The 67,436-nt window shown below is 34.9% G+C and overlaps 1 pseudogene; it reads left to right on the top strand.

The window, feature by feature from the left end:
* Positions 1–28,687: 28,687 nt before the first annotated feature.
* Positions 28,688–30,536, top strand: LOC149558061 (protein NRT1/ PTR FAMILY 8.1 pseudogene; annotated as a pseudogene).
* The last annotated feature ends 36,900 nt before the right edge of the window (positions 30,537–67,436 follow it).

Genomic DNA, 67,436 nt, shown 5'->3' with positions numbered 1-67,436 from the left:
GAGTGCTCAATAGGATGGGACAAGGTTGGGGATAGGGTTTAACCAGCCACCTAGAGCTAACAAAATAGACAGTTTGATCCCATGACAAAAAGTGAGAGAGATTTAGCAGTTGGCAACTTTGTACTGGCCAACACTACAAGTTTCAACATCACCCGAGATGGTGTTGCAAAATCAAAATGGAGTAAGATCTTCAAAAAGTGAGAGAGGTTATTGCAGGTCTTTGCAACATGGTCCTATAAGAGCTAGAATCACATCCATACCTTGCACGAGCTCTAAGATATGCATGATCAAAGATCATTGCCCTATGGCATTTAGCGACCCTTAGGGACATTTTGGTTCAGCATGCCCGAGAATGTTTGAGCACTCAAAAAGATAGGATGAGGTTGGGAATAGGGTTTACCTAGCCACACAGAGCTAAAAAAATAGACAATTCAATCCCACAATGAAAGGTGTGAGAGATTTGGTAGTTGGCAACTTTGTACCGGCCAACACTACAAGTTTCAGCGTCACCTAAGATGGCATTGTAAAATCAAAATAGAGTAAAATATCTAAAAAATGAGAGAGGTTATTGTAGGTTTCTACAACATGATCCTATAGGAACTAAAATTGCATCCATACCCTACACGAGCTCCAAGATATGCCCCATCAAAGATCACTACCCTATGGCATTTAGTGACCCATAAAGACATTTTGGTTCCGCGTGCTCGAGAATGTTTGAGTGCTCAACAGTATGGGATGAGGTTGGAGATAGGGTTTACCTAGCCACCTAGAGCTAATAGAACAAACAGTTCAATCTTAAAACAAAAGATGCGAGAGATTTGACAGTTGGCAACTTTGTACTTGCCAACACTACAAGTTTCAACATCACCGGAGATGGCATCGCAAAATTAAAAAAGAGTAAGATCTCTAAAAACTGAGAGAGGTTATTATATTTCTTTGCAACACAATCCTATAAGAGCTAGAATTGCATCCATACCTCGCATAAGTTTTGAGATATGCCCTCTCAAAGATTGTTGTCCTATGGCATTTACTGACCCTTAGGGATGTTTCAGTTCAACATGCTCAAGAACGTTCAAATGCTCAACAAGATAGGATGATTTTGGGGCTAGGGTTTACGTAGCCACCTAGAGCTAAAAAGATAGATAGTTCAATCCCATGACTCTTTTTCTGCTAAGTTGTAAATTTGAGCAACTTTTACAATTTTGCACAAAAAGTGTAATTTTTACATTTTTCACTTGATTCCACTTTTACAATTTGGAAAAGGTTTGACAACACTAAAATAACTTATTTCCAAATGCTCAGCCCTTCACCAATTCCCAAACTCTTGCAAAGTTGTTAGCATTTTTGAAATTTTGCTTTGACAACTTTTGCAATTTTTTGCAATTTTTGACATCTTAACTCCTAGATGCCTAAAACTTAACCTAATGACCTAAGGACCTTTATAACCTTTAAAAAAATATAAAAATCATTTTTTCCTTGAAAAAACACCTATATTGCTCATTTTTAACCACTTGGTTCAATTTGGCACTCTACCTTATAATGGCACCTAGAGTCCAATTGACCCTACATCTTAGGTTTTATTACATTATTTTGCAACCTTGTTCTTAATTCACAACTACAATGACACCTATCTATTTTTCTTGGTGCCCTACACCAATGATAATCCAACTAGACAAGTTTGGAGTGCTTGGGTGCATGAAAGTACATTAATTTGATGCCATAGGTATAGCAGAGGGAGATCTGCCTAAAGGAGGTCATGATTTTATGTAAAATAGTCAAATTAATCATTATAAACATGGTGTAGGATCAACTAACAGTTCTTGGAAGTGATTTTTTGGTCAGATTTGAAGATTGTTGTTTAGTGTGGAGCCTAATTAGTCCCCAAGCGGGAGATTGTTAGATTGTGGTGACTGATGAAGAAAGTACTGTACATACTTCATAAATTCTTTGGAGTTTTGTGGGCCCTATTTTATCAAAATTTTGGGTTGATTTATAATTATTAATTATAACCCTAAAGCAGTTAAAATACTTGTATAAAAGGGCTTAGGGTTAGGGATTGTTTCATAAGGTGTGATGCAAAATTGGTTTTTGTGGCAATATTGAGTTGTAAGGGATTATAAATTGTAATCAGGTTGTAATTACTGGATCATAAAAATATTGGACTTGTTGTTTGGTGGACATAGCCTAGGGATTGGGTAAACCATGTTAAATCTTGGTGCCTTGTGTTCTTTTTTGTGTGATCTATTATTTTTTGTTATTGATTATATTTGCATGTAATTATTATTTCTATTTGTGGTTTAATCCTAACGAAGAGGCCCTAGTTTTTGGCCTTATTTGTTGAGGGTTTCATAAAAAGCACATATAAAGAGTTGATGGGTTCAATCTAATTAAAGAATCCTCACTTTAGGATCATATTAGGATACTTTACCATGTTGTATGGCTGGGAGATAATTATTCTATACAGTTCCTTTGTAAATGGAGGGGTTTTTATGCCTAAAAAGTGGCCCATAGTGTAACAACATAGACTTGTTTCAAAACAATTATGCCTCATCTTTTGATATGTTATAGAGAAGAAAAATGGGTATCCCAATCTTCAATTTATTTTCTTGATGTTATTAAAAAATGTGGAGAAAAATGCAACAGGAAAAAATTTTATGCATTTTTTCTCTTTTTACATCATCACTTTCAAAAAGTGGTAATATTACTAACTTAGTTTGAAAATCAAGTCTATTATAGTTATATTACTGAATTATTGTATCTTCTTTCATGCCAGTTACAACTAGATATAAGATTTGTCAAGGAAGGTGACCTAAGGCTATATGAAAAAAGTATGACAATTTTTTCAAGGATTTACCAATTAAATTTTTAGACATTGTTCACTTTGACCCCAAAGGTCAAAACATACTAAACATGGTTCAAAAGATAATGATCTAGATTAGAAATCACTAAACAAGAGATCTTACAATTTTAATAAGATAAATATTAACAAAAGCTCATGAAATTGAATTTGGATCAAGAAAAAGATAAATACTTCATGCACTTATTCTCTCAAGGATTAAAATTTTCAAACAACCTCAATATTGACAACTTGATTCAAAAGGAGGAACCTTCACCTTTAGAAGTTGTTATGAAACAAATGGAAGAAATGAGGAAGGAGCCCAATGTGATCAACTTGACCAATGACATCAACTTGATCAATGACCAATGGCATTCAAACTACAAAGCAATATGCTTCTCCACTTGAATATTGACTCAAACAAATCTAATAACTCTAGTAGAGGTAAACCATCACGAGTTTCCAAATCTAAGCACACCTGTACACCTCTAGGAGACTCACTTGAATTGGTGTTGAATACTTTGATAACAAATAAGATCATTACACTACCATATAACTATAAACCTTATGAACCCAAGATTAAGCCTAAATTTTGGAATGACAACCACTATTGCATCTATGATAGGAATAAAGGGTCATAAGACTAAAAATTATGGTGTAGAGCACCTAACTTTTATTCATCAATATGTTTGTAATAAGGTTAGGGGATAGATCTCATGATCTCCCTATGACCCATCCATTTTGTTAAGGACACAAGACCCCTTTGTGTGTTTATAAACCTTGGGCATCATTTGGTCCTAATGGATGATGTGTTAGTCATTTCATGTTTTCTAGGTGTGTCTTAGGGGTTTGGAATCCTAAAAAGGTCTCTAAGTGTTAATTAAGTTTAAAAGAAACATTTCTTGCTATAGCGGAAAAACTTGCTTAAAATTTGTCAATAACTTTTACAATTTGCTAAGCAACTTTTTGGTTTAGGAGTTCCAACGACTCAAACCATTTGATGGTTGAGTGGAATGGTTGAAAACAACCTATTTAGGCTTAAGACATTCAAAAATGGATAAAGAGGGAAGATTCAATAATTAAACTTGCTTTCAAATCAATAAAATATAATTGTTTCAGTGCAATTTTTTTACATTTGCAAGTATAATACGAAAGAATAAGGAGTGCATGATGATCTTTCTGATCTAAAAGTTGATGCTAAGTGTCTGAAGGCTTTTGGTAGTGGTTTGAAATTTTTATCCTTTTTCTTTCAAAAGTAATCAAATTTATAAGCTTGTTTATTTGAGAAACCCTCAATTTTAAGGTTTTGGCATTCAAATGGCCCTAACTTGTTGATCCACTGATGGAATTCCTTCTCCACTTGTATAAAGAAAGTTAGGGATGTGTGGTATAAGATTTTTATAATTTTAGAATAGGAAATGAGGGCATTGAATTTTGGGAGGAAGCCCTATGTCAAATATCACCATGTATTTGACCAGTTTTAAGGAGACCAGAATAGATAAAGAGATGGAGAGACTTTAAGGACTTGGTGATCAAACAAATTGTCATTTTTTGAGTTAGTAGAACACCTCAAAAGTGGAGTTTTGGTTCTATGCACCCATTCCTAAACTCTTTTTTTGAAACCCATGCCTAACCTAACTAATTAGGCATGTGGACTTAGTTAGGATTATGATATGCTAGAGTGGATTCAATCTCTATAACTTTGAAGTGTGAGAGAACTTGAAAAAGGGTATTTGAAAGTGTGATTTATTCCTTAAGTCTTTTGGGAAGCTTTGAAGTTAGTGGAAAAAATCAGAGATTGGAGACCTAATAGGATTCTAGGTCCTTCCTTGTAATTTGTGTTGTGGGTTGTTGGGAGTACAACCAGTGTTGGATTTTTCTTAGTTGGGTTGTGGCTAAGTAGTTCGTAGCCTTTGTTGGAAGTTGTGACACATAGAATCATAAAATCCCTATTTTACCCAAATTAAGAGAACTTGTCCTTAAAGGCTTGATTTGGGTCAAATTGCTTTCTGTCATACTTGTGTATGGTGAGTCTTAAAACCCTCATAGCAGCTCCTTCTAGAGGTATACACTTGTTGAAGTGAAAAAAATCAATTGTTCAATCCTTTAAACATCTTGAGTGTTGGTTTTGGGGTTGGGTCTTAAGGTTGTGCTTCCATTGTTGCACTCCGCATCAAATTATATGAAACTTAAATACCTCAATCAAGATCTCATTGATGATAAGAAAGTTGGGGTGGATGGACTCATGACTAATACTGATAATTAGGTTTTCAATGAACCCAGGTACCCAAGCATGAACAAGAAGAAAGTTCTAGGAAGAAAAATAGGATGCAAAGATCAACTACATATGATTGAGCCAACTTGTGAGAACATAAACATGATTAGGTATAAAGGGGAACATGAAGGCTACAAATCAAACATTGATGAACCACCTTTTCTTATCCTTAATGATGTGTATTCTTCCACACAATCAAAACCTTACAATCTGGAGACTAAGCGCGAAGAAACATAACAACCTATGGTCATCCTTAAAGGATTTGACCCCCGAACCCATACATATCCTAAAAAATTGAATCTTATGACTAAGAGTGAACCAAAGATCATACACTTTGGTCTTAATGCTTCCAAATTGACAACATCTAAAAAATTTATTAGATGGGTTTTATAAGTTTATGATTTGGATATAATTTTTTTTGGAGTTTATCTAAAATAATTACAAATGACAAAACAAATAAAAGATGAAAGCATGTTAGTCATAATATCATTATTGGTAACAATGTTTCAAATGCAAATAATTATTTGTTTGAGCTTCTAGCAATGATCAAGCAACTTACTGAATGACTTGAAACTTCTTCCATTGTATCCTTGCTTTTGCCAGTTTGAAGTTTCTGGTTACATACACACAATCATGACTTTACATCACAAATTATTCACATTCTAACAACTTTCATTTTTTTCATTAAGTTTTGATATAAACAAAAAATTCTAAACTTTCACTTATCCAAATGACTAATCTAAAAATGGGTCCTATTAAAGAATCTAATATAAATTCAAATAATGTATCTAGATTCTGAACAAATCAAAACATAAAATTTGTGATTTAAACTTATCTCATCACTTACACATAATAACAATACCCACCTTGTCATGTGGAAAGTCTCGGGGAGAGGTTGCAACATTGTATTTGGATCTAATTGATCACTCTTTCTCCCTCCCTCCCCCCCTATTCAATCTAATGAACCAACTAGATCTACTCTACATTTTACTGTCTCAAGTATTGCCTCATGGTCTGATGCGAACTTTCCAAAGAATCTTGTTATGTGGTTTTCCACCATATTTTATCAAGTGGACATTTGATGTGATAACAATGTTTGAATAATGAAGAATCTTCCTCTCTATTTGCTAATCCTTGAATAACCACAAGTTAGAGTTCTTCATAGAATATTGTTTAAGCCATGTGTCAGTTACAACCACCACACTGATATGGTACTCTAAACCTTCACCATCTATAACTGAGCGATCTAATTTTTGTTTGGCTTGGATAGAATGACACAAATAATATTTTTTTCCTTCTTCATTGTCTTTAGGTGCAATAATAGCAAAAACATGGCTTATAATGACAAATGTACAAAATGCGGTCATTAATTTAGAAAATACTTAGGTAAAAGTTCTAAAGTTACATATCAAAATTATAAAGATATATAAATATATGTATTAACAAGTTGCACTAGATTAGACAAGTAGTCAAAGTCAATAGAAAAATCCATCTCTGCCATTTCTAGTGCTTGTGAGGGACGATAGGTGTCAACTAGATCTAGAACCTGTATATCCCATTTATCCAACCATTCAGTTGACTCACTGTCATCCCAATTTTCCTCTGCACATGATGGACAATAGCATGCCATTTTTCATATGTGGATACTCCATGAACTTGCATCAAAGCTTCTAAAAGATTGCAACTCACTATATCCTATTAGTGTGCAACAATCCCCATATGGTGCAATGTTAGTATTATCTATCAACCAAAAAAATCCACGAACCCTAGACTCACCTTCCTTACCTAGACCTATTGTAGTATTACACCACTGGATGATGGATTTTGCATCTATTGATATTGTTCCATCTTTGTACTATAGTTATTCATGAGCTAGGGCTCTTTTGATGCATGTACTGGCACCATCGTGCTCTCCCTTTCCATAACCAACCTCGGTGAAATTCCACATATATTGTATTCTACACAACCTATGCATCCTGCTCAACCAATAAAAAATTTGTGCATTCTTGAATTGAGATGCGCAATTGTCTAACCAAATGATATGCTGACAATATGTTATGCCCCTGTTAGTCAAATCTCCATAAAATAGTTGAAAACAACCATGTAAAAGCTCTGTAGAATGTGATCAATCATCGTTGATGTAAAAATGGTACTTCCTCAAAATCTTCCTATCATCCTCTATACTTGTAGGTGAATGCATGAATGTTATGTGAAAAAATATGGAAATCTATAAGAAGTATAATACTTTGCTTATACCTCATTTTGTGGTTTTAGTGTGTAGTTCTCTACAAAGTCTACAAATGAAACAATGGTATCTAGTAGAAATGTATCCTTGCACAACTTGAATTGTGAATCTAGCTATCGAGCTCTATGTGTATGCCTTGCATACTCATAAATAATTTTTTTACAAAAAATCTTTATGAACTCATACACTAAAATCTTTTCAATGATTAAATAACATATTTTACCTTGTTTCCCATCCTTTAGAGCATATGTCACTGTCTTAAATTTTTTATAATCTACTATTTCATTTCCAATTGCATGCGTACTATCTATATGTTGAAAAGTTGATAAAAGTTGCAAAGAACCACAAAATAAGCATGTAACATCCAAGCATGATGTCTTGTAAAATTGTTGGTCATCCCCTATTTCACATAAAATATTGGATATGAATTCCCTTGAAGATCTTGGTGGTTCACTCATGTCACAATCCTGCAAATCAAACTCAGAATGCAAAAGAACACATATATGCCTACAAATATCAAAATGGTTAGAAAATTCAATATGTATCCTACAACAACAAGTTGTGCATGTGTGATTTATCTTCACATAAAAAGGTTTGCCTAGCTCAAAAAAATTTGACTTAGTTGAATTTAAGGATACATACAAATAAATTTTGTAAAAAATTGTGTCTGAGTTGAGTCCAAGAAATGTTTCGCATGTGGGTCATGATTTTAGCTACCAATCCTCCTTACAACATCTCTTTGATTGGGGAAACACGTGTATTATTTTTCCAAAAAATTTTGATCAATGATTTCAAAGCTTCACTAATTTGTTTATCCTTTTGTGGTAGTCTACTGCTAAATGTCCATAACTCATTTTTTGTTGGATCTTCCAATTTCTCATGCCTTTGCATGGCTCTCCTTAGAGTACCTCTACCAATTTTCAATATTTTGCTTGTCTTTCTCATGACTTAAGCTTTCTTCATTTGGGTACTTACTATTGCTGATGCAAGTACTTGTCTTTCGATATTAATGTCTTTGGTGCATGATTTAGAACGCACTTTTTCATAAGCACTCATTAGATTCTTTACAATGTTTTTCCATTTGAATCGTCCACCATTCTTAGCCCAAGAATCTTCATGATAGGCCTAAATTTAAAATTTCTCATCATTTTAACAAATAATTGGCATTGACCTATAATATTTAATTGTTCAAAAAATAATCTCCACATATGATTAACTTTTCTTTGACAAGTACGCTTACTAATCTTATTAGGCATTGATTTCAAATGTTAGTATCAATATCAATCAAATATTTTGATCTTCTAAACTGAATTCTAGAAGGTGTTATAATCTCTTCCACTCCCTTGACATTTTGAACATCAACATAAGGTTGAGTGTATTGTGTACCTTGAACTGAAGATGATGCGCCTTAGCAATAAGATGCAAAAGATGGAATATCACCTACTTGATATGTTGATGTTGTGCCTTCAACATGACATGATGGAGTGTGTACATCGTCAAGTCTACAAATTAGTGTCTCTTCAACATGAGAGGATGATATGACTCCAATATTGGAAGATAGTGTAGCTACAAAATTCAATTGTCTTCTTGAGTGTAATAGTTTCATTTGTTCTCTTTGTCTTTCCAATTATTCCTCATTGTTTCTTTGTATCAATGGTTCTTGATCCTCTTAGAAAGTCAATTCTTCATTATTGCTTTCCAATTTTTTATGTTCACATAGTATTGTCATTTTATCTCTTTTAATTGCCAAATCTCTCTCCCTATCTTCATTTGTTTGGGTTTTTAGTGTGTTCCTTGGCATGATGATGATTTCTACATGTAAGATTATTCAAACATCTGAATTACTTACAATGTGTAAATTACAAATCATTCAAATACATATAAAAATTACAATTATTTCAATGAATACACAATATATATCAAACAACTTGCCAAATTTTTAACCATTTTGAAATAGCATTTCATCCAAACATACAAATTTCAATGAATTAACTATATATTAAACATGTCAAATTATAATCAAATTTGTGTCTATATATCCACAAATAATATTTAAAAAGGATTACACTAACCTTTTCTATAGAAAGAATATTCAAAAAGCCTTCAAATAGCATATCCAATTATTGAATTTGGCATTTTCTAGCTTCAAAAAGTCTTCAAATAGTGTATGATAACCTCCAACAACTTGAAACTTGTGTTTTTTTTTTGGGCCAATAGAATGCACAATAGTCAAAAAGTAGAGAATGGATGAAAAGGGTCCCAAACTTGCTTTGTGATCTTTTTTTGGTGATTTTCCATAGTGTGTACGCACTATAGTGCATACACACTATGTCAAAACACTTCTCTCCCTATCCCACCATCCCCCAACCATTACTCTCACTCTCACTCTCCCTCTCCTACTCCCTCTCCCATCACCTACTCTCTCTCACTCTCCCTCTCCTACTCCTTCTCTCATCATCTACTCTCTCTCACTCTCTCTCTCTCCCATCCCCTACTCTCTCATTCTCTATCCTCTCCCATCCCCTACTCTCTCTCACTCTCTTTCCTCTCCCATCCCCTACTCTCTCTCTTGCTCTCTCTCCTCTTCCATCCCCTACTCTCTCTCTCCCTCTCCCACCACCTACTCTCTCCTCCTCTCTCCTCTCCCATCCCCTACTCTCTTTGTCTCACACACACTCCCATCCCTGCTTCACTCTCTTGGGCTACTCTCTCTCTCATATCCCATACTCTCTCTCTCTCTCTCTCTCTCTCTCTCTCTCTCTCTCTCTCTCTCTCTCTCGCTCTCCCTCTCCCACCCCCTACTCTCTCTCTCTCTCCCATCCCCTACTCTCTCTCACCCTCTCTCCTCTCCCATCCCATACTATCTCTCTCTCTCACACTCTCATCTCCCCTCTCTCTCCCTCTCCCACTACCTACTCTCTCTCTTCCATCCCCTACTCTGTCTCTCTCCCATCCCCTACTCTCTCTCACTCTCCCTCTCCTACTCCCTCTCCCACTACCTACTCTCTCTCTCTCACTCTCTCTCACATCCCCTACTCTCTCTCACTCTCTCTCAGGTCTCCCATCCCCTACTCTCTCACTCTCTCTCCTCTCCCATCCTCTAATCTCTAGATCTCTCACACACATTCCCATCCCTCCTCTCTCTCCCTCTCCCACTCCCTCTTCCACTGCCTACTCTCTCTCTCTCTCTCCCCCTCTCTGCTCTCTCTCTCCCATATCCTACTCTCACTCTCTCTCCCCTCCCTTACTCTCTCTCACACTTTCTCCCATCCCCTACTCTCTCTCTCTTACACACACTCCCATCCCCCTCTCTCCCCCTCTCCCACTCCCTCTCCCACCACCTAGTCTCTCTCTTCCATCTACTACTCTCTCTCTCTCAGGCTACTCTCCCTCCCCTCTCCCATCCCCTAAACTCTCTCTTTCATAGATACACACTCCCATCCCCTCCTCTCTCTCTCCTCTCCCATCCCCTACTCTCTAGATCTCTCATACACACTCCCATTCTCTCTCTCCCTCTCCCACTCCCTCTCCCATTGCTTTCTCTCTCTCTCTCTCTCTCTCTCTCTCTCTCTCTCTCTCTCTCTCTCTCTCTCTCTCTCTCTCTCTCCCATCCCCTACTCTTACTCTCTCTCTCCCATCCCCAACTCTCTCTCACACTCTCTCCCATCCCCTACTCTCTCTCACACTCTCATACTCTCTCCCATCCCCTACTCTCTCTCTTACACACATTCCCATTCCCCCACTCTCTCTCCCTCTCCCACTCCCTCTCCCACCACCTTCTCTCTCCCCCATCCCCTACTCTCTCTCTTTTATAGACACACATTACCATCCCCCCTTTCTCTCCTCTCCCATCCCCTACTCTCTAGATCTCTCACACACACTCTCATCCCCCCTCTCTCTCCCTCTCCCACTCCATCTCCCACCACCTACTCTCTCTCTCTCAAGTTCTCTCTCTTTCTCTCCCTCTCTACTCTCTCTCTTCCATCCCCAACTCTCACTCTCTCTCTCTTGTCCCCTACTCTCTCACACTCTCTCCCATCCCCTACTATCACTTTCTCTCTCCCATCCTATACGAGCTCTCTCTACCAACCCTACTCTCTCTCACACTCTCACATTCTCTACCATCCCCTACTCTCTCTCTCTCTCTCACACACACATTCCCATTCCTCATCTCTCCCTCTCCCACTCCCTCTCCTACCACCTACTCTCTCTCCCCCATTCCCTACTCTCTCTCTTTCACAAACACACACGCTCTCATCCCCCCTCTCTCCTCTCCCATCAACTACTCTCTAGATCAATCACACACACTCTCATCTCCCCCTCTCTCTCTCTCCCTCTCCCACTCCCTCTCTCACCACCTACTATCTCTCTCTCTCAAGATCTCTTTCCCTCTCTACTCTCTCTCCCATCCCCTACTCTTGCACTCTCTTTCTGTCTCTCTCCCATCCCATATGAGCTCTCTCTAGCACCCCCTACTCTCTCTCACACTCACAGTCTCTCCCATCCCCTACTCTCTCTCTCTCTCTTACACACATTCCCATTCCCCCTCTCTCTCCCTCTCGCACTCCCTCTCCAACCACCTACTCTCTCTCCCCCATGCCCTAATCTCTCCCCTGCCTCTCCCATCCCCTAAAATCTCTCTTTCACAAACACACACTCCCATCCCCCCTCTCTCTCCTCGCCCATCCCATACTCTCTAGATCTCTCACACACAATCCCATCCCCTCTCTCTCTCCCTCCCACTCCCTCTCCTACTGCCTACCATCTCTCTCTCACTCTCTCCCTCTATACTCTCTCTCTCTCTCTCCCATCCCCTACTCTCACTCTCTCTACCACCCCTACTCTCTCTCTCACACTCTCACACTCTCTCCCATCCTCTACTCTTTCTCTTACACACACTCCCATCCCCCCTCTCTCTCCCTCTCCAACTCCCTCTCCCATTGCCTACTCTCTTTCTCTCCCATCCCCTATTCTCTCTCTTTCACACACACACCCATCCCCTACTATTTCTTTCACTCACTCTCTCTCTCCAACTCCCTCTCCCACCACCTACTCTCTCTCTCTCTCTCTCTCTCACTCTCACTCTCACATGTACACACTCTCTCTCTCTCACTCTCTCTCCCTCTCTACTCTCTCTCTGCCACCCCTTACTCTCTCTCACATCCCCTACTCTCTCTTACACACATTTCCATGCCCCCTCTCCCTCTCCCACTCCCTCTTGCACCACCTACTCTCTCTCTCCCATCCCCTACTCTCTTTCCCCCCTTTCCCATTCCCTACTCTCTCTCTTTCACACACATGCAGTCCCATTATCCTCTCTCTCGCTCTCCCTCTCCCACTGTAGCTCCTACCACCTACTCTCTCTCTCTCTCTCTCCCCCATCCCCTACTCTCAATCTCTCTCCCATCCTATACTCTCTCTCTCTCCCATCCCCTACTCTCTCTCTTATACACATTCCCATTCCCTCCTCTCTCTCCCTTTCTCAATCCCTCTCCCACTGCCTACTCTCTCTCCCATCCCTTACTCTCTCTCTCTCTCTCCCCCCTCTCCCCTCTCCTTCTCTCTCTCTTTCACACACCCTCACACTCCCATCTCCTACTCTCTAGATCTCTCACACACACTCCCATCCCCCCTCTCTCTCCCTCTCCCACTCCCTCTTCCATTGCCTACTATCTATCTCTCTCACTCTCCCTCTCTACTCTCTCCCCCATCACCTACTCTCTCTCTCTCTCCCCTCTCCCATCCCCTACTTTCTCTCTCTGCCACCCATACTCTCTCTCACACTCTCACACTCTCTCCTATGCCCTACTCTCTCTCACACACACTCCCATCTTCCTCTCTCTCTCTCTCTCTCTCTCTCTCTCTCTCTCTCTCTCTCTCCCTCCCTCCCTCCCTCCCTCTCCCACTGCCTACTCTCTCTCTACCATCCCCTACTCTCAATCTCTCTCTACCACTCCCACTCACTCTCTCACACTTCCTCTCTCTCCCATCCCCTACTCTCAATCTCTCTCTCCCATCCCATACTCTCTCTACCACACCTACTCACTCTCTCACACTTCCTCTCTCTCCCATCCCCTACTCTCAATCTCTCTCTCCCATCTCGTACTCTCTCTTTTCCACCCCTACTCTCTCTCACAATTCCTCTCTCTCCCATTTTGTACTCTCTCTGCCACCCCTACTCTCTCTCACTTACTCTCTCTCCCATCCCCAACTCTCTCTCCCCTCTCCCATCCCCTACTCTCTCTCTCTCTCTCTCTCTCTCTCTCTCTCTCTCTCTCTCTCTCTCTCTCTCTCACACACACACACACACACACACACACACACGACCATCCCCCCTCTCTCTTGCTCTTGCTTTACATCTCTTCTTCCCTCTCTATGCACTTTTTAGGTCTCAATAGGGCATGCACACTATAGTGCTCATGCACTATTGAGACCCAAATTCAAAATGCTTTAAATAGCGTGTGCATGCTATAGCACACACATGCTATAGGGCATACACACTATTCAAACCTTTGCATTATACCAAGCCTAAGGCATGGTTTTTCCTTGGAGATCCAACCCAAAGATATGGAGTCTATAAATTGGTCTGAGATGTGTTTTGCTGCAAATATACAAAAAAAGATTGATTTTTCTTGTGTGCTCTCCTTCAAGATTCCTCATAGTTGACCATTAATAAGATCATGTTACATGACACTGTAGGTCTCTGTGTTAGCTATGCAACCATATAATTTATATTCAATTTGAACTATTTCAAGCCTTTCATCTATAATTTCTTTTGAATCTATGTCCATTTTTTGTCAAAACCTAACATGTACTAATTGGGCTGTAGATTTTAGCTCATTCATCGAATTTTGCAACAACTTAGTTTCTTAGAAACTAGACTCCATTCTACACACTTTGAAAAAAAGAATTTTTGATTTTAGATTAGTTTTCAATCATTTCTAGGGGGAGCACATAGATATTTCATATTTTTGGGATGTGTCTAGTTAAAAAATTCATTAAAAAAAATACACAGTATAAAAGTACCTAAAAAATTTGGGATAAACTACATAGAGTTAAGTAACTTTTTACCAAAGTTTTTAAAGAATTTCAAAAAAAAAGTAAAAATTTTAGGGGGGCCACACTTTGTACTATGTTATGTTTTTTTGGAATAGACAATACCACTTTCTGTGGCCCTCTTTTTTGAGGACCTAAAACTAAACCATTTTGAAAAAAAATTAGTAGTGTAAAAACTAGATTCAAAGGACTACTAGTTTTTTTTGTCATATCTTAAAATTTTGAGCGTAACTATCTTCAAATTCTTGTTGAAGTTTAGAATTTTTTGATTTTAGAAAAGAAGGTGTCCACTTATACCCCCCTTTTGGCACCACAACTTGGTGCACTTACCTTGATTGTGAAAAATTTATACTAAATAGGTCAATATTATATGTAGACATGGTGATGATGAAATTGAGAAAGATGCAAAATACTTGGATGGTTTGAGGACTTCTATGTAAGATGATATTAGCTTTGTAAAGGTGGAAAGTATTGAAGAATCTTATTTATATGTCTTGAAAGATGAAGAAATTTTGGAAAAGAAATAAGAGAGTAGATAGAGAGAAAGAGGTGGAAGATTTCAAAATAGTAGAGGAAGATCTTATGGAGAAAAAAGAAGATCTAAAAGCATATATAATGACAAGGGTAGATTGGAATAGAAAGAAGATATTGGAAGTAGAGCAACAAGTAGTTGCACTAGAGGAAATTATAATGGTTACTCTAGGATTAATAGTAATGAAAAGAGAGAAGATAGATCTTGGTTTGAAGGAACTTGGTTTAAGTGTGGTGAAGAAGGACATGGAGATTTTGAGTGTAACTTTTCTAGTAAGAAAATGGGAAGTCCTAGTAGAAATGCTTTGATTTAGGAAGAAACTTATGTTGTACCTAATGAACCTAAGAAAGGAGAGAAACTGATAATGAGGAGAACCTTTTGGAATGATTAGTTGGACAATGAACCTATTTTCAAGAAAAGTTATTTTAAGACTAGATGTGAGATTGAAAATAATTATTGCAAATTGATTATTAACAATGCTAGTTCAAAAAATTTGGCATCTAAGGAATTGGTGACTAAATTGAATTTGGACATATTGGAGCACCCTGACCCCTTATCACATTTCTTATATTAGGGATGAGCAAAAATTTCTTGTAAGTGATCAATGCCTTGTGAAATTTAAAATCAAGAATTACTTTGATGAATTTATGTGTGATATCATGCTAGTGGATTGTTGTCATATAGTTTTGGGAATGCCTTATCCATATGATAGAAAAAACATCGCATGATGGTAGATTGAATCAATATACTATTTTGACTAATGGAAAGAAACAAATATTTTTTCCTTTGGTTGAGAAATCTGAGGAAAGTTAGTGTACTTTTGTAAGATTTTGTTTAGTTGAAGGAAAGTAGTTTTGTGAAAGATATAAAGAAATAAAATGATTTCTTGTCTTTGACTCCTAGAAATATTGAAAAATGACATGAACTTAAGCATGCACCTAAATTTAGATCTTTTTTGGCTGAATTTCAAGATGTTATTTATGATTATGTTCCTGATGGATTACTCCCTATGAGAAGTATATGTCATTGTCTAGATTTGATACCCGAAGCTAGTTTTCCTAATAGAGAACCACATAGGCATACACTTATAGAAAATATAGAATTGAATATACAAGTGCAATAATTGCTTGAGAAAGGATTGATTAGAGAAAATTTGAGTCATTGAATAGTATCTTTTGTATTATTGGTAAAGAAAAATGGAGAATGGAGAATGTGCACATATTCTAGAGTTGTAAACAAGATAACAGTGAAGTATAGGTTTCATTTGCCTAGGATGGATGACATTATGGATATAATGAGTGGAGAAAAATATTTTAAAAAGAATAATTTGAAAAGTGGATATCATCATATTAGAATCAAAGAAGGTGATGAATGGAAAACTAGTTTTAAGACTACTGAAAATCTGTATGAGTGGTTGGTTATGCCTTTATGGTTTAACTAATGCACCTCATACTTTTATGGGGTTGATATATGAAGTTTTGAACAAATATTTGGGTAAGTTTGTGATGGTATAACTTGATAACATATTAATCTATAGAAAACTAAAGAAGAACAACTTGAGCATATCAAACAAGTTTTAAAGTGATTAAAGGAAGAAAAATTGTTGATAAATCTAAAAAGATTTTCTTTTATTGAGTAAGAACTTGTTTATCTTGCCTTTGTGATTTCTTCTCATGGTTTTAAGATGGATCCTAAAAATGTGAAATCTATTCTATATTGGCCTACACCTAAGAATATTAGGGAAGTTAGACCATTTCATGGATTAACAAGTTTTAATAGAAAGTTTATTGAAAGTCTCAATTCTACTTGTAATGCTATGACTAAAACTATGAGGGGATGCTATGATTGAAACCTTTAGACTGAAACTATGACAATAATTGAGGATATAAAGACAAAGAGGATAGATGGAGAAGACATGAGAATTTTGAAGTTGGAGATGAGCTAATGTTTCATTTGAAGAAAAGTAGATTTTTAGTTGGTACATATAGTAAGATGAAGATGAATTTGTTTCCTTACAAGATCTTGAAGAAATATGATAATGTAAATGCTTTTGAAGTAACAATACCTAAAGATATGGAAATTTCACTTGTCTTTGATTTTTCAAACTTTTTTTAACATTAAGAGTTAGATGAAGAGGAAAATGATAATAATGATTATCCTAAGAAAAAGATAAAAAGGATTGAAATATTTTAGACACCAGAATTAGTAAAAGCACTAGAGGAAATGACTAAAAGGAGTGTTCAGTTAAGTTGTAGAGTAAGCCTTTCGAAGATAGCTCTTAGATCCTATAGGCTAAGTTAGATATTTATGATACTTCTTAGAGAAAATTAGGGAAACCTAATGTGGACATCAAATCTTTTGTTATCGTAGGTGTTTCATTTGGGAGCATCTTGGGTACTTTGGCAATCTTGCATCACCCAAAATATTTCCTCTCTTTTGTTCCTCTTTGTTGTTTAAAGAATGGTCATTAGTGTCTACGGTTTATCTTTCCATGCACCCATGTACTTAATGTGGACCTATCATGGATCTTTGGTCTAAGAGTGCAAGACATAATTCCATCATTTGAAAAAGTTATTCCTTTCTTTGTTCAAGTTGTACTAATTTCCTGGCAGCTCGAGTAACATGTGGGTTTGGTTTTGATGCAATTTCTTATGACCTCTTGGATTTTCTCACACTTGGGATTCCCTTGCTGAGATATGTCTAGACCTATCATTGTTTGTGCAAAATTTAATTTTCTTATTTAGTGTGTTTCTAATTTCTTTTTTGGGGAAGGTCCTATAATTTGTAATAAACTAGTTGGAAGGTTGACTTGTGGTCTTGTTGGCTATAAAAGTAGAGATCTAGGATTAAAAAATAAGAATGGAGTTGGATAGAAGAATATTACTAAGAATTGGCTATGCAATCTTGAGATCTTAAGATTTTTTATGGTAATTATGACTAATATGGCTTTAACTAGGTAGTCCTTATGTTTGGCATGTTGAATGAAGATTATATGTCCATTGTTGCATATTTTCCTCTATACTTTGTTGTGTTCTCTCTATTTGGTGGCTTCCATGTGTAATTCTAAGTAAGGGAAGCTAGAGGATCCCTTATTATCCTCCATCCTTGTATCTGTAAAGGATACTTTTGAGTATCTGAGAGGTAAATTGGGGGTCATTCCCCCATCTAATGTTCATGAGAGGAAGATCATGTTACTTTAATTTATGTTTTATCAGAATATTTATGTATGAGCTAATTGTGATGTTCACTCTCTAGGAGTAGCCTATAATTGTGAATAAGGTGAAATGTATGAGGAAATAGAAGTAACTTGTACAAGTGTTGTATAAGGTATAACTCCATAAAAAAAATTTAGTTTTGAGATGGTTTTAGAGATACCTTTGTCATTGTTGTCAGAGGGGGAGATGAATGCTAAAGGAGCGAATGAGAGAATGAATAAGGGGAGAATATGAGTAATGGAGATTAATACAAGGAAAAGACTATCCTAAGGAAAGAAGAGAAGAGATGAACATAGAATATAGATTGAAGATGAATAATGAAGAAGGAAAAGCATAATCAAAGGGGGAGACTTAATAGAGGAAGATGTCTTGTTAGGGTTGTTTATTTATATTGATGTTGGTGTTGGATGGTATATTTTAGATGTGTTTCCATTAATGCCAAAGGAAGAGATTGTTACTATAATTGATAAACTAATGTTGATGATGCACAAGGTTAGAAAATCAAGCACTAAATGGAATACAATGGAGTTTGATTAGTTTTTATTTTATCATTGATGTCAAGCCTATTAGAGTGAAGGATATCAATAATTCAATAAGTTGGATATTGATTTATGTAAGTTGCCAAATCATCTAAGTGATGTGGTGTTGAGAAATGAAAAGGTTGGTAAAAGTTAGAAGATGAGATTAAATGGGCAGTTGATGAATCAATATTTGATAAGGTACTATTGGTTTAAATGACATGATGAAAATTTAGAAAGATGCACAAGTTATATACATTTGTTGTTAAGAAAGGTTTGAAGTTGTGAAGTGAAAATATAAGGAGTAAGTGTGTGTTACTGATTTGGAAATGGTGATCAATAACCAAAGATATTGATCGGTGGAAGTGTATAAAGCATAAGTTTGAGAATTTTTATTGTAATTATCATAGAGATAGTAAGTGCTACCAAGAAAGTAAGTGTTACTAAGAAAGATAGTGTAATTGAGTGAATAGTTCAAACTTAGAAGATGAAGTTATTCAGTAAAGAAAGAAAACAAGCTAGAGAACAACTTTGATTAAATAAATTGTGAGACAACATTGAGTGTCAATTTGGATTAATATACAAGATTCTAAGGAAGATAATAAGTTATTTAGTAAAATCTATTAAAGAATTTTATTAATTAGGATCATATCGAAGAGATTCAAGGAAAGGTTTGTGATTCGAGAAAAGTTCTAGTTCCAAGCTAAATCATAGGTGGTGCGATGCATAAAACATTTTATTGAGTGTTAGATACATTTTATGTAAGTTGACATATCATCAATTCAAGGAAAACCTAATCAAAGAGATTAAATGGAAAAATGGTGCTTATGTAAAGGATGGAGAATAAGGTTAAAGTTTCAAACAACTATTACTTGTTGTTGAAAGTCGAGTGAAGAAAGAAGAGTCATCAAGAAGAGAAGAGGATGGTAAAGTGTGAGGAAAGAGTTGAGTGAAGTATACATGTTTGTGTTGATCAATTGAATAAATAAAAGTGTGAAGAAGAGTATTGAGTATAAAGGATAGCTAAATAGGAAAGGCTAGTTGTTATTTCAACAAATAATTTATATTACTTTAAAATCATGGTAGCATAAAGTCTCTTAACTGAATGGATCTAATAGTCCCATTTGTAAATTATGTGTAAGGTTTCATTATAATGAATGTATTAAGTCTATTACTAAGGCCACTCATGAATAGGGTGACATATCTAGTTGATCTTTGATAAAAATATTGTAATAGGGTCACATTTAATATACATGCTTGTAACCTTTAACATGGTTGGCTCTTAACAAAGCTAGCTTTAGAATCTAGTCAATTTATTTGTGGGTGACAATTTTGGTGGTGTTTTTTACCCAAATTGGGTTTCTACATTAAATACTCCTCTAAATGTGTGAATGGATGTGTTTCATATTATTTCATATTTTCATATGTATTAAGTTGTAAACTATTGTTGCTGAGTTCAATGTATAACTGAGATATTTGTTCATAAGTTTAATAGGGTACAAATTATTTTAAAGGACCTATGATAACTAATTCACACACACCCCACCCCATCTCCAAGTTATCTAATAGTAGGTGATGTCAATTGTCTCCTTTTATCTTCCAACTCAAATTACTCCAACAATCTCCCCTTTTGGCATTGATGGCAATACACAGTTCCTTTAATTCATAAATACAATTGAGATCACTACGACATTCAAACTATATGAATTAGTTAATCTCATTTCTTTTAATCTACTATCCCTTAGATTATCCATCTTACAATATGCAATCTCCATTCTTTTCCCCCTTTGATAAAGATGTCAAAGGTGTAATCTTTAAAATTTAATCATTAATTTAGATTCTATCAAAGATAACCTTTAAACTATCTCATTATGACTCTAGAGATGTCTCCCCAGTCTTCTTTAGATGACTCAATGCAATAACTTATTCCTTCATTAGGGGCCCATTTGGTTGCAGGCATAGGAATTGAGTATTAGAATTGAAAATAAGAATAGGTATAGGAATGGGAAATGGGAATGGAAAATTTTTATTCTTGTCCTATTTGGTTCACCTGCAATTTGTTTGAGGATATGTTAATCCCTTTTTTGGTTATACAAAATTAGAATTGGAATGGGATTAAGTTTATATATATTTTTCCCTCTAATTTTATTTGTTTTAGTTTTAATATTGTTTTCATTATTTTTTCAAAGAATGTATATTTATTTTTGTTTTACTCATTGAGAATTCAAATTATTTCAACTATTTTTAAATAAATAGATAACATCACCCATATATATAATCACAAATAAAATAGTATCCAAAGAATGTATATTTATTTTTGTTTTATTTGTTGAGAATTTAAATTATTTCAACTATTTTTTAAATAAATAGATAACATCATCCATATATATAAAATCACAAATAAAATAGCATCCACAATCATAATTAAGTTGAAAACAACAAAAATGACATATCATTAATTTTTCTACCATCAGGTATACATAGTCATAATACACTTTACATCTCCAATTACATATCCAATATTTGTCTTTTAACCATATTTACAAATTTGGTCCCCAACCACCAATAACCAATACTACAATTATAGTATTCAAACACAAATAATACATTGTTGAAACATGAGTTCAACTTTTGCCATGGAAACAATCTCCTTGGCAATAGTATCTTGAATGTTGCACAAATTGCAACCATTCCTTTCATCTTCTGTATAGTTAGATGTAATTGACATAGATGGGTCATCCTTGACCCACTGAAAGAAATTTTAGCCATTATCCCCCTGCATTCCAAAAATACAGAAGTGGTCACCATAACAACTTAGTACACAAAAAATATATATTAAAAAAATACTAACAACCTTTCGACTATTTAGACAACAAAAAAATTATGCCCAAGATTACAGTTTGTGCGTGAGGTCCTCATTACTGTAGTGCCAGTGCCACAGTCAGAAAATGGCAAAGTATTCAAAGCCATGGGCCCTTTATAAATAATTTAACAAATATAATGAGAGAAAATAAATAACAAAAAAATTATAGAAAAAATATTCCTATAGATCAATGTAAACATAACTCTAAAAAGTATGTTAAAAGCATGCAACAAGTAGATGTGATTTCACAATAAACTACAAGCAATGTATATCACAACAAAGACAATTTGAATTGTTGGGTGTGCCATATTATTTTATCCATAATCATAGTGAACAATGATACAATGAAATAACAAGTACTAGCTAAATACAACAATGCATACAACATCATAATTTATTCTATACATACAACAATGCATATAGAAACATCATGATTTATTATGTACATACAGTAGTATGTACAACAACACATTATAATTAGCATAATACAACTATTACAAGTAATCCACAAAACATAATTCATTATAACTATAAATATTTCTCATATATTCTTGCTCAAGTAGAAAATAACCTCTATCTTGTAGCATGATTTGCACCAAACAATAGTCCATACAGTAGTGCATACAATAGTACATAATTATAACTACAAATACTATTCATATATTCTTGCTCAAGTAGAAAAAATGTCTATCTTGTAGCATATTTTGCACCAAATAGTAGTCCATACAACAGTGCATACAACAGTATATACAACATTTATTCATTGGAAGTATAAATAATTATGTTGAACAAATTGAAGGTAAAAAAAATGCATTCTTATCCATTTCAAGAAAAATTGGAACCAAAAGAGTCAAAAATACTTTGTATCCATCCAAGAGTGACAAAGATTGTATGTTCTGACATAGTCAAAATAATAATAATAAGTTCATAAAGATTGTAATTTATCAAAAAAAATCCTCCAAACTTATATCTAATGTATTCTTCCCTCTCCTCTGTAGTCATCTCTAGGAATACCTAGGCTTTTGTAGGTTCTAAAGAAAAGAAGTCATACACAACAATCAAAGTCCCTCTACTAACTCTAGGCATGGCCTTGAGGGCAACAAATGCACTTGATATATCATGCTTGACTTGCCTCTTATCAACATTGACATTATGAGACTTACTCATGTCCTAGTCAATATTTTGGATACTTTCACATATGATCTCCAAAGAGGAAGCCATGCTTGGCTTCTTCCTCTTTGACTTTCTTGCTAATGGCAGAGATGCATTTTGTCTAACAGATGTTGTGGAATTGTTTGAATGATAGATTTCTTTCTCAAATTGAGGAGTATCATCTATTTGCGTATCAAAACCCCCATCATCATCAAGATCAATAGCCTCTTCAAAGATATGTGCATACTGAGCCTCTGGAGCTATTGCTGCTCCATTTCCATCAGCTATGTCATTGCCAAAAATGACTACTAAGTCATTGAAATGGGTGAAGGGCTGCCTCTTGTAGACTCTTGCATTTTTGAAATATTTTGTCTACATGATGGAAAAATTTAGGAATTAGATGACTTTCATTTCAATTGATAATTAGAATACTTTACTTAAATAAAAATATTGTGATAAGATTACCTTCAACAACTCTTCTCATACACTATCATCTACATCCACACATTGAGTACTCTTGTTCCATGTGAAACCGCTCATGTTTTGTAACTCTCTCATCATTCTATAACCTTGTTTCCATGTTTTGCACTTATTCTTAAAGTTATTCTTTCCAAGATTCATTTTCATTTCTTCATTGAACTTCCTTTGTATTACAGTCCATGCTTCTTTTTTGAAGCCCCCTTGACCTTTTCTTCCTAATTGAATTTGCTCAAGGAGCAAATCTATCAATTTACATTCTGTCTCTTTTGACCACACCACTTTGGCATTTTTAGCTAAAGTAGAAACTATACTCACATGTACCTCCTCATCCATGCTTGTTAAGAGATTGGTAAATGACATTTTCAGCTATCGATGGGAAGCTATAATACTTGAAAAAAATCATTAGCATGTCATGAAGATATCATAGTTGCATGAACAACTATAACATTTATAGGAGCAGCAAAAACATATGGAATATGTTGATTTTTCTGAGTTACAAGCCATATCCATTTAACAAACAATAGTCACATCCATAGAAGCAAGACAATAAACAATAGATGGTTTTAATAAACATTAGTTCCATTACAAAAAAAACCTAGATTCTATGCTTGGACAATAGTATTTATTCATTAAAGAATAGTTCACAAAGAGATAATGCATAAAAGTGGTTAATAGTTAAACAATGATGCATCCATGACAACGTAAAGAGAAAATTTAATTTGTTTAATGTTTTCTAGAATTTTTGGGTTATGGTTGTGTTTTTTACTATTAAACCATATCAGTAATTTACTCAGCTATGTTGTGATTCAAATCATAGTCATGAACAATTGGACAAATGATTGTTTCTTGAAATAGCATTAACATAAGATCTTAACATGATAAGTTTGTCAAAATTATTTCTAAATATTTCTAAATGGGATTGGTAGCATCTTTATCAGTGGTTTCATCATCTATGACGCTTTCACCATTGTAATTTCATATCTTTTAATAGCTAGAAACATTGTTAGATCTATACAAGAATGAGAATAACATTCTCACAGTAACAAAAAGTCCTTTGCATGGACAAGAAGCTCGAGTTTCCATGAGAATGTCTTTCTCATTCTTGTATAGATCTAACAATGCTTCCAGCTGTTAAAAGATACAAAATTACAATGGTGAAAGCGTTATAGATGATGAAACCACTGATAAATTAAAGACTTCAAAACCACATGACTCGATTCTAGCATACTTTAACTATTCAAATAAGCCCAGTGAGGCTTCTTGTGTTTATGTATGGAAAACCTATGATGATTGTTGGTTCTTGTTAAGACGCCTATCTAAAAATTTGTTGCTTAATTTTATTTTTAGATCTACTTATAATGACATCTCCTATTAGGTTAATGCTCTACACTACAAATCTCTACAAAACAAAAACACAAATTTTCATCAGAAGATTGAAGGAGAATATCTCTCTCATAAATATGGAAGACTAATTCTGAAAATAATTCTCTTACAAGGATTAGCCCTACATAAATCCATTTTTGAAAAATATTCAAGAAAAAGCTATGCTTTTTTTCATCCGAAAACACAAATAAAAGCCCTCTTGGAGAATTTTGGCAACTTATAACTCCTCTCAACTATGAGAGGTGTTATAATCTCCTTATTTCCGTCTGTTTACATGTTTTGGAGTTTGAAACTTGCTGATTTGTTATAAGACATGTAACCTATAATGTTAATGTAGATTTAGTGATTAGGACCCTTTTCTCTACCAATTGATGCTCCCATTTCTCTATGATAGACACTTCTTAAAATTGTTTTGCTGATCTTACAAAGATATGAGAAAAAGGAAACAAACTGAATATAGATAACTATAAATCTATAACAAAGCTCTAAAACAAAACTATTGACTAAATGGAAAGACAAGAATTTAGCTTGTGATCAGGCCTAATATGAAATTTTTTGTATAGGTTGACCCAATTAAATTCTATTTGTTTGGACCTATTCCTATGTCTAGCTCTTGTATGTTTCTATTTTATCCATTCTAAAAGTGTATATCAGAAATAACATCGATTATAAAGTTGTAAGCATATAAATCAAGATCTAAAACTTCAACATAAAACAATCAAGGAAAATAAGATTGAATGGCCAATAAAATGTAAAGGACAACTTTAAAAATGTCCTCTTGGAGCATTTCAATATATCCTTTCTTGACACATCTCTTGAAAGGATGCATATAGCAGACAATCTAGAATAGTGAAGTGTAAAATGATCCTTGAAAATACAAAGTGCAATTCCTATTCACTACAAAGTGCAAATAAATGTTCATATTATGTGGTACAACTGAGTTCGAGATTTGTAATCATCCCACATCCTTTGGGCTATTTCATCTTTGAATCTCTCCCATTCATCTCTATCTCATTGATTCTTCCCATAAGTCTCAAGAATTGGCACATTTATCCCAACACAATCATCATCCTCTTCAACTTCCACTTCAAGTGGAAGACCATCCTCCATCATAATGAAGTTGTGTAGTATGCCACATGCCAAAACAATATTTATTTGGGTAAATATAGTATAGGATGTTGCATGTTTTAGGATAGGAAAACATTGCTTGAAAATACCAAATGTCCACTCTATCACATTCCTAAGAGAGGAGTGTCAGTGGTTGAATACCTCTTGGGGATTTCTGATTAGGTTTTCTCTACAAAACTCTTTTAGGTGGTAACATGTACACTGATAAGGAGCAAGAAATCCTGGTACATTTGGGTACTCGACATCAACTAAATAAAGTTTTCCTACAAAAATAGAATTAAAGTTATACTCAAAATAGAGCATTAACGTTTTGATTTAGTTTAATCAAAATATAATCATATTAAATATGAATTAATATACCAGGGGGAACCACAAGAGGATCTACTCTAGATAGAATTGAAGCAAGCAACTGACTATCTGCAGTAGACCCTTCCCAACCAGCAAGAAAGTATTGAAACTTGTGGTCAAATGAACATACACCCAAAACATCTTGTGAAAAATTACCCTTTCTATCATGATATTTTACTTGCATTTCCACATCAATGGTAACTGCCATATGAGTTCCATCAATTGCACCAATAAAATCCTATAAAAATCAATATTTCTATCAAAAACAAATTATTATATGTAGTCTCTAGTAATGAAATACATGCCAATAGCATAGTTACCTTGAAATATGGATCAAAACGGTCCTTCCCAACAATTTTTGTAGGAGTGGTTGCAATAAGGGGTAAAATATAATCATCATGAAGATCTATTATAGCCTTTAAGACCTTGTGGAAGTGTCAACTCACTGTCTCTCCTGAGTGACCAAAGTTATGGCCAATCTTTCGATTCCTTAGATTGTGGCCAAGCATGTGGAGGAACATCACTAGCTATTCTTCTAGTGATATGTTTGTTGTATCTTGAATGCTCCCTTTTTGTCTTAGAATTTTGGCCAAGTGAAAGAAGGCTACTCTACTCATGCTTATTTGGTCGTGGAAATTTGTGTTAGTAGAATGGATAATGCACTTATAAAAAGGACATGCAACTCTTCTTCACTTATTCCTATCTCTTCTAGCCTCTTGGGAAGATGCTACTATTAACATTGCAAGACTAGCAAGCAAAACAACAAGTGTGCACATAACCTTGATCTTCCTAACTATGGCTCCTTGGACTTCTATATCATCAATAAGATTCATTGAATGAACTACAATAGAAACACATCGATCTATTAGGTCACATGAATCATATTATTGTTAAAAGCTATATAAACAATAGATAAACACCAATACTTAAAACTACCAAAATTTTGTATAAAGGTACATAGACGCATAGATGCATAGATCCATAGATATATATAACAAGTATAAAGAACATAAAAAGTATCCTAGATTGCAATTCTATGAGAAGAATGTTTCCCATTGTCATAAAGAGGTGGGAATATAGTTAACGCCCCACTTCATATGCTTGCCTGTGCTCCTAATAAGAAGTGGTATGTACGTAGACCTAGCTAAATGTTTCATTGAATAAGCTGACTGAGGTTTATTGAAAAAGGAAGTGGGCTTAGTGTAATTAAGATTATTTAAGAGGTCTTCTAGTCAGTGATTCCTTCAAATAAGAAAAAGACAATTTGACAATATGACTTATATAACACAATAGAGCAGTGACTAATTATGAAGAATTGCATCCTTTGCAAAGGAAAAGGAGATATTGTAAAGGTGTGTCTAATCCTCATTTGAGGTTATAAGAGGAAGGAAAAATCACTTTAAAGGGGTATCTTGACTGGATTCAAAACAAAGACAAGAAAAAGAGTAGTATTTAGACATATCATAAAATGATATTCTCAGACCTAGCATTACATATATAAAAGATTAATGTTCTTGACATAAACAATGAGCAATAGCAGCCTCAAAAACTAAGCATAGGAAATACAAATAACCAAATGAGGCGTAGCCAGTAGAAATGATGGAATCTAAAATATAAGAATCATAGTCAGCAAGATATAAGTCGAGTGAAAAGCATCAAGCAACACTAGTAGGTAGAAATAAAAATAGGAGATAGTGATCATCAAAGCAGAGAACAACAAGAAAAGTTAAGGACAATAATATAGCATTAGAAGCAATAATTAGGAAGTAAACATACGACACCATTACATTAATGATTAATATTATTCTATCCCTTAAACAAGGTGAATTAGGAGGGAGCCAACTTTGCATAATAAAATGCTATAATGAAGAATAGAATTATGAAAGGAAGGGTTAATTTAAAGTGATATGTCCTAACTAAAATGGTGACATGAATTAGCTCTATTAATCCTCAATACTGCATCATATTCCTTGTATGAGATAAGAAGTTCTATTTACATTTGTTATTCTATTTTTGAACTTTATTTTGATTTATTTTTTCAATGACAGATGAAAAAAGTTTTGGTTGTGAATTTTTCTTAGTATTGATAAACAAGGGTCGACAATAGGGCTTTCATGGTTAGAAACATTTTGACAAGCCAAATAATTAAGACCAAGTAAGAATTGAGACTTGGCTTAAGTTTGGTAAAAGGGATTTTAGAAAATTAAATTATATATATATATATATATATATATATATATATATATATATATATATATATATATATATATATATATATATGAATAGGCACTTTCTACATAAAATTCCATTTAATATTATTTAAGGGTGTTTTTTAGGCTTAGCTGTATTTTTCTTTAATATTATTTTTCTGATAGATGAACATTACACTTACTCAAAAACTTCAATAAAATTATTTGTAATTTTGTTAGTTCCTATAAAGATCTATCAATCATTTTTCACAATTCAGAAGTCCGGGGTCTCGATGCCATAGAGTTATGTATCAATGCATCCACCTCATGGGTGGCATCATATATTGATCTACCGACAATGAAGCTATCCAATTGTTTAAAACATTTTAAAGAAAAAATCTTGTGTGTTTCCTGGAAATAATCAAACAAGGATTGGAACTGTAGTAAGGATTAGATAGTAGTGAATGATGGCTGCATGGAATGGAGAGGATGGAACATTGAATGATTCCAAACAACCACATGCAAATGGTCTTAACGAGGTACAATTCATTCACCAACAGGTTTTAAATTTGCAATCTCCTATGTAGAGTATAGCTTTTATTGGGTTTAATCTATGATTCTAAAGCTTTAAAGGCCCATGATATCCAATGCAAATACTCAATTTTGACTATAGTTCCAGATCATTTAGATCTTGTTCTCTTTAAGGGATACTAGATAGAAGGTAGTAGGCATGAATAAGGCCTTCAAAAAAGGGCTTGGAATTGAATATTCAAGCCTAAAGTCTAGACATAGAAAGAAAAGAAAGTGTATTTTTGCCTACTAATGATTTTTTATTTATATATTGAAAAAAATAGGACTTTAAATGTAGGGCTTAGGTTTATATGAGAGGAATCTTCAAATGTTATCCAATGAACTATGTGGAAAAAAGTTCAAAGGTATTAATTAGAATAGCTCAAGTGAAAGTAAGGCATCACTAGAATTTTAGGCTATACCAATCATTCTAAACTATCCAATCTGTATAGTCTTAATAGAAGAAAAATAGTTCATTTTTTAACAGGTTTTATCTTTCAATAAACATTAGTGTTCTCATAGCTTTTAGTGTTATTATTTGGATCCAGCTGAATATTGGGTGGGGAGTAGGTTTTGGAATTGTTGTTGCGGCCATGGGAATAGCAATATGTACTTTCTTGATAGGCACCCCTTTATACTGACATCAAAAACTAGGAGGAAGTCCCCTGATTTAGATAGCTTAGGTGATAGTTGCATCATTTAGAAAATGGCAAGAGAAGGTTCCAGATGAAAAATCTTTGTCATATGAAGTTCAAGACAAAGAATTGGTCATTCAAGGGAGCAGTAAACTTTCTCATATAGATACATTCTTGTAAGATTGCTAATTTTTCTCAATATTGTTTTGCTGCAAGATGTATATTGGAATGTAAATTAACTAACACTAAATTTCTATAGGGTTTTTGACAAAGCTGCAATAGAAACACCAAGTGATAAAAATCAATCTAGTCCCATCAATCCATGGCATCTCTACACTATGACCCAAGTTGAGTAGTTCAAGACAATTATTCACATTTTGCCAATTTGGGCAACTGGGATCATATTTACTACTATCTATAGTTAGATGAGTAATTTTTTTGTTTTCTTAGGGCAGGTCATGGATGTTCAAATGGGACCACATGTTGAAATTCCATCTATAGCATTAGGCCTTTTTGATACACCTAGTGTCATATTTTGGGTTCCAATTTATGACCGTATAATAGTACCATTTTCACGTAAGTATATAGGCCATACAAGGGGCTCTACTCAACTACAATGTATGGGCATTGACTTGGTCATCTCCATTTTTTTAATGGTGGTTTTTGCCATTGTTGAAATTAGGATGCTTGAATTGGCAAGAGAACACAAGTTTTTATAGGATGAAAAACATAGGGTTAACATAAGCATCTTTTGGAAAATTCTTCGATACTTCTTAATAGGTGCTGCTAAAGTTTTACCTTAATTGGACAAATTGATTTCTTCTATGACCAAGCTCCTGATGCTATGCAGAGCTTATGCATTGCACTTTCACTTACAATTATGGCCTTGGGGAATTACTTGAGTAGTCTACCGGTAACTATTGTAGTTAGCGTTACAACTAGGCATGGAAAGAATGGATGGATTCCTGATGATAACTTAAACAATGGCCACGTAGATTACTTCTTTTGGCTTCTGGCCATCCTTATCTTTATCAACTTGCTAGCCTTTGTTATTATTGTGGAATGGTATACATACAAGAGGCCTACTAGGGAAGCCCACATAATCAAGTAATATGCACATACATGAAAAACTTATATCCATTTTACTCTAATGGGAAGATAACTTGACTAACTTCACAAAGTCTTACCTTGGAACTAGAAAGCCTATTCCAAGTGCTCAAGTAAACATAATCTTAAAATTGTATTAGAGAAAAATTAACTCTACCTCTAGTAAGGTAATGGGGAGAAAAATAACTCGCCACTCATCCATCTCATTGATGTTTTGGTTCAACTTCTATATATTGATATGGAATGCTTTTGTTTTTCACTATCTATTTCTCGATAAGATCAGAAAGTTTGCACTCGAATACCAAACATAGACATACAAGTATGAATGATCATTTTGCAGTAATTTTTTCCTCATTTGATGGAAATTCCAAATCCTAGATCCATAAACAAAAACATGAAGATACCTACATCATCCCTTTCTTAAAATTTACTTTTTAAAAATAGATTTCAGACTCTTCAAAACTGTATCCATTACTTGGTTCACATTTCATGAAATGATCTGAATTCATTTTCTTGTTTATTGTGAATTTATTACTTCTTGATTTGCTAAGTTTGTTCCCAAATACCCAAAAATACACAAAATTCACTGAAAATCAAATGACTAATGATGGATTGTGGAAATTGTATGGCTGAAAATTGCTCCCAATTTAAAATTTTAGTTAAAGAGACATCAGTCCCCACCTAAGTAATTCTAAGCTTCATTTATGGTGTGTAAATTTGGTCAAACAAATAGCGGGGATGGTATTTAAACATTTCCCAAAAGTAGTAGTGGTGGTGGTGAGAATGGTGTTGTTGTGTTTGTACACTTGCTTGGGAATGCTGCTATTGTGTGGAAGAGCGAGCCTTTCAAAAACATCACCTCAACTCCAAAACTTTTATGCAATTCTTATAGATGTTAGAGAGAAAATAGTGTTTCTATGGTCGCAAGGCACGGGCTCCATTTTTGATCCACCCTTACATAGCTTTCTTCAACACTCTATTTTTAGTCTACAGTATATGAAGTTGTCTCCTCATAGAGTAGAAAATTCCCATGATATGAGCAAGCTCATTTGTTTCATCTCTTATTATAGGCAACATCAGACTTTCCAAGGTAGGTTGCGAACTAACAAAAGGGCTTCCCTTTCTTGCACTTCTCATGTGTTCAACATTCTCAATACTAACCTTCTCTAAAAAGAGGCAAGGCAATTTAAGCATTGAAAAGCTAGACTGATTGCCTACATCCCATCTGTTAAGCAAATCAAGAGGTAACTTGACCCCCCATCTAACTTGAACAACAACATTCTTTCTCATGGGAAACCTACTATGTGTGGTTAGAGACAAACCCTCTAACAATTTTTTGCCACCCATAGATTTCAAAGTTTCTCCAATCTGATACTTGTGGGATGATTTAGAGTGGTCTACAAAGGAGTTCTGATCAATGGCAAATAGGTGGTAGTGAAAAAGCTAGATGTTTCATCCCAGGAAGGGGAAAGGGTATTTCTAAATAGTGATTATAAACAGTGATTACAAATTATACCCCTTTCAAACAAAGGAGCAGATTTGAATAGGAAATAGTAGACTTTGCTTCAGGGCTCACAGGTTTGAACAAGATTGTTGGCATGCCTCTATTTTGGGATGTTTGAGATTGCATAAGGCCAATCCTCCACTCTTCCACTAAGCTGATTCTCACACTAGTCTTTATTTGTAGAGAAAAGAAGTCTAATAAACTTGTACTAGAAATAGCGCATATACAATCTAAAACAATTATAGGATAAATGGAAAGAAAAGACCTTATATGATACCCTTTTATGTTACAAACCTAGCACCATAAAATGCAAGATTGCAGTCCATAAAATGCAGACCACACAAGAATCACAGACAAAAAAAAAAAAAAAAAACCTAAAAGCAATACTAATGAAAAAATTTTACACATCTTTGACAGAGTTGGTTGCAGAGTAGGAGGAAGAGCCTCTGAAGATGAAGACAAATGCACATAAAACCTAGCTAAACACCTCTAAAGATGAACAAATGAAAACATAGAGGAAAACCCACATAAACACCAAAACATCAAGATTTTTTGGTCAATGAAAAAAATAAACAAGCGAGAGTTTCCAACCATGGACCAGACCCGACATATTATCAATTTTGGATAAGTTGAATTGGGAATGGAGTGGACAAAAGCCAATTACAAGTATTTTTTGGAGTGGACAAAAGCTCATTTTGGGGCTAAAATAGGAATACGTAACCCTATTATGTACTCCTATTCCATGAACCAAACAAAGAAAACAAATTATATTATAATTATTAATTCCTATTCTAGTTGTATTCTAGCAACCAAACGGGCCCTAGAGTCACAAGATCATCCAATTTATCCATAGAATTTGCACTTGGTAGTGCTAATACTTTCACATTTTTCTTTGTGCTTCCTTTTATAATTTCCATGATAGGGGATATAAGGTTTTACACTTCTAATATATTTAAAATTTCCCTATCATTATCATTCTTTAGATATCTTATGTAGTGCCTCTTTTGTTTGCATTCAGTACCTAGTTATATTTTGGATTCGAGAGATGTTTTGATACTGAATTTGGATGGTATTCGAGATGACTTGATAGTTAAATACTATATTTTGATTGCTGGTATCATAGATCATAGATATTGTGTTGTTTAGTTTGATCATATCTGCATGATGATGCTTATTTATGTGACATGATGCTTTATGATGATATCTGGCTATTTTGTATTGGACATATACTCAGTTTATGATTATATGGTGGACTTTTAGATTCTAGATACTATGATTTGATGCTACGGATATTAACTTCATTCTTTCTTTGAGATGTTATATGATGTAGTGAGTGATGTAAATAAATAATTAAATGAATGGTTAATTACATGATTCAGTGTATTTATCAGTTTAACAATATTATTATATGAAATTGCACTTGATCGCATTGTTTAGTGTGCAAGATTTATATCCCTAGTAGTGGCATATGGAGTTAGTGATTTGGTTGTTTATACCTAGCAAATGTCATCCCTATATGGTTAACATATCTCGTTTAATTGTTAACTAAACCTTCCAGTGATTTAATAAATCCAGATTCATTTGCATTTGTGATGAGATTAGTATTATGTTTGTGCATTTAGATATCTGCATTATCATGACAATTATTAAGAAATATTGTGATTTAATAGTTTAAGGGTATTTTGGTTTTTGATTGAATTATTTTGATTACTAGCAACTTTTTCGTAGTTGAGTTCCATTTAATTGGAATTGCCTAATTTTGTCTAGGTTAAAAAGGGATTTATTCAAGTGAGTCAGTTATTTTCCTATTTTAATATTTCATTTTAAAAGTGAATATATATATCCCAAAAAGTTAATTTTTTCTTACTTCTCACTTTGAAATTGGAATTTGAGAGCAAAAATCCTAGATCCTCTTAAGAAGTTATTGTTTTTTTATTCATTTTGAGAGCTACAAGTGCGAGATTGATGCAAGATTAATCTCATTGGATCTAGCTCAAGGAGACCTTGGTTTGCTCAGACTTTTGATAGTTCTAGTGAAGCATTAATTTTAATGTGATTATTCCCATTTTTCCCCTTTAGCTGCCAAGTAGGGCTCTTCCATTTCTATGCCTTATCTCCATTTCTAAGTCTATTTTTAGTATTGGTATGTTAGGAGGTAGACAACAAGTGTTCCCCTCCATTTTTGTATGCTAGCTCTACTCGATTGGGCAAGTACGAGCATTCATTTTCTTTTAGTGTGGGGTTTGGGATTTTGAACTATTTTGCTAGCCATTTTTGCATGTGGACTCCTAATAAAAATTTTATTTGATGTCTGGGGTTTTTATACCTGATTAGAACTAGGCTTTTAATTTCATTTATTTTTGTCAATGTAGGTTTCTTACCTTAATTTGAATGTCACCTAGTTTTCTTGGATGTTTCTTGGCACTAGTGTTGGTCATGGACTTAAATTATTTGTGAGGAATTCAATCTGACAATAAATATTTCATCTTGCATTGGGATTCATGTTGAATCTGTACTCATAGCAGTGTCCTTGGTTGAGTGATTTGATACTTTATTTTTGGTTTGTTTCTCATCTAACCCTTATTGTATATGATCTTTATGTAGTTGGTGTGCCCACACATGAGCACATGATTGTATACTTATCAGGTTCTTGCGAGACCCAAACTCATAGTTTCTTTTGGTTGATTTATGTTCACTAGGGTTGGTTAGAAAACTATATTAAGTATGGGCACTCATCATGTGATGAGTATGGGTATGTAGGGTAGGCAAGTGGAGGGGTGTCTCTCATTACCCTGGGTCATGTTCCCAACAAGTTCAATGTGAAGAAGTTTCTAATAAGTAATAACTAAATAAAATATTGGGTAATAAAACTAAGATAATAAAATGTGAAATACATGTATAGTTCAATCAAGGGTACGTGACTATACACTCCATCCAAGGGAAAGTGTCTATATGGTATATTTGAGGACACAATGTGATGGCCTACCAAGGAGAGTTTCCACATGATGTTTATCATGATCTCTGTGATGCCAAGCAATCTAATCTCCATAAGAATTCTTACATAGTAGACCCATAGAGCATTTGACTAGGACATGTTGTGTTGCATTATTGCATGATCTTGGTTTCAATTCTTTGCACTACTTGGTGTTAGTGTTAGCCATGGATGATTGTTGTGTGGTTGTGGTCAAATCACTATCTCCATCAACATAATGGGAGTGGGCCTATAGGTTCCATGGGATTGGGAGGCGTAACTACCTATACTATAGCTAGGGACTAATGTACAAAGTTGGCCTTCCTCCATGTTTAATTCTAGAGCTGGATGTTCACATGTTTCCATGTACCATTCCAATGTATGTTCCCTTGTGATTTTGTATTTTCCTATATTTATATAGTTCATTTATGCACCTATATGTTCATTATGATTTTTCTTTCCACATTATTATATTAGATGCTATGGATTAGATGTTAGAATTATTCAATCTTCCTTATGATTTTATGTTTTAAGTCCTTGACTAAATTGGCTCTTGTATGCCTAGTGTGGATGTTCTAACTCTATTTTCCTTCTATATTGGTTGTTTAGCATTTCTTACCAAATGTAGGTGACATTGGTTCAACATTGGACGATACTTGTAAAGTATCACATAGCTATAGTAAATAGTATCATGTGATATTGGAAAGTATCACATGATAGTAGTAACAAGTATTGTGCAATATTATTAAAGTATTGCATGGTAATAGTGGAAATTATCATGTGATATTAGAAAGTATCAAATATTAGTAGTAAAGTGTATCATGCGATACTAGTAAATTATTGCCTGGTAGTAGTAAAAAGTATCGTATGATACTAGAAAGTATTGCATGGGTTCTGTGAGAAAACCTACTCAAGAAAATAGTAGGTACTTTCTGACTTGTTGAATGTGTTCTAGATACCTTATTGGGTTGCACACCTTCCTAGGTCTTAATAGTTCAAAGATTAAGTGTATCATTGTTTGTTTAACTTTCATAGTTGGTTAATGATTATGTTGTTATGTAGTGACACTTGGAGATCATTGGTTGCTTGGATTGTTTGGTTAAGTGTTCCATTGCAATCTTTAAATCATGTTGATGTTGTTTGAATCCATGCTTATAAAAAAATGTATTGGATTTTATTTATCCTTATTCCAAGGATCTCTAGGTGGGGCACTACATCTAGTATCACAGCCCATGTTGCAACATTGGGATCTATCTGTGAAGTTCTCATTATGATATCATTTTTGCTACATATAATAATATCTTATTTTGGCTTATGTTATGATATATGTGCCTTTTTTGTATGACTCTAACTCGTCCATTGCTTCTCCTTTAGAGATGCCTCTTGTACATAGACTTGGTGGTTGGAGGAATAACTAATAGAATAATGATGAAGAAGAACACCATTAGGAGGAATGCTAGGAAGATGAGAGAGGAAAAGGTAATAATAATCAAGCTATTATTGAGGCATTGGTACCTTTGTTATTGTACCCTATAGCTCAATTGGGACCTCAAGTTGAGGAAAAACAATAGGAATATAGCTAGGAAAAGGGATCTCACCATGGAGACTACCACATGTTAGAGTATAAAAGTGGAGAAGATCATGGGCATGGAAGTGAGAATTCTTACACACCACTTGGTGGTGGAGATTACTGTAGGAGAGGCCATAGTTGGGATGATAGAGATTTTATTTGAGTGGATATGATAAGAGATATTTAGAGGTCCAAACCACCACTATTTGATGGCATAGGAGGTGGCCTCAAGGCTAAGACATAGTTACTAGATATGGGGCATTGCTTTTCCTTTCATCCTTATGAAAGTAACTTGAAGGCTCATTGTGTTGTTACAAAGCTGAGAGACCATAGATATATATGGGGGGATATGGAGAGTGAGAAGCTCTATATCAATATAATAGATCTAACTTGGGAGATCTTTGAGGAGATGTTTAAGGAAAAATTTATATCTCCACAGTATTGAGATGCCTGTGCTGATGATTTCCATGAGCTCAAATATGAACATGTCAATGGATTAGTATGAGAGGTAGTTCTTTGGGATGAGATAGTACTTGAGCTATCATTATGATGAGGTAGTCATCACACAATATTTTTCTAAGGGTCTTAAAAACTCTATCATTGGGTAATGTCCATCTTCACCAACCTAGGACACTTGCATTAGCCATAGAGAAGGAAAGGATTGTTGAGAGCATTGTGGCTAGGGGGTTCAATGTTAGATTAGGTTATCAAAGCCATAATACATGATCTATAGGGTAAAGTACACTACCCTCTCAATCATAGTTCATAGGGAAGGGCCAAGCCTAGTCAGCACCCTCATAAGGTGCTCATAGTCGCCATATTTGACATCACTTATATCAGCCTATGGGATGACAGAGTTCAAATACCACAAGAGGAAATGGGTATGACCATAGTTGAGGTTAGTGATCAAAGAAGATCCATTCATCTTAGGGTACTCAATAGGACTCTAGTAGGAGTGCACCATATTCTAGTTCTTCCATGGTGGACATGGATCTGGTTCTAGTTTCAGAGGAGCATTTTTTCATGTGGACAACTTGGCCATAAATCAACTAATTGTCCTCTAAAGACATTCAAAACCTAATAGAGGTGCAACCATGTTTGAGCCTACCATGGGGGATGTAGATAGATCCCAAAGAGTTTTTGCAATGGTTGAAAATCATCAAATTGAGCACGAGGGTACTGTAGTCAAGGCTACAGGCACGTTGCATGGTATTTTTCTATAGTATTATTTGATTTAGGTTCTTTTGATTCTTTTATTTCAGCACCCCTTGTTTAGTGATGTGGGGTAGTTGCTATACGATAGGTTGATAGGTGGTAGATTGAGTTAGCCATAGGCTATAAGGTGACTGTGGACTTTATAGTTAATGGTTGTGTGTTGAACTTGGGCACATTCACCACCAAGGTTGATCTTTCAATCCTACCCTTAGGATCTTATGATATCATGTTGGGTATAGATTGGTTATCCACCCATTAGATGAATGTAGATTGCTAACATAAGTTAGTACATTGTGTTGATGACATAGGTGGAAAGGTAGAGCTTGTAGGGGTCTAGAGGCCAATCTAACTTTGAATGATCTCATTTAAGTAGCTAAATTAGATTGTGTGACATAGCTGTTAGATGTTTTCAATCTTTGTCAGTGACTTTGAGGAGGCTAAGAGAATGAGGTTACACTAGATGATCACTTACTCCTTTGTGAGTATGTTGATGTGTTTCTTGATGAGATACCAAGTATTTCATTAGAATGCAACATTAATTTTCATATTGATCACATTTTAGGAGTAGATCCTATTTCATGAGCTCCTTACCATATGACTACTTAGGAGTAGAGCGAACTCAGATTGCAATTGGAGGAATTGTTGGCTAAGGATCATATTCATTGTAGTATATCCCCATAGGGTGCACTAGTCATCTTTGTAAAGAAGAAAGATGGGTCATTGCATTTATGCATTAACTACCGATAATTGAATAAGGTGACAATGAAGAACTACTATCCCTTACCAAAGATTGATGAGTTTTTTGATCAAAAGAAGCAAGAATTTTCTCAAAGATTGACCTTAAGTCAAGATACCACCAACTTTGAATTCATAGGGCTGATGATCATTAGACAACTTTTTGGATACACTATGGTCATTATGAGTTTACAATTGTACCCTTTGGGTTAACCAATGTGCCATCAGTGTTTAATAGTTTGATGAATTAAGTATTTTTCATATACCTCAATAAATGTATTCTTGTTTTATTAAGATGACATATTGGTCTATTCAAAGACTATTGAAGAGCACTAGGTCCATTTATGCTAGGTGTTGTAGTGCCTATGAGATCATCAGTTGTATGGAAACTTAGGTAAATATGGAATCTTCAACCAATTTAAGATGAAGTATGTTGGGAACATCATCATAGGTGATAGGTTTGCAGTAGATCTAGAGAAAATTTAAGGTATCATGGATTGGTTAAAACCCACTAGTGTTTCTGAGGTTTGTAGTGTCATGGGATTGGTAGGATTGGTAGGCTACTACTGTCAATTCATGAAGAACTTCTCATGGGTGGCTCATCTATAACTTCTCTTCAGTGGAAGGGGAAGAAGTGTGGGTAGTTTGAGTCAACATTTGAGGCTCTAAATGAGTGGTTGACCAATGCACCAGTCCTTGCTATGCCTAGTCCTATATGTGATTTTATAGTTTGCATAGATGTGTTATGGGGGGGTGTGGGTGCAACATTGATGCAAGATGGTCATGTGATTTCATATGCATCTAGAAAAATCAAAGACCATGAGATTAGCTACCCAACTCATGATTTGGAGCTTGCGATAGTTGTGCATGTAGATGTGTGCTAGAGACATTTTCTTTTGGGACATAGGTTTGAGCTACATTACAATCATCATAGCTTGCAATATATCTTTTCTCATCCAAACCTGAATGCATGACAACATCACTAGATGGAGATTTTGTGTGAATATGATTTTGATGTTCACTACATCAAAGGGAAAGAGAATTTCATCATAGATGTCTTAAGGAGGAGATGACATGAGATATGAGTTTTGTTGTCAAGAGTGGATTTGTGGAGCCGTATCTTAGAGGCCTTACCTAGTGTCACATGGTATCAAGAGGTGATGGCAGAGTTTGAGTCTACATGTACCCTTGAGGGGAAGCTTTCATGTTATTCTCTATAGTTTGATGGAGTATTGAGAAACTTTGGGAACATTTATATGCTGGCTTCTAGTGATCTTTTTATCTTAGTTTTTTCAAAAGAACATCATGCACCATATTCCACACATCCCAATGTCAAGAAGATGCATGTCAACCTTAGACAGTTGTACTTTATGGAAGGGAAGAGGTGTGATGTTGCTGATTTTGTTGCTCGATGTCTTGAGTGCTAGAGAGTGAAGGAAGAGCATCAATATCTAGTGGGCCTTTTCAGTCACATACCATTCCACAGTGGAAGTGAGATAGTATATCTATTGATTCTATCATAGGATTTCCTATGTCATCATGATGACATAATTGTATCATGCTAATAGTGGACAAGCTATCCAAGGAAACACATTTTTTCCCATTAAATCATCCTACACAACTTATTCTATAGCATATCTTTTATGGAGGACATTGTTTGGTTGCATGGAATCCATCATTATATTATATTAGATAGAGATCTAGTGTTTACTTCATCATTGTGGACATCTCTCCAACAAGCTTTGTGTGCATAGCTCAACTTTACTTTGGCATATCACCAAGAGATTGATGGTTAGATAGAGAGAGTGAACCAAGTTCTAGAAGAGATGCTTCACATGTATGTGATGGACATGTAGGTGAAGTGGGAGGACTATATTAAACTTGTTGAGTTTGCTTGTAACAATGGGTACCATAGTTCTCTTGGCAAGTGACTTTTTTAGGCCTTGTATAGTAGACCATGTCATACCCCTTTGATTGGGATAATTTAGAGTACTGAGTAATTTTTGGTCTAGAGATGTTTTAGGATATAAAGAAACATGTTATTCATATTAGAGAGCATTTGGTTACTACTTAGGATAGGCATAAGAAGTATGTAGATGCCCATATGTTGGATCGTCACTTTTTAGTTGGTAATAGGGTGTTTTTGAGAGTGCATCCATGGAAGAGCCTCATCCATTATGAGATAGGCTCTAAGTTGGCATGACATTTTCTTAGACCATTTGAGATCTTGGAGAGGCTCAATTCTATTGTTTATCAACTAGCATTTTTGCCTAACCTATCATGTATCCATGATGTTTTCCATATTTCTATTTTGTGGTAGTATATTCCTGATGTGACCCATGTACTTGATTGGGATTCCTTGTAGGTGGATGACATGTAACTTTCTTTGGAGCCCATTTGTTCTATCATCATTGGAGGCTGACCCTCAGAGGTTAAGATCTACAGAAGGTAAGGATCCAGTAGGACCCAAACAATGAGACTTTTTCTACTTGGGAGGATGCTACAAGGTTGAGAGATTTGCACCCTTATTTTTCTGTAGGCTTCCAAGAGTAAGCCTATGCCTAATGGAGAAGGATGTAGTGCCTCTCGTATTTGTATTCGTTATCTTGTTATATTTTGGATTGAAGAGATGTTTTGATACTCATGTTGTATGGTATTCAAGATGTCCTGATGGTCAGATACTATATTTTGATTGCTAGTATCATAGTTGGTAGATACTATGCTATTCAGTTTGATCATATCTACATGATGATTTTTATTGATGTGACATGATGCTTTATGATGATATCTAGTTATTTTGTATTCAGACACACACTCTATTTATTATTATATGGTGAATTTTTGGATTTTGGATACTATGATTTGATGCTATGTATATTTAATTCATTCTTTCTTTGAGATGTTATACAATGCAGTGAGTGATGTAAATATATTATTTTAATTTAATTAAATAAATGGTTAATTATTTATTCAATGCATTTATCACTTTGGTTATATTATTATATGCAATTGCACTTAATCATGTTGTTTAATGTGTAGGATTTATATCCTTGACAGTGGTAGATGGAGTTAGTGATTTGGTTATTTATTCCTAGAAAATGTCATCCATGTATGGATGACCTATCTTGTGTAATTGTTAATTACACCCTCTTGTGATTTAATAAATTCAAATTCATTTGTATTTGTGATGAGACCAGTATTATGTCTGTGCACTCAGATATTTGCATTTGTCATGGAAACTATTAAGGAATATTATGATTTAATGTTCCAAGGGTATTTTGGATTTTGATTGAATTATTTTAATCATCAACAACTTTGACATAGTTGAATTCCATTTAATTGGAATTACCCAATTTTTTCTGGGTTAATTTTTTTTATTTAAGTGAGCTAGTTATTTTCATGTTTTAATATTTAATTGTTAAATTGAATATATACCCCAAAAAGTGAATTATTTCACACTTCTCACTTTCAAATTGGAATATGAGAGAAAAATCCCAAATACTCTTAAGGAGGTATTGATTTTTTATTTGTTGCATGAGTACAAGTGTGGGATTGATGCAGGATTGATCTCAGTTGATTTGGCTTGGGGAGACCTTAGTTTCCTAAGACTTTTGATAGTTTGAGTAGAGCCTTTATTTTACTATGAGCATTCCTATTTTTTCCCATTTGGCTATCAGGTAGGGCTCTTCCATTTTTATGCCTTAGCTCTATTTCTCAATTTGTTTCTAGGGCTCATATGTTAGGAGGCAAAGAATTAGTGTTCCCCTCCATTCCTATATGATGGCTCTACCAAGTTGGTTAGGTATGAGAATTTGTTTTCATTTGGTGTGGGGTTTGGGAGTTTTGGACCATTATGCTGGTTGTTTTTTCATATAGTCTCTGAACCCAAATTTTATCTGATGTTTGGGGTTTTTATACCTGATTGGAACTAGGATTTTAATTTCATTAATTTTTGTAAATGTTGGTTTTTAGGCATTTTGACTTTGGCTCGATTTGTGTGTCATCCATTTTTCTTGGGTGTTTCTTGGCATTGATGTTGGTTGTGGACTTAGATTATCCATGAGGAATCCAATTTGATCATAAATTTTTCTTCTTGCACTGAGATTCTTGTTCAATCCATGCTCCCGATGATGTGCTGAATTGAGTTTTTTGATACTTGGTTTTTGTTTTCTTTCTCATCCAACCCTTATTTTATATGATCTTTGTGTAGTTGGTGTGCTAAAAAACATGCACATGACCATATACTTGTCAAGTTCTTGTGAGACCTAAACTCCCAGTTGCTTTTGGTTGAGTTATGTTCATTAGGGTTGGTTTGGGAAACTGCATTGCCTACGGGCACTCATCATGTGATGAGTATGGGCATGTATGGGAGACAAGTGGAGGGGCTTATCTCATTACCCTAGGTCATGTTCCTAACAAGTTCAACATGAATAAGTTTCTAATAAGTTATAGTTAATTAAATTAATGGATAATAAAATGTGAAATACCTATATAGTTCAACCAAGGTTATCTGCTTATATGGTCCATCCAAGGGCAAGTGTTTGTATAGCTCATTTGAGGAAATAGTGTAATGGCCTCCTGAGAGAGTTTTCACACAATGTTAAGCTTGGGCTCCATGATTCCAAGCAATCTACTCTCCACTCGAGTTCCTACATAGTAGACCCATAGAGCATCTACTAGGACTTGTTGTGTTGTATTATTGCATGATCTTTTTTTTAGTTCTTTGCACTGCTTAACATGAGTGTTAGTCATGGATGATTTTTTTGTGTGTGGTTATGGTCAGATCATTATTTCCATCTGCATGACGAGAGTAAGCTTATGGGTTCCTTGTGGTTGGGAGGCATAGCTACCTATACCATTGTTTGGGACTAGCGTACAAAGTTGGCATTCCTCCATATTAAATTTCAAAGATAGATATTCACATGGTTCTATGTACCATTTTGAAGTATGTTCCCTTGTGATTTTGTATTTTCATATTTTGAGATAGTTTATTTATGCACATTTGTGCTCACAATGATGTTTCTTTCTGCATGATTACATTAGATGTTATAATTATTTGATCTTCCTTATGCTTTCAAGTGTTTACTCCTTGAATAAAGTGGTTCTAGTACTCCTCACCATGGAAGTTCTAACTCTATTTTCCTTCTATTTTGGTCATTTGGCATTTCTTAAGAAACTTGGGCAACATTGGTTTAGCATTGGGAAATATTGGTTAAGTATCACACAACTATAGTAAATAGTATCATAGGATACTGGAAAGTATCACAAGACAATAGCAACAAGTATCATCCGATAATGTTAAATATAAAATTGTAATAGTAGAAAGTATTGTGGGATACTAGGAAGCATTGTACAATAGTAGTAAAGTTTATTATGTAATACTAGCAAAGTATTGCTTGGTAGTAGTAAAAAGTATCATGCGATACTAGAAAGTATTGCATAGGTTTTATGAGAAAACATTCTTAGGAAAAGAACACGTATTTAGTTGACTTGTCGAATATGTTTTGGAAGGTGTTTTAGACACCCTATTGGTTTGCTCACCTTCCTAGTTCTTGACAGTTTAGAGAGTAAGTGTATCATTATGTTTTAAATTTCATAGTTGGTTAATGATTGAATTGGTAAATAGTGATGCATGGAGATCATTGGTTTCTTGGATTTTTTGGTTAAGTCTTTTGTTGCGATCTTTATATTGGTTGCATTTTGATGTTGCTTGAATCCATGCTTATAAAACAAATGTATTGGATTTTATTTATCCTTTTTCTAAGAATCTTCAAGTCAGACACTACATCTTATCTTATTCAATGTATTCTTCACCTTTTTACTATATAGAATAAATCAACTTGACAATGGATCAAGTTGATTTCATAGGATTTCTAATTCTTTATGTGCATCATTCTTTTGTTTCTCCAAATACTAGTAAAGAAGTTGAAACTTTGCATTGTTTATGGATTTTGTCAAATGTCATCTATCCCTATGAAGGCAATGCAACCAATCCACAAAATAGAAGAACTAAGTAGCAAAACAGAAAAATTTAGATCATTGTCTATGTAAGAATTTGGTATAACTCTAATACCATATGAGATTTTTCCTAAGGCAATAATGAAATTACAAGATCTAGAAGCTCAAGAGATAACATATGATCAAATGAGAATGGATTAACCAAATAATTGGATGAATACATAATAGAAGTGCCTTGTATATAAAAGTGACTGATATGTCTTACAGTCCTACAAGAGATAAGCATAACAACTAAGCACATGTCCACCAAGAGTGGATTACCCTCTATTGTGCATGAATGTGTGTGCAACAATGAGAGGATAAGAACACAAAGGTGTATCTCATAAGGAGATGTAGTAGACAACATGTGCTCAATTGGAGTGCAAACTACTATGTTGTCTACATGACAACTCACATGAATATGAAAACTCTTGGGTGTCTATATGATAACTAATATGAATATGCATTATCTAAGTAAACTTAAGTAAAGTGTAAATAGTAAATACTTATTTACACCAACGCCCCCCATTAAGTGTAACTTAGGAGAATGTACTTAAATTCATAAAAGCTAGATATAAATGCAAGATGAGTCTTGACTACTAGGCCATGTTAGGTACCCATGTACAATATGAAAGCACAAAAGATATGCAATGCAATCTCTCATAAAGTGGAGAGAGAGGGAAAATCACATCGAAAAAATACCCCTCCAAAAAGAGAGATAAGTAAAATAAAAGAAAATGAGAGAGAAGACCTCATGTGATTAAAAGATCCCCCCGATAGGAGAGAAGAAGAAGAAGAAGATAGACCAAGTAGCCTCCTCTCAATCTAGAATGTACACCATGGAAGATTCTCTAGGATTGATGTAGAAACTGCTCCATGAGTGTGGAAAAACATTCCTCCCCTTAAGAAGAAACAAAACCAAAGGTGTATCAATGAAGCCTCCCCCATTTGTAGGAAGAAACCTCAAAATATATAGAATATTTGAAACCTACTCAAGTATCCCCATGTGAATATTAAAAAGTTCCTCCTCCAAATCAAGTGTACTATGCCACTCAACTTAAAAAGAAAAATTAGGATCAACTAACGATGAATGTAGAACATGAATAAAAGACTCAAGTTTCTCCTCTAAAGAGAAAGTGACCTCATCCAATTATTGTATCAAATTATCCACAATCATGTCAACCTCAAAAGAATGATCAAGTAGAGAACAAAGATGAGCATTAGAGTGTTCCCTCACAATAATTGAAGAAGGGTTATCTTCACCAAAGAGAAGATGAATGCCATCAATAATGTCTCCCAAATCTGCTATGTAGGACTCCACAAACAAACCAAAAATGTTTGCCAAGTAGTAATCCCATGGAATTGAGTCTCGAAGACAAGGAATATCCTATTATACTAAATCAACTGAATCCATGGTTGTGTGAATACAATCATCATTAGGAGAAATAGTAGATGCAATATTAGTAAGAGAATTAGTAGCTGCAACTGGAGTCTTTTGATCATAAAGACTCTCAATATCATAAAAAGTTTGAATCTTCCATAAGGTATGCTCATCATAGGGAACGTTATCTACATCATCAAGTGGAAGGAGACAATTTGCAACTAGATCTTTTGGTAATGGAGGAACATTAAGATCTCCAAAGTATTCCCAAATAATAATCCAATGTATGCATAGGCACTTAATAACTTCTAGATTTCTATCAAGTTCAGAGAAGAAAGATGGACCAAGGCTATAAGAAATCAATCCCCTTATATGCATATTCCTATCACACCAAGTTAAGTTTGTGAACTTTGACTTGGGATTAGGAATAAGTCCATAAAGATTAGTCAAGAGTTTTATCCATCTACAACATGTAATTATTCCCTTTGCCGATGATTCATAATTATCCCCATTAACAAATGCAGCTACAAGATGGATTGTCAATTCCATGACTTTACCCATGATTTACTTATCTCATGAAAAATAAATTAATGCACTCTCCAAAATGCGACAAAAGAACCCCCCCAAATTAGATGCTTTGGCACTTTATACTTAGTGCATGTACAATTGCCACTTGTCAAAATGAACCAAATTGGACTTTTGATTTTGATGGTTACAATAGCAAATATGAATCTATATATGACTCAATAAGATAAGACACAAGACTTCTTAGGGATCTAATTAATTACAACTGCCAAAATAGGCCAAAAATGACCAAATCCTAAAAGGACTATGTGCACTCAAAATTACTATAAAATGATACCAAATCTAGAAAGTAGATAAAAAATTATGCACTTTCAAAGAAATAGCACCAGAATATGTGTCCATATGAGCCCAAACGAAGCCTTTGAAGTTACAAAAATTAGAATTTTTGATTTTAAAAAAAAAATTAGAAATATATATTACAAACAACCTACAACAATGTGTAGATTACAAAATTATACCCCAAAACAAACAAAAAATTGCTCGAAAAAAAGAGTTTGTATGAGCGAGATATCATTGTTTGAAAATCACCTTTGTAATTACTTTTCCTAAATCATTATTGTCGCACCTCCAAAAATCAAATGACTCTAGATTTTACCTTAGATATTTCATTTTGAATAAACAAAAGTCAATTTAGGGGTTTTTTGATCTTTTGAATGCGATGCCAATATCTGATTTACACCAACAAGCTCCAATCTTGACTTGCAAAAAAAAACTCTCCAATGACTATGCAATGAAACTCCTATGGCTCTAATACCATATAAGAATTTGGTATAGCTCTAATACCATGTAATAATTTGCCTAAGGAAAGAATGAAATTCCAAGATATAGAAGCTCAAGAGGTAGTATGAGAGAGAGAAGATATGATCAAATGAGAATGGATTAATTAGATAATTGGATGAATATATCATAGAAGTTCCTTTTATATAAAGGCAACTGATATGTCTAGGAGTCATACAAGAGATAAGATTAACAACTAAGCACGTGTCCACCAAGAATGGATTATCCTCTATAGTGCATGAATGTGCATGCAACAATGAGAGGATACAAGTACAAATGTGTATCTCATAAGGAGATGTATTAGACAACATGTGCTCAATTGGAGTGCAAAATAATATGTTGTCTACATGATAACTCATATGAATATGCAAACTCCTAGATTTCTATATGACAACTAATATGAATATGCATTATCTAAGTAAACTTAAGTAAAGTGTAAATAGTAAATATTTATTTACACCAAAAGATTGTGATCTAGACCCTTCTCCAGATGGTTATTTAAAGAGGGTTTAAAGCTTAAATCAAAACTATGTGTATGAGAGGATTAGGAGAGAGTAACAAGGGAAATTGTATGAGCAAATGAATGATATGTTTAATGATTAGAAGAAGATATTAGACAGAGAAATCTAGCAATAAAGGATAGAATTTTTTTTATCAAATAAGGAGATCATATAATAATTGGAAAGAGAAATCCATAATCTAGCATCAAAGTGCTACCTAAAGGATCAATTACTAAGACATTCTAGTAGGTGAATTAGAGTAAATATATTAATAGAGTGGTCATAACAAGACAATTCAAATCTCCTAATAGAGTGCCTACATAGTTTTAAGTTTAAATCATTTAATCAAAGGTAGAATGAATAAGTCTTGTAAGCTCTATGTAGGGAAGACCCATCATAGGTTAGATCACCATAAGTGATCAAACATTGTAGCCTTAATAGGCACACTTTATTTCTGTAGTAGTGAATATTTATGGGTATCATACCCACCCTAGTTTTACCTTCACCTTGGATGGTTTTTGTGTAATCTTTTTGTTTTGTATTTACATTTTCTTTCATGTTTATGCATGTGATGGATAGTTATATATATTTCAATTTATGGTTATATGATTCATGATGTTGATATTGTTGGAAATATTCAAGACAATGCTAGGTTACTAACAGGGGAGGGGTGAATCAGTAACCTCTAAAACTTTATCAATTTTGGAATTTAATTGCAATATTCAAATTGCCATTTAGTTCATCATATCTGATCTAATTGCATGCATGAGAAACTAAAATCATAAAAGACATTCATAAGACTTGAACACAATGATTTTGTGACCCAAAAAACTTCCAAATAGGAAGTAAAACTAGGGTGGGGATGATACCCACAAACTTCAATAGTGTAGCATAAAGTTGGCCGATTAAGGCTTATATTGATCACTTCTGATGATCTTCCCTATTAAGAGCAATTAGTACTGCTAGGCCCACCTTTTTATAGGATTTAAAACTACACAATAAAGTATGCACTCGGTAAGGAGATTTTAGAAAGATTTTTAGGTCTACCTTATTGAAGGATTTTGACTGGTTCACCTATTAGGATGAAATAGTGGATCTCTAACTTACAACCGAATTGCTGATAGAGATTCCTTGATGTATTGATCACCTTTCTGTGATAGCTTTGGCTCTATTGTTCCTTTTCTAACATGGCCTTACAATACACTCTTTATTTGCTTCTTATTCACATTCACATTCTTACACATTTTTCTTCATGTATCACACATTTGGATATGATATAATACATTGCATATATACCAATTTAATTTAGATAATTGCAAAGTCAGCCATCATACAAGTTAATACCAATATTACAAAGTCAGCCCATATGCAGACACTTAGGTTCTGAAGATTGACTTGGTGAAGTTCTAATATTCAGCACCCACTATCATTACTCAACATCATCATGCACTGGGTAGAAGTAGAAGTTCGGTTCATACTGATCACCTCAAGGTAGTCTTGAACTTGCTTATCACTAGTGACTTGGTAGATGCTATGTAACTCATCATAAACTAGATGACTTGTTTACCATGACTATACTCAATAAACACTAATCACCATATAGCTCAGTAGAAACTGCAATGCTCAGTAATCACTAAAATTAGTCCAAAAGACTCAGTAGCAAGTATAGTACTTAGTGGCTACTGAATTACATGGCAAACATTGTAGACTGTTTAATGAGCTTGCTAGCCATAGAAAATTTGAATAAGTGTGTATCACTAATGATGGGGACACAACCCAAGCACAGAATGGACACAACAGGAAAGGGAAATTTTATTAACTTTGTAAATAAGCTAATACATTCAATAAAGAGAAAATAGACTTCAAAACATGCCCTATGGGCTTACAATAGCAAAAATCTAGAGATAATTTCTCCTTTCAGTACCTCCTCCCAAACTCCACTCCGAACTTCCTTTTACAATGCCAAAAATGTTCTTAAATAGACTTGAGAGGGTTAAGGATTAGGAATATATTCTAGAAAGTGCTAGTTGGCATCCACCGACCAAATAGAAGCCTCCAGAAGCTGTGTTAGAAGTTGGCACAAAATTAGAAGAATCTAGAAATGGTAACTGAACTTTCAGGAGGCATAACTTCTGAACCATAGCTCTGATTGACGAACCGTTTACATTTTTGGAAAGCTCTCAAAGAGCTCTATAGCCCTATGGACTAGCTTTGCTCATCCCCCATTTTTTTGGCCCTGTTCAAGGTCTTTTAATGCCCCTAACCTGACTTTGAAGCATTCTTAGGAGGTCTCTAGAAACTAAAAAATTGCGATAACTTTCAAACCATGGGGCCTTTTGACCTGATTCTTTTTCTAGAATGCTCTAAATTACAATTACAATCCTTTGACCAATTTACACCTTCTAGTTAACCAAAATGATGACTCAATTACATACTCCTATTTTTTTGGCATTTACATGTATCCCAAGGTGTTCAAATACTCTATCCTAGAACACTGATAGTGGAACTGTGAGAGTTGGAACCTTTATTTGACCCAAATGGGTATCCAGAAATAAAAACACATGAAACAGAAACTAAGTCTAAGTACATTTTTTTGGTTGATATAGGATTGCCCTTACACCTCTACCTAGGGTAGATTGAAAAGTGACCCTGTCACTTTAAGAATGGTAGACGAAATCTCAAATGGGAAACCTCAGTTGCAAAAATCCAAGTTGAGTCCTCTATCGGCCGTCCTTTCCACTTGACCAAATACTCTTCATACTACCTATTTCTGGTACTCCTACCCACACGATGATCTAGAATGTCTTCTATCTCCTCCTTCTTAGAAGTAGGAATTGGACATGGCTCTAACATTAGCTCCTCATCTACACCATCATCATGATACTCTGTTAAGTTTGCAATGTTGAAAATAGGAGAAATTTGAATTCCATCTAGCAACTCTACTTCATATGCATTTTTTGAGTCACGTTTCTTCAAAATTTTGCAAGGACCAAATTTCTTCATTTTCAACTTGTTGTAAGTACCAGCTAGAAATCTTTCTTTTCTTAAGTGTACCATGACTAGATGCCCTACTTGGAATTCCTTATGTCTTCTCCTTTGATCAGCCCTAGCTTTATACTCTTGATTCATCTTGGTAATGTGTTCCTAAACCTCCTCATGTAGATGCTTGATATGTTCAACAAATTCTTCAGCTTCAACACTTGTCCTCTCCCCTTGCTCTATCTTCCTCAATTTTGGTGCAGTCCTTGGGCTACTCCCATCTACAATTTGGAATGGTGATCTACCAGTACTCCTATTTATAGAGTTATTGTAAGAAAACTTTGCTTGTGGTAGAATCAAATCCCATCCCCTGGGCTAATCCCCAACTAAACATCTCAACAAATTGCCCAGACTTTTGTTTACCACTTCTATTTGGCCGTTAGTCTGTGGGTGATGTGTGGAACTAAATTTCAAGTCTATTCTCAACTTCTTCCACAATGTCCTCTAGAAATACCCCACAAATTTAGTATCTCTATTAGAAACTATACTCCTTGGGAGGCCATGTAGTCTTACCACCTCTCTGAAAAACAAGTCTGCAATATGGACAACATCATGAGTTTTGTGGCATGGAATGAAATGTGCCATTTTGGAGAACCTATCAACCACCACAAATACTGAGTCATTACCCCTTTGTGTCCTCGACAATCCAAGAACAAAATCCATACTTATGTCCTCCCATGGCTTTGATGGAATAGGCAATGGCTGATATAGTCCAATATTGTGACTAAATCCCTTGGTAACTTGACAAATCTGACAAATTTGTACAAACATCTTCACATCCTGTGAAATTTGAGGCCAAAAATAATGTTCTATAAGAATGGTAATGGTCTTATCTCGACCAAAATGTCCTTCCATCCCTCCACTATGTTTCTCCTTAATCATATTTTCCCTCATGGAACTCCTTGGAATGCATAATTGATTGCCCTTGAATAACATACCATCCTGAATCAGATAGTATAACCACTTAGTTCTATCTACAGAAACAGGCTCTTTACAAGCTTTTCGCACTTCAAAAAAATCAAGATCCTTAGGGTAAAGATTCTTGAGTTCATCAAACCCAACTACTTCAACCTGCATTACTGTAAGCAACAACTGTCTCCTACTTAGTTCATCTGCAACCCTATTAGATTTTCCACTTCTATACTTCAACACAAATGTATAGCTCTGCAAGAACTCTACCCACTTCATATGCCTCTAATTCAATTTACCTTGGCTATTTAGGTACTGTAATGCCTGATGATCAGTATACAAAACAAATTCATTTGGCAATAAATAATGCCTCCATTTATTTAAGGCCTAAACTATTGCATAGTACTCTTGATCATAAACAAAATACTTCTTCTTTGCATCATTCAATTTTTTACTAAAATATGCAATAGGCTTACCTTATTGGCTTAATACAGCCCCAATAGTGCTGCCACTAGCATCACAATCCACCTGGAACACCTTTCTAAAATCTGGAAGTACCAACATAGGTTGTTCTGTCACCTTCTTCTTTAGCATTTCGAAACTTCTCGCAGCTGTCGCAATCCATTTGAACTCTTTTCTATCCCCTCTTATTATATCTGTTAGGGGTGCACATATGCTACTAAAATTCTTAATGAACTTCTTGTAAAAACTAACCAGACCATGAAATGATCTTACCTCAGTATCAGACCTTGGAGTAGGCCATTCCAAGATGGCTTTTACCTTTTCTGCATCCATTTTGAGACCTTCAGGTGATATAACAAACCCCAAGTAGACTAACCCCTCTTTGCAAAGATACACTTCTTCAGATTAATTAACAGTTTCTCTTCCCTTAATCTTTCAAGGACACTATGAATATGTAGTAAATGTTCTTCCAAAGTCTTGCTGAAAATTAAAATATCATCCAAATAGACAATAAAAAATTTTCCCAAGAATTTCTTAAGTACCTCATTCATGGGCTGCATGAAGGTGCTTGGGGCATTCATCAATCTAAAGGCCATGACTAACCACTCATAAAGACCCTCCTTGGTCTTGAAGGCTATTTTCCACTCATATCCTTCTCATATCCATATATAATGATATCCACTCTTGAGATCTATCTTTGTGAAATACTGAGCTCCACTCAAGCAGTCCATAAGATCATCCATTCTTGGCAAAGAAAATTGATACTTGATGGTTATCATATTTATAGCTTGAGAGTTTGTACACATCCTCCACTCTCAATCCTTCTTTGGTGCCAGTACTACAGGTACTGCACATGGACTCAAGCTCTCCCAAATCAAGCCCTTCCTCAATAGCTCCTGAACATGTCTATTTAGCTCCTCAGTTTCAGTAGGAGTCATCCTGTGAGCAGCCTTGCTAGGCAAAGTAGCTCCTGGGATTAAATCTATTTGATGAATGATTTTCCTTACTGGTGGAAATCCTTCTGGAACATTATCAGAGATGATATCTCCAAACTCACCTAGTAAATCTAAAACTTCAAGTGGTATTTCACTACTACCTTCTTTATCTTTCTTAGGAATCAAAGCATAGCACATACACTGATGTTTCATGCCATCTAAAAACTTCTTTCCATCAACAAGAAAAATCCTAGCGCTAATACATACCTTTTTGCCTTCCTTTTTCATGGGCTTCAGTTTGTGGCAAACTCCATCCCTTGTTAGAGAGTATGTGTTTGCATGACCATCATGTACTGCATGCCTATCAAACTACCACAATCTTCCCAACAGTAGATGGAAAATATCCATTGGAATAATATCACAAAAAACTTCATCATGATAATTCCCAACTTTAAACTTCACTAAACATCGTTCACTTACCAAGACCTTATGATCATCCTTCACACAAGAAATTCAATAGGGTTGGGGGTGTTTCTCCCCCTTGAGCTTCAGCTTAGAGACCATCTCATTTGATACCAAGTTATCAGTGCTACCATCATCAATGATCACATCACAACAATTATCCTCACACTTGCACCTGGTATGGAATAAACTCCTCCTTTGTCCTAGTTCAATCTCACCACTTAGTGGGACCCTTTCATTTACTAAAGTATCTCCTCTTTCTACATCCTCTAAATGTGATGATTACGCATCCTCATCCACATGAGCAACCCTAGCTTGACCCTCAGCTCTCCTATCTATCCTTCCTTGTCATTGAGGGAATTCAAAGGCACAATGACCTTCTTCATTGCAATGGAAATAGTTACCCCAAAAGCCTCCTCTTCCTTTTCCACGTCCTCTACCTCTTATTCTCTGATTTCCAAAGTCTTGATCACGGGGGCAGTTGAAACCCTCGTTCCTCTGGTTCCTGCTAGTACCCAGATCTTTATTTTTCTTTCGGGTTTCATTTTGGCCTCCAGATGACCTATCACTACCCCTTCCTCCTTGACCATGCCCTTGTTGTCTCCCTTCAAACTTTTTATTTAGCTTCTCTTCAACTCGGAGGGAAAATTGGTATGCCTCTTCAATGCTGGTCATTCTTACCAGACTTAATTCCTCCTAAATGCTAGTTCGCAACCCACTGATGTAACGAGTAATCTTCTCCTTATTTGCTTCTGCATGCCTCGCTCTAATCAGAAGTTGGTAAAATTCCTCTATATATTCCTAGACTGATTTTCCTGCTTTCTTTAACCCATGCATCTTCTTGAACAAATCAAGCTCATAATCAATAGGAATGAACTGCTTCTTCAATTTGTCCACCATACGATCCCACCTTGTGATCTTATCCTTTCCTCTTCTATTTTGTTCCAATTGAACCTCTTGCCACCAAATTTTGGCATGGCCTTTTAGTTTGGCCTTTGCAAACTTAACCCTATTTGGATCCTTGATATCATCATACTCAAAGTACTCTTCTAGTTCATTGATCCAATCAATCAACTCATCTAGTTTCAAATTTCCTGAAAATACACCCACATCAACTGTAGGTCTTTTCCCAAACTTAGTAATGCCCCTAAAAAGCCTTTCCTTTGCCTGATTCAGAACTTCCCCATCAAATTCCCCTTCTGGTCCAATTTCTTCTTCTTCATTGTCATCCTCACTTTCGTCACCTGTAGCAACATTTGTTCCTCTATGGAGCTCCTCCTGCAACGCTTGTACCTACCTTTGGAGGGATCTAAACTCCTCAGGATTAATAGCTCCAGACCTTCCACCATGCTCTCTTCATGGAGGAATCTTCTTAACTCAAATCCCACAACCACACAGTCCTAGTGCAAACTGCCTCACAATCGGCGCTCTATCTAGATACTCAAAAAAACCAGCTCTGATACCACTTGATGGGGACACAACCCAAGCATAGAATGGACACAATAGGAAAGGGAAATTTTATTAACTTTGTAAATAAGCTAATACATTTAGTACAGAGAAAATAGACTTCAAAACATGCCCTATGGGCTTACAATAGCATAAATCTAGAGATAATTTCTCCTTTCAGTACCTCCTCCCAAACTCCACTCTGAACTACCTTTTACAATGCCAGAAATGTTCTTAAATACACCCCGGAGGGTTAAGGATTAGGAATATATTCTAGAAAGTTCTAGTTGGCATCCACCAACCAATTAGAAGGATCTAGAAGTCGCGTTAGAAGTCGGCGCAAAATTAGAAGAATTCAGAAATGGTAATCGAACTTCTGGGAGGTATAACTTTTGAACCGTAGCTCCAATTGACAAACCGTTTACATTTTTGAAAAGCTCTCGAAGTGCTCTATAGCCCTATGGACCAGCTTTGCTTGTCCCCCATTTTTTGACCCTATTTAAAGTAATTTAATGCCCCTAACCTGACTTTGAAGCATTGTTAGGAGGTCTCCAGAATCTGAAAAACTGCGATAACTTTCAAACTGTGGGGTCTTTTGACCTGATTCTTTTTCTAGAATGCTCTAAATTACAATTACAATCCTTTGACCAATTTGCACCTTCTAGTTCACCAAAATGATGGCTCAATTACATACTCCTATTTTTTTGGTATTTACACGAATCCCAACGTGTTCAAATAATCTATCCTAGAACACTGATAGTGGAACTATGAGAGTTGGAACCTTTATTTGACCCAAATGGGTATCCAAAAATGAAAATACATGAAACAGAAACTAAGTCTAACTACATTTTTTTGGTTGACACAAGATTGCCCTTACACCTCTGGATGCTCCTGCATCAACTAATAACAAACTTGAATGATATGTCAAAAATCTCCCCCTTTGGAATTAGTGACAAAAACACTTATTAGCCAAAAAACTTATATACATCACCATGTGATACTAGCTCAGTAGGGTATACTATTTTTGAGATTTTTCAAAATTTATCTTTGTAAGTATATACAATATACTATACAACATATCTAGAAATTCTCTTCTACTATATACATTCTCTCCCTTTGCATGTTTCTCCCCCATACAGTATACAAAGTGTCTATATATAGCATACTATGTGTCTCTCCCCCATTTTGACAGTGATGCCAAAGATTTATTCAATACTTATCTACATAAAGACACCAAAATGAGATAGAAAACCAGAATGTACCTTAAGAATAATTGCCAAGTTTCTATCCCAATTTTCTTGCAAAACCTTGCATGTGTGTAGAGTAATTTGTACTTCTTCAAAGAGTCACTAGTACATTTGACCCTATTTTTTGACCAAAATTTTGAACCATCTATTAAAATGGTTTAGATTTTTCGTACTATGCCAAGGAAAAATATGTTTGTTTTAAAATCCATGCCCGTGTTGGTCAAAATTTTGACCAACACGGGCTTCATATTGTTTTGAAAATGAAAAAGGTTGATGCCCTATTTCATGTCAATGTGGTTGTTTGATGTTTTACTATCGGGGTTTCAGGGTTCAGAATTGTGATTGCTTCCCTCGTAAGATCCAATGATGATAGAAATCTTGGATATCTAGCTAAGCAAAATAGGCTGTGCATTTTTGTATCGCGAGCAAGAGGAGCACTATATTTCTATGGTAATCACAACTTCTTGTTAGATTTCAAAGAACGGGATTGTTTGAGTGAGGAAATATATTTTCATTATCCAAGACATCCTTGCGACCCTCCTTTTGTTCTGCACATTAAAGATGCATCTTCTTTCAATCCTCTATTATGCACATGGCCTTGTAGGGCTCTTCTCCAATATGGTCACTTGTGTGAAAGCACTTGTCATGATGGTAATCATCTGCTCTATGTCAAACAAGTTCTTTTTCACTTCAAAGATTGTGGCCATGAAGCAACAAAGAATTTCTCACAAGATGAGGAAACAAAGCTCTGTTTGGAGGAAATAAGTTACACATTTGATAAGTGTGGATCTTCATCAAATATCTAGTTTCTCTGGCTGGTCGCTGGAAGTAGAATCCAGGTAAGTAGTTTGGATCTTCTTTTTATTTTTAGGCCAAGACCAAAGATATATGGCAGGATGGAAGATAGTACCTAAATATCTAATGTCAAATGTCCCTTCAAATCAAACAACTCATAAAAATTATTGCATGCGCTTGAATTGCAATAAATCTTCTCTTAATGCATTAAGTGTAGCTGGTAAATGCTTTTATCTACTATACTGTAGATCACTACCTTATGTGTCAACAAATAGAATCAATATCATGAGGAAAAATACAAAACCTGTAGCAGACCCCTCAAGCAAAGTACCGAAAGGAGATACCACTAAAAAGAATTTGAAAAATTCAAGGTACTTTCTTGTAAATTTTGCCCATCTTTTCTCATGTATATACATAGACATAAGAAAAGAATCATTCTCTATACAACAAGCTTTGATCTTTTGATTTGATATATTAACTTTAAGATTGGAACTCGTTATCTTCTTTTCATATTATCTAAATCAAACTATGTCTCCCAGCAAGCATCTAGAACTTTATCCCAAATTTTTAATTGTATTTGCTACAACCCATTTGAGAAAATGAAATTATAGATGGGCTTCTTAGATCCAACACTTTGTGCAGGTATTTTAGAACAAGAAGCATTTTCATATCTGCATTCTATCTTGTGTTGTGCTACATTTAAGGAATCCTTACATATGATAAATTTTCTTGTCCGAAATCTCCACAAATGGTTGTGTAGGTCTATCTATGACATCAACAACACAAAACAAAACTCAAGGATAGCTCTTCTAAGAGCAAAGGTAGCTACTCACTATACAGAACATTTTCCAAATGTTTTAAAGTTTATCAGCATATCCCTACATCCCCTCTATGTAACTACTACTATTGAAAATAGATAAGAAAGACCTAGAATCAATTGAAAAACAACACATGATAATCTGATCAACTACATAAGAACTTCATTCAAATCAAGTCAAGTGACTTACACAAAGATTCTGCATGATTTTCTATTGTTGAGAATGTCGATGGGAAAAAATGATCATAGTTTGCTAGTTGAATATTATGACCGAACCAAAGAAGAACTATTTTTATAATGAAATGAACCAAGACTTATTTCTTGCAACTATCACTCCAATCCATAATTGCCTATGCATAAATAGGTAGCATTAATAAAATGTATAATATATGTTCAAAACAGTGATTGATAAGATACAATCCATAAGTAGGAGGTATTTTTCCACAGTAAGTCAAATTGTGATATTGCTATCAAGGTTTAATTGTGTGATTTTTGAGTCAAAGTCATTGACCCATATTTCATGACTAGTGGTTCACCGAAACCATCTCTCATAAGAATGAATGGAACACTTAGCACTCATTGGATCTAGGTGGTGCTTACAAAGGTGAAGCACCAAGACTTCTTGGGAGGTTACCCATCCCAGTACTACTCCAACTCAAGTGCGCTTAACTACAGAGTTTCATCCATGGTTAAACCCACTCTACTTGCAACCCCATTTGCAAAACCTTCACCAAGTGTTATGCCTTATGAACCATTTTTTAGAAAGCCCCTTAAGTGTATCAATTGATGAGTAAGAGTTATTTTTGCACAAGTCAAATTGTGATATTGCTATCAAGATTTAATTGTGTGATTTTTGAGTCAAACTCATTGACCCATATTTCATGAGTAGTGGTTCACCAAACCCATCTCTCATGAGAATGAATGGAACACTTAACACTCATTGGATCTAGGTGATGCTCATAGAGGTGAAGTACTAGGACTTCCCCGAAAGTCACCCATCCCATTACTACTCTAGCTTGAGCACCTTAACTACCGAGTTTACTCTATGGTTAAACCCACTCTGCTTGGAACCCTATTTGTAAAACCTTCACCAAGTGTCATGACTTATGAACCATTCATTAGAAATCCCCTTAAGCTCATCAATTGATAAGTAGGAGATATTTTTCCACAAGTCAAATTGTGATATTACTATCAGGATTTAACTGTGTTTTTGAGTCAAACTCATTGACTCATATTTCATGAGTAGTGGTTCATTGAACCCATCTCTCATGAGAATGAATGGAACACTTAGCACTCAATGGATCTAGGTGATGCTCACAAAGGTGAAGCACTAAGACTTCCCAAGAGGTCACCCATCCTAGTATTACTCTAGCTCTAGCGCACTTAGCTATGGAGTTTCCTCCATGGTTAAACCCAATCTGCTTGCGACCCCATTTGCAAAACCTTCACCAAGTGTTGCACCTTATGAACTATTCATTAGAAAGACCCTTAAGCTCATCAATTGATAAGTAGGAGATTTTTTTCCACAACAAGTCAAATTGTGATATCACTATCATGATTTAACTGTGTGAGTTTTGAGTCAAACTCATTGACCCATATTTGATGAGTAGTGGTTCACCAAACCCATCTCTCATGAGAATAAATGGAACACTTAGCACTCATTAAATCTAGGTGATGCTCATAGAGCTGAAGCACTAAGACTTCTCGGGAGGTCACCTATCACCAAATATTGTGCCTTATGAACCATTCATTAGAAAGCCACTTAAGCTCATCAATTGATGAGTAGGAGATAATTTTCTACAACAAGTCAAACAAAGGCAAGATACTCCTCCAATGTATGCATAAACCCACAAGAGAAAACAATGCTCAAGATGGGGCCATAACATTAAGAAATAATTTCTCAAAGATTGTTGACTTAAAATCTAAGTTGCTGGCCTTCATAGTGGTTTGGGTTCAGGTTCATAGGTCTGGTTTGAGGAGTTTATCAAAAAGAATTTGGTGTTGAGTTCGTCAATACAAAAACATTTAAAATATAAAATAAGCATATTTGTAATAGTATTTTAGTTCAAAATACTAATGATATATTAGTGAAACTCAAATGTTATAATATATATTAAAATTAAATAATAATAATGTCAATTGTCAACAGTGAGTCATCATTTAAAATAAATAAATATGGGACTTAAAAAATATCATCACCATCTATATTAGATGATATAGGTAGTGGTAAATTAGAAGAACCACAAATAGGGCTCCACTAGCATTGGCATTGGCACTAGCACTCCAATGCCCACAAATTTGCCCATAGTCATCATCAACATCAAGTGCAGCAAAGTGGGAAGTGGAAGATCCAAGTCAATATGTTATGGGCTTATTATCTCAGTCCCTTGTGTGCCCTCTTAGCCACTTTGTTTAAGGAGCAGTAGATTTGAATGCTCGTAAACCAAGTCCTTTTCCTTTTTCTAGTGTAGCCAATTGCACTTTACTAAGTAGATACAGGAGTGTGTGATCCAATTCCTCACAAGTGTAGATGAACTAGCAAGCTATTGTGAAAAAATATAAGGGTTAAGATTTTTTTTTTTAATTATGATAATTCTATCAGGAAACTTTGTAGTTAAGTGTGCTCAAGCTGTAGTACTAGGATGGGTGACCTCCAGTGAAATCTCGGTGCTCCACCTCTGTGAGCATCACCTAGATCCAATGAGTGCTAAGTGTTCCAATCATTCTCATGAGAGATGGGTTTAGTGAACCACTACTAATGAAATATGGGTCAATGAGTTTGACTCAAAAATCAAACAGTTAAATACTAATAGCAATATCACAATGTGACTTGATGTGGAAAAATATCTCCTACTTATCAATTGATGAGCTTAAGGGGCTTTCTAATGAATGGTTCGTAAGGCACAACACTTAGTGACGGTCTTGTAAATGGAGTTACAAGCGGAGTGGGTTTAGCCATGGAGGAAACTATGTAGTTAAGCATGCTAGAGCTGGAGTAGTACTGGGATGGGTGACCTCCTGAGAAGTCTTGGTGCTTCACCTCTGTGAGCATCACCTAGATCCAATGAGTGCTAATTGTTCCATTAATTCTCACGAGAGATGGATTACATTCATTTCATTAAATATGTATCAACGAGTTTGACTCAAAAATCACACAGTTAAATCTTGATAGCAATATCACAATTTGACTTGCTGTGTTTTCTCCTACTTATGGATTGTATCTTATCAATCACCATTTCAGACATATATTATACATTTTATAAATGCTACCTGTTTATGAATAGGCATTTATGGATTGGAGTAGCAGTTGTAGAAGAACAATCTTGGTTCATTTCATTATAAAAATATTTCTTCTTTAGTTGGGTCATAATATTCATCTAGCAACCTGTGGTCATTTTTTCCTATCAACATTCTCAACAATAGAACAAAATCATGCAAAATCTTTGTGTAAGTCACTTGACCTGATTTGAATGAAGTTCTTATGTAGTTGATCAGATTATCGTGTGTTGTTTTTCAATTGATTCTAAGTCATTTTTCTTCTTTTTGTTATTGAAGAGTCATTTCATAATTTGATTCATCCTCACTGTGATAACTATTGATGTATTGGTAAGAATCACCAAATTTCTCTTTGCCAAATTATTATTATTTGTGGATCAGAAGTATTTAATGCTCATTCCTTGATTGTAGAGTTAACGATGATGTTTTCATTTTGTTTTTAAGTTTAGAAGTTTGACATTAAGAAGTTTTGAGACCTCTAATATATATTGTGATGTAAACATAGATAGTCTATTCTAGTTATTGTTTTGTACAATTTCAGTTAAAGACACACAAGTCAACAAACTTCCTGTTGATGTACTTTGTTGGATTAAGTGAAAAGATAATAATCAATTGTATTTGTCAACTTTTAATAAAGAAATGAAGCAATGGCCAGACTGCATTTAATATGACTGTTTTCTTTCATTTATTGATGATTTTTTCCCATCATTTATTGACAGCATTTTTATGACTTATCCCTGTCATTAGTTAAAACTAAGGACGAAAGATGTAGAATACATTTTTTTTTTTTGGATTTAAGTACAACATAATCCTAATCAATAGCATCTTCCTAGTAATGATGTAATAAATACTTGTAATATGGATTATTTAGAACATTATATGGATTTTTCTAATACAGCTACATAGATAAAGTTTTAACTAAAAAAGAGATAGAGTTCACTCTTATGTGCAACTCCTCTTTCAACTAGAGGGTTGGCTGTGACAAATCATCTAGTACCATTTTGAAAGCAATTGAAATTTTAAATGACAAAGAATAGTCCACAAAAATTGAAGTTGACATGGGATATCTTGATTGCAAGGGTTTAAGAACACTTTTTAGTTTAGAGAGAAGCTTGTGCATTTTTAGCTAAATCTCTTATGATATTTTTTTTCTGGCATTTCAAAGTGGAAACTCATAGATCACTTTCTTTATTTTGTAGGTACTTGATGCAACAATTGATGAACCTTGGGGTCCACATGGGACAGTTATGGATGAGATTGCTCAAGCTATAAGAAATTTGTAAGACAATCTTTAGGGTTTTGCAACAGAGCTCTCACACATATTTACATTTCTTTTTGGCAGTCATCCAACAAATAATGGATAAAGCAATTTGTATTTGATGTAGCAATGAAAGCTAGTTGGTTATGGGTGTTCTATGGAAAAGGGTTAGTGACACCAGCAGAAACTAGCATCATGTTTACAAGGTGGATTGTTCTAATCCTTCTCTGGCAGTTAGTAATTTCAAGCTGCATATACTTGGTTCATGCCAAAAGTCAACAATAGTATATGACTTGCCTGAGCTGACATTTGTAATTTTTAAAAACATGTTTTTTTTTGCAATGGAAGTGTTCCTTTTTTTATCTTCTATCAAAACTACAAAATTGATTTTGTTCTCATCTTATGGCACCTTTGGAGTTGTAAAACATTCTATTAAGAAACTCATATTTTTTCATTTCAAGGCATTGACTATTCTAGAATATCTTGTGGCAAATGGATTTGAATGTGTCATTGATGAACTATTGGAGCACACTTTCCAAATTTTAGTATAAGATGTCCCAAGACTATCCTTTTATTGGCTAGGAAAATTATATCGGCCAACTAAAATTAATTTACTTATATGTTTGATTCTTGCTCTGTTCTCTACTATATATTGAATATTTCTAGGTTGTTCTATTCAAATATTTGAGATTGATGTTTTAGCTATGAGATTGATAGTTGGAATTTTCATTGAGTAGACACTTTTAGATTTTGAGTTTGTTGAACCAAATGGTTAGGATCAGGGAATCAATGTGATCGGCACTAGTACATTTGACCCCAATATATATATATATATATATAATACAAGCCTATGTTGGTCAAAATTTTGACCAACACGGGCTTACAATATGTCAAAATAAATAAAAACTCTATTTGCTGCCCTAATTTCATTGTTGCTGCCCTAATTTCTCATTTATTGTTACGGGAAAGACAGCTTGTGTGGCTTAATCATTTCCTACAGTGCATTTTGTGGCCAGGAGTATGTGCCAAAAGGGTTTTACAGCTTCAATGCCAACAAGGTTTGATAGCTTGGGTTCTTTGGTGCTTGATTATAGTAGAGGAGAGCTCATGAATGCTTCAAATTAGTTGACATTGAAAGAGATTTCAGAAGCAAAGGCTCTTGCAGCGTCAAAGAGTCATAGTGAAGCTAAAAGAAGGCGGCGTGAAAGGATTAATTCACACCTGGCAACGTTGAAGAGCTGAACCACACTAACACAAGCTACATCATTTAGGGTAAGCTTGGGTTGGTGTTAAATTCTATTCTTTAACCACATTTCTATCATTTGTATGGTTTAATGGTTGGATCATCTGCCTTCAAAAACTAACACTGATCACACAACAACTACAACATAATTTCTTAGTAGGAAAGGCCACTAATGTGGGACCAGTTATGTGCTGGTGTCTGAAGGGCCTTCCATTGCTTGTTGTCAATGCAACAACTTCTCATTCAAATGAAACAAGATTGCAAACTGACATCATTTGCTTCTTGCATATTTTTCTAGGCCATGTGTTAGAAGACATTCAACAATCATTTCCAAAAAATTTCTTTTGATGGTAGATAAATGTAAAATGGAAATAACATCTAGCAGTGTATTTCTATCAAAGCAACCATTTCACTAACATAGGCTTGATGATAGAAAAAGGAGTGGCTTATTCTATGTGTCATCATATACAAGAGTCTGGCAATTGTGTAGTGGTTGTGTCATTTAATTACATTTTAATATTCTAGATTTTGAAATGATATGTGGTAAACAAAGATCAATGAGGTCATTCCCAATGGATCAAGGGTTGACTTGTTGGTCTAAATATTTGTTTAGAATAAATCCATTCTGCTTAACTACCAATCATGGAAAGCCACGCAAATGCATGATAGGTTTGTGAGTCAATATCCATGATTACAAGGCCAGTTCTTCACCTGTTTCAGCATAAGCCTTATTGTAAACAAAAGGAGGAAAAAACCAACAGAGGAAATAATAGAAATGAAGAGTCTCATGCTCAACATACATCCTCTTATAACTGAAATAGAGCTTTATGAATCATGGATCACTAGTCCACAAAAGTAACAATGATAAAACACATACGCATTAGACATTCATAGACACAATTAAGAGTTAGACTTTTGAGAACAACCATCTACAATGCAAGACACATACACATAGGTTCCTTTGTTGATTAATAAGGAGTCAAAAAGTGTTATATATATGATACTCAATAGCTCATTTACATGAAATGGATTCTCTATTACAAATGGGCACAAGGCTGCTCACTTATAATAATATCTCAACAAACAATAAATTCTCCCAAAAAATGAGTTTGAATTTTGAATCCATGGAGGTAGAAGTCATATTGAACATGGGTAGCATAGATCTCCTTTGCTGATTGTTGGAGCACCTGTAGGATGGGTGCAAGGTAATTAACCTTGAACTTCAACTCTTTGTTTCACATATGCAACTATTGGGGTTGCATTTCTTGACAATGCTTAGAGCATGGCCACTGAGCTTTGAAATCTTTTCAAAATCTTTTTCTTTCTTTGTTCCTCTTTTCATCTTTTGTTTAGTATATTGATTCAAAAGTTGATTTTTAGTCAATTTTTATACTACATTTTGATTTCACAGTTATTTTATGCCCTGGATCAATACTTGTTTGAAATCAACTTCAATTTATAGGATAGAACTTTTGTTTGGAGCTAGAAAGATTGTGCCAAGCAGCTATAGAGCCATGATCAGTCAGACTGCCGATGGTAATTGGATTGAAAGCCAATGCTAAAAGCTCACACTGCCTAACCCAAAAGAAACTGTTGGCCCAAGGTGTGTGGAACCACAATGAATCCAATAGAACATTTGCATGCTAGTGGATGTATATGAGCAATGTTAGTATGATAATAGAAACCAAATTTAAATAAAGCTTCTACAAACTAAACAAAATTCATAAACTTCAAGATAAACTAAGATGAGCTCTTAATTGAGAATATGAGCCATTAATGGGTTCTCTCAATGGGAAGCTCTCTTGTTGAGTAGCTTTGTCTAAATAGATAGGATGTATGCTCAAGATTTATGCTTCAAAAATAGCTTCAAATGGAGTTGGAATTTGGGTGTGAATTTATGGTTTTGATGTAAAATGACTTCTTAAAATGGCATTATGACTTTACTTCATGGATTGTGTTATTTTGAAAAGGGGAAGGATCCAATTTATAGGCAAGAGGCTTGAGGGTTTAAGGGCTAAGATGCAAGGATGGGGAAAAGCTCATGGAGGGCTCAGATTGCATGAGAGGAGAGCACATGGATTGTGCTTTCTTACAGCCAATCAGGGAGTGACACATGTCACAGGGTGAGAGGATGGAGGAAAGGGGAAGGATGAGTCAACAAAGCAGGCTCAAGGGATAAAATTTTCATAAAGACCCTCATAATGGCTTGTAAGAGCAATGAAAGGGCTTTGGAAGAGTCATTTATGGCCTAGTGGGCTTCATAAAGTTTTATGGTTGGGATATTTTGAGGGAGATGAGAGGAATTTCGACTTGGGCTTGATTAGGAAGGTTTTAAGCTTGCTTAGGATTGTGCAAATGATTAGAGGATGGATTAGGATGGTTTAGGATTAGCTTAGGGATAGGCAAGTGGATGGCATTTAATGAGGGTGGGTGAAGGAGGAGATATTTGTTAACTTTGGCTTGGGTTAGTAAGTCTTAACCCATGTTTGGAGAATGTGACAAGGTTAGGAGGGGATTAGGATTAGGTTTAAAGACATCTTCTAGAAGAGTCTAGACTTTGGATGAGGATAAAGACTTTCTAGAATAGTCTAGAACTTCCTAGGATGAGGATGAAGACTTTCTAGAAGAGTCTAGAACTTCTTAGGATGAGGATAAATTAGATTTTTAGGAAATAAATAAAGTTTTATTTATTTCAAGGGTTTGGGTTGAGGAGATATTTATTAAAACTTTTTTAATAAACATGAGGATTAATATTTAATCTTAATTAAATATTTGGAGTCGGGATTAGGGGTAGGAAATGATGGGATTAGCCTTTAATCAAAATTAAAGAAGGATTAGAAGATTTTGGAAGAGGTTAGTAGTCTTAAGGAAATTGGCCAAGTTTTGGGCAAAAATAAATTTTTTATTTATTTTGGGTTTTTTGGTCAATTTATTAATTAAATAATTAATAAATAAGGAAATAATGTTTAAATAAGATTTAAACATTTTTGGGAGGGATTCCATAATTAAATATTTTTAATTAAGATAAAGGGATTTAATGGCATAAAAATAAATAAATAAATTAATAAATGATGATGTCATCAAGGAATTTTTTTTAGAAAATAAAAATCTTATTTTCTAAAGGATTTTTAGGTGTCTACAGTGGAAACCACCAGCATACTGGGTATATACGAGTACTGTCCGCTGCTATGCTTTGTTGTTTGGTGCTTGAATTGATTTTCCTTCATGATTTTTTCTAAGCTAATCTATTATTCCCCTAAACTGATATTATTTTCTACTACATAATGTTTACAAGTTTCCAAATAATTTGTTTAGGTTTTCCCGCATATGCTTATCTATTCAAGTCTACTATGAATTGATTCCCTGAAAATATGACGTTTCTCCATCAATACTGACTATAGCATTTTGTGGGTCTCCTGTGAATGTTAACTAGCTGAGTGTGTGTGACTAGCTATTGATTCTCCTTATTGTGATTCCAATATGCTCTCATCTATTTGTATACCTATTCTTAATTGCCACCCCTCTTTTATGTGAGCGGTGTATAGTCTTACTTATATCTTTAAAAATATTACTTGCATCCATCTCAGGTTGAGTAAATTTGTGGCCAAACTTTTTAAATTTTATTTTTTTCAAGTTTTAAAAATTGGATCCTCCTACTGAGTGGATTTAGAGCACAATGGACTATAGTGTATGCCCATAGTCTTTTTGAGTTGAAAATTCTCATAGCTTTCATGTTTCCTTTAAACCATAGAATAGTCATAAAGGTTATATTTATAGGGA

The sequence above is a fragment of the Cupressus sempervirens genome, chromosome 5 (assembly GCF_028749045.1).
Source record: "Cupressus sempervirens isolate cs-2001-9-10 chromosome 5, ASM2874904v1, whole genome shotgun sequence".
In the NCBI taxonomy this organism is placed as follows: domain Eukaryota; kingdom Viridiplantae; phylum Streptophyta; class Pinopsida; order Cupressales; family Cupressaceae; genus Cupressus; species Cupressus sempervirens.
Note: the sequence above shows the minus strand (reverse complement) of the source record. Positions and strands in the feature narration are given on the sequence as shown.